Raw genomic sequence first — 71,766 nt, 5'->3', positions numbered from 1 at the left:
TCTATCTCTTATAAATTATAAACCAAAAACACACATACTTAAAGAGTAAGTAGCGGGGTCCCGAAAAATATAACATTACCTGTCATCATGTGCTGCTACAAATGTTTAAATAACATGGCTGTCATTTTTCTTTTCATTGTTAACATACTGACAACTTTTTACACGTATAACCTTGAAGTCTGTTTCAAAGCTCTTTTCGAAATGTCCGCTCTAGTGCTCTGCTAGTGGAAGGATTCTTGTCCACATTGATTTATGATGTGGTGCAGAACAGAGAAGCTAGAGTACTGTGTGTTATGTGGTTGTTGTTGTTTTTCTTCCTGCTGTGATTTAGAGCAGCGGTGCACAATGTGGGGGCACAAAGAGTCGTAAGGGGGGGGGGGGGGGGGGGGGGGGGCGACTATGACTAATAGAACATTTAAAATAAATACAGCTAATTACTCCAAGTTCTTATGTTGCAAATGATCCGTTGACAATCACTTTAGGTGACGATATGGCTCCGTGTTCAGAGGGACAGTTTGGGACAGTTCAGGCTTTTTTATTTTTAATTTAGTCGTTGCCAATTATTTATTTATTTTCTCCCAATTTGAAATGGCCAATTATTATTTATTTATGCTCGGCTCACCGCTACCACCCCTGTGTTGACTTGGGAGCGGCAAAGACGAACACACGCTGTCCTCCAAAGCGTGTGCCATCAGCCGACCCCTTCTTTACACATTGTGGATTCACCATGCAGCCGCCCAGGAGCTACAGCGTGGGAGGACGACGCAGCTCCCGGGCAGCTAACAAGCAAGCCCAGAGGCGCCCGGCCAGACTACTGGGGTCGCTGGTATGTGGTGAGCCATGAGCCGAGGACACCCTGGCCGACCTAGACCCCTCCCCCGGCGACACTCAGCCAATTGAGCGCCGCCTCCTGGAAACTCCCATCCACAGTTGGCTGTGGAATAGCCCAGACTCGAACCGGCGAAGTCCAGGCTGTAGGGAGCATCCTGCACTCACGCAGAGTGCTTTTACTGGATGCGTCACTTGGGAGCCCCCAGTTCAGGCTTTTCAACTCATACAACTGGTACATTTTACCTGACAACCCAATGCATTCTGGTATATTTTACCTGTCAACCCAATGCATTCTGGTACATTTTACCTGTCAACCCAATGCATTCTGGTACATTTTACTTGTCAACCCAATACATTCTGGTACGTTTTACCTGTCTCAAGTACCATTCTTTTCTATAAGAGAAGTGGGACTATGCTTACCAGCATGCATTGTGTTATGAGTTGAAAAGTCTGAACTATCCCAAACTGTCCTGCTGAACATGGAGCCATATGATCACCTTAACTCCAGGACTTGTAGAACAGGAGAAATGATGTTTGAAGTGGCGCGTGTGTCACTGAAACTGCAGTGAACAGAGCCTTAATGGCAGCTTCTATGCATGGGGCGAAAAGTGTTCAAAAAAAGCAAAAATGTTCTTTATGATGCAGTGGTTATAAAGATAATGAAAAGAAGGGCACCACATGATTTAGTCTTTTCAAATAACGAAGATAGAATAACTAAAACAGAGGTCAGAGAACCACTGGCAAACTCAGACCACAACATGGTCTCATTTGAAGTGTTTTTTAAATCCCCAAAAGTAAAGACTAAAGCTAAGGTTTACAATTTTAGAAAAGCAAACTTTGAAGGTATGAAACAGAGACTAACAGAAGTAGATTGGAGTAAAATAGAGAAAACACCCACAGAAGAAGGATGGTTGTTCTTCAAAAATGTAGTACTAGAGGCGCAAAACAATTATATCCCTAAAGTAGACAAATCTAAATGTAAAACTAAATTGCCAAAATGGTTTAATAGATCAATTAAAAAAAGTATTCAGCGAAAAAAGGCACTTTACAGAGCATTAAAAAAGGACCAAAAAGAAAGTACGCAGAAAGAGTACACAGAACTGCAAACGCAAGTCAAAAAGGAAGTTAGAAAGGCCAAGAGAGAAATAGAAAAAAACATTGCTAAGGGAGCTAAAACCAATTCCAAAATGTTTTTCCAATATTACAACAGCAAGAGAACATTCAAAGAGGAGATTAAATGTTTAAGAGATACAAATGGCAAAATCGTAGATGAAGAAAAAAAAATAGCAAATATGTTAAATGATTACTTTTCACAAGTTTTTACAAAGGAAGATACTGACAACATGCCCCACATGTCATCCAGTTCCTGTCCAGTTTTAAATAACTTTAGCATAACTGAGGCAGAAGTGTTAAAGGGACTAGGAGCTCTTAAAATAAACAAATCCCCTGGGCCGGATGAGATCCTCCCAGTAGTACTCAAAGAAATGAAAGAAGTAATTTACAAACCGCTAACCAAGATCATGCAGCAGTCTCTTGACACAGGGGTGGTACCGACAGACTGGAAAATTGCAAACGTAATACCGATCCACAAAAAGGGAAACAAAACTGAACCAGGTAACTACAGACCAGTAAGCCTGACTTCTATTATATGCAAACTTATGGAAACTATAATAAGATCCAAAATGGAAAATTACCTATATGGTAACAGGGTACTGGGAGACAGTCAACATGGTTTTAGGAAAGGGAGATCGTGCCTAACTAACTTGCTTGATTTTTTTGAGGATGCAACATCGATAATGGATAATTGCAAAGCATATGACATGGTTTATTTAGATTTCCAGAAAGCTTTTGACAAAGTCCCGCACAAAAGATTAATTCTCAAACTGAACGCAGTTGGGATTCAAGGAAACACATGTACATGGATTAGGGAGTGGTTAACATGTAGAAAACAGAAAGTACTGATTAGAGGAAAAACCTCAGAATGGAGTGTGGTAACCAGCGGTGTACCACAGGGATCAGTATTAGGTCCTCTGCTATTCCTAATCTACATTAATGATTTAGATTCTGGTATAGTAAGCAAACTTGTTAAATTTGCAGACGACACAAAAGTAGGAGGAGTGGCAAACACTGTTGCAGCAGCAAAGGTCATTCAAAATGATCTAGACAAGATTCAGAACTGGGCAGACACATGGCAAATGACATTTAATAGAGAAAAGTGTAAGGTACTGCACGCAGGAAATAAAAATGTACATTATAAATATCATATGGGAGATATTGAAATTGGAGAAGGAATCTATGAAAAAGACCTAGGAGTTTTTGTTGACTCAGAAATGTCTTCATCTAGACAATGTGGGGAAGCTATAAAAAAGGCTAACAAGATGCTCGGATACATTGTGAAAAGTGTTGAATTTAAATCAAGGGAAGTAATGTTAAAACTGTACAATGCACTAGTAAGACCTCATCTTGAATATTGTGTGCAGTTCTGGTCACCTCGCTATAAAAAAGATATTGCTGCTCTAGAAAGAGTGCAAAGAAGAGCGACCAGAATTATTCCAGGCTTAAAAGGCATGTCATATGCAGACAGGCTAAAAGAATTGAATCTGTTCAGTCTTGAACAAAGAAGACTACGTGGCGACCTAATTCAAGCATTCAAAATTCTAAAAGGTATTGACAGTGTCGACCCAAGGGACTTTTTCAGCCTGAAAAAAGAAACAAGGACCAGGGGTCACAAATGGAGTTTAGAAAAAGGGGCATTCAGAACAGAAAATAGGAGACACTTTTTTACACAGAGAATTGTGAGGGTCTGGAATCAACTCCCCAGTAATGTTGTTGAAGCTGACACCCTGGGATCCTTCAAGAAGCTGCTTGATGAGATTTTGGGATCAATAAGCTACTAAGAACCAAACGAGCAAGATGGGCCGAATGGCCTCCTCTCGTTTGTAAACTTTCTTATGTTCTTATGTTCTTATGATAAGAAATAGAAGAACAATTGGACATTGATGGAACAAGACCACTTAAAAAATGAATCCTTTCTTCTTATTTGGTAGCTAAAAAAGCCACATTACTTTTCTGGAAAGACTGCAAGCCACCTGCATTACCACTATGGAAGAATGTATTGTTAGATCGTATTAACCCAGAAAAAATCTTCTATTCTTTAAAAAACAAACTTGAGAGTTTTACAAACATACGGCATCAATGTATCTTACTAGCACTAACATTTATGAATAGCCCATTTTACTATCTCATATTTGTGGTATACCTTGGCTTGCAAAAGTATTCAGACCCCTGACCAATTTTCTCATATTACTGAATTACAAATGGTACATTGAAATTTCGTTCTGTTTGATATTTTATTTTTAAACACTGAAACTCAGAATCAATTACTGTAAGGTGACATTGGTGTTATGCTGTGAAATATTTTTAAGAAAAATAAAAAACTGAAATATCTTGCTTGCATAAGTATTTAACCCCTGTGCTGTGGAAGCTCCCAGTTTCTGGATGAAAACCCCACTGTTGAAGGATCATTGGTAAGGCTGTGAATCTGAAGGAAAATGAAGACCAAAGAGCATTCTACAGAAGTTAGAGATAAAGTAATACAAATGCATAGATTAGGGAAAGGGTACAAAATAATATCCAAGTGTTTGAATATCCCAGTGAGCACAGTTGGATCAATAATCAGGAAGTGTAAGCTGCATCACACCACCCAGGCACTGCCAAGAAAAGGCCATCCCTCAAAATTCAGCACTCAAACAAGAAGGAGACTTGTGAGAGAAGCCACAGAGAGGCCAACAATCACTTTGAAGGAGCTACAGAGTTCAGTGGTTGGGAGTGGAGTAATGGTGCACCAGTCAACCATATCAAGAGCTCTGCATAACACTGGCCTGTATGAGAGGGTGTGGTCAGATGCAGTGAATGAAGCAGGTCCACACAATCTTTATCTTATTTCGGCGATTGGGTTGTCTAATTTCATAATTCACATTACCAATTCCCCGTATCACGTCATATGGCCCCTGCCATTTTGCATACAACTTAGACTCCGATGAAGGAAGTAGCAGCAGTACTTTATCACCTAGCCGAAAAGTCCGAATTCTTGCTTGTTTGTTGTACTGCTGCTCTTGGCGATGCTGAGCTAGTTTTAGGTTTTCTTGTGCCAAACGACCAACAAATTCCAGGCGGTCTCTTAACAGGATTACATATTTGACTATGTTTTTGGAAGTTTTTGTTTGCTCCTCCCATCCTTCTTTCACAAGATCAAGAATGCCCTCTGGTGGCCTCCCATACAGCAGCTCAAAGGGAGAGAACCCGGCCGAGCTCTGAGGCACCTCTCTCACTGCAAACATCAGGCAGGGGAGGAGTTTAGCCCAATGTTTCTGCTCTTGAGTGACAAACCACTTCAGCATCTGTTTTAAAGTCTGATTAAAACGTTCCACCAAACCGTCCGTCTGTGGGTGATAAACATTGGTTCGAATGGACTTAATTTGCAACAATTTATAAAATTCTTTCAAACATTGTGACATGAAGTTCGTTCCGTGATCAGTGAGGATTTCTTTTGGAATCCCTACTCTCTTTATAATTTGTACTAGCTCTCGAGCAACTGCTGCGGCACTAGTGGATCTCAATGGTACTGCCTCTGGATATCTGGTCACATAGTCCACCACTACCAAAATATGCGTGTATCCAGAGTCAGACTGGTTCAATGGACCCACTATGTCCATAGCAATGCGTTCAAAGGGAACTGAGATCAGGGGCAGTGGGACCAGCGGGGCCGGGCGAACCCGCCCCGGCAGTACTTGCTGACATTCCGGACACTCCGCTACATATCGCGTCACCTCATTATAGACTCCCATCCAATAAAATCGAGGCAATATTAGTTCCCGAGTCTTATTGTTACCTAAATGGCCCGAACATGGGACATCGTGAGCCAACCGCATGATCTCACGTCGAAAAGACTGAGGAACGAGTAATTGTGTTACAGTCTGGCTTGTGCTCGTGGCTTGAGATACCCTATACAGCAAATGCCCGACAATAATGTGGTGAGGATATGTAAGAGGCTGGTTACCCTCTACATCCTTCCCCTCGATAGACCGAACCTGCCCCCAGATGTGTGCCAGCGAAGGATCATTTTTTTGTTCCAACACTAGGTCCACATCTCGGTCCCAGTAATGGGAGGCCGCACCACATTCCATCACCGCAGGACAATTCCGCGCGAGGTGGCCGACCTCATGGCACCGGTAGCACGTGGAGTGAAAGGGCGCCCATGGAGCTTGTATGTCCCGCTGCCAATTTGGCAGTGGGGAGGGGTTCTCTGCTCTCACATTGCCCTCCATTGGGGTGGAGGAAGGCCGCCCATGGGTGTCGATGAGAAGTAGCCCCGTGGGGGGAGGGGGTGAAGTGCTGTTGGGGTCCTGTCCTTGGACTCGCCATCCAGGGTCGGTTGGAGGGAGGAGCGGGGGTAACTGCCATGGGAGCCGATGCCGACGCATCCTCATACCCCTCAGCCAATCGGACTGCTGCCTCTAGCGTGGTGGGTCGATGCCTGGTGACCCCGTTCTGGGTGTCCAGCCCCAGCACCTTCAAAAACTGCTCTATAGCAATCAGCTCGGTGATCTTCTCTGCACTGTTGGTGCCGGGGCAGAGCCACCGGGTCACATGATCCACTAGCTGCTGGGGCACCACTCAGGGTCGCAGTCCTGGGGGTCGCTGGTACTCCCGGAACCAGCGGCGGTGTGTCTCCTCTGTGATGTCAAGCCGCTGGAGAATGGCCTGCTTCACCTGGTCGTACACCAGGGCTTGCTCATGTGTCAGGGCTTGGTAGGCTGCCTGGGCCTCTCCGATCAAATTTGGGCCCAACTGGGTAGCCCACCACTCCCGAGGCCACTGAACTGCTGTTGCCTGCCTTTCAAAGGCAACCAAGTAAGCCTTGGGGTCATCCTCCAGCAACATCTTCACTACCCTTACCCTTTAAGGGTACTGCTGGTTGAACTGCTGGTTCCCTCCTCTGATTGGCCTCCAGGAACAAGCCATGCATCCTATCTATTATGACCGTCAATGATTGTTGATGCCTCCGCTCCTGCGCCTCCAACAGCGCTGCCAATGCGGTTGGGTCCATTATAATCCCACTGCTGACACCAAGTGTGGTCAGGTGCAGTGAATAAAGCAGGTCCACACAATCTTTCTCCCAAAACAGTGCTTGTTTTAATGCTAACAATAACAGAAATAATAACAAAACACCACAAATAAGTCCACCCCTTTACCAGCAATGGTATTGGGGGGTATGCAGCAGCTCTTCTTAGTTAAAAATAAAAAGTGAACAAAAAACAGGACTTTGTCTGTCCCCACGTTCTCCATGCACGCAGTGCTCTTGGTGCTGAGAAGCGTGGTGCTGTGAGTGGTGCGGTGCGGTGCTGTGCAGTGCAGTGCAGGGACTTGCTCTGTGTTTTACCGGTCCGCGGCTCGCTCCTCCTCTGCAACACAAAACACATGTAATCCAAAAAAACAATGCAATACAGGCTCCGGCCGTCTATTTTCATTATCAGCGTAAGCGGAGGTTTTGACGTAGCTGCTCCCCTTTGTACCCAGCCAACTCCTCCCCGCAGTCACCGCGTTGCCATAGTTTCCCTAATAGAGGGCTGCCCGGCAGCTGACTGCAATGGAATCGTCCTGAGTACTTGCAGCTACGCGCCCCTCCTAATATGGTCACCTTCCGGTTTCCACCTACCACAGAGGTGGCAGCTCTAGGAGGCAGCTTACCTTCCCCCTTACACAGCGCCCTTTCTAATCGGGAGGGAGATTTACAGCATCGATCCTTTCTCTCTCTATCACAGAGGGTGGCAAGAAAGAAGCCGTTACTCAAAAAGTACCATCTGAAAGCACGTCTGGAGTTTGTCAGAAAGCATGAGAGTGACCCAGCTGCGATGTGGGAAAAGGTTTTGTGGTCAGATGAGACCAAGATAGAGCTTTTTGGCCAAAACTCAAAGCGCTATGTGTGGCACAAACCTAACACTGCCCATGCCAAACCATCCCTACAGTGAAGTATGGTGGTGGCAGCATCATGCTGTGGGGATGCTTCTCATCAGCAGGGACTGGACATTTTGTTACAATTGAAGGAAGAATGGATGGAGCAAAATACAGGAAAATACTGCAAGAGAATCTGCTTCAGTCCACTAAAAAACTGAAGCTTGGGAGGAAATTTACCTTTCAGCAGGACAATAATCCCAAGCACAAGGTCAAAGCAACATCGGAGTTGCTCAAGAACAAAAAGGTCAATGTCCTACAGTGGCCCAGTCAAAGTCCTGATCTCAATCCCATTGAGAATCTGTAGCGCTATTTGAAAATTGCGGTCCACAAGGGTCGTCCAACCAACCTGAACAACCTGGAGCAAATCTACCAAGAAGAATGGGCCAAAATCTCTTCGACACTGTGTGCAAAGCTGGTACATACTTACTCCAAAAGACTTAAAGCTGTTATTGCAGCGAAAGGTGGCTCTACCAAATATTAATGTGTGGGGGTTGAATACTTACGCAAGCAAGATATTTCAGTTTTTTATTTTTCTTAAAAATATTTCCCAACATAAAACCAATGTCACCTTACAATAATTGATTTTGAGTTTAAGTGTTTTAAAATAAAATATCGAACAGAATGAAATTTCAATGTACCATTTGTAATTCAGTAATATGAGAGAATTGGTCAGGGGTCTGAATACTTTTGCAAGGCACTGTATTTTATATTAACTCTAAAGGGTTGACCAATATAAATTGAACAGTATGTAATATTTAAATATTATTTTAATGCATTGTGTGTGTGTATATATATATATACACACACACACACACACACACACACACACACACACACACACACACACACACACACACACACACACACACACACACACACACTGAGTGTACCAAGCATTAGGAACACCTTCCTAATATTGAGATGCACCCCTTTTGCCCTCAGAACAGCCTCAATTCGTTGGGGCATGGACTCTACAAGCATTCAACAGGGATGCTGGCCCATGTTGACTCCTTTGCTTCCCACAGTTGTGTCAAGTTGGCTGGTAGTGGATCTCGACTCCGAAAAGCTCGTCCATTTCATCCCACAGATGCTCAGCTGGATTGAGATCTGGTGACTGGGCAGGCCACTGCAGTAAGCTAAATTCACTGTCATGTTCGTAAAACTATTCCTGGACAATCATAGTGTGATGAGTCAAAGGGGTTTCGGTCTGCAATTCAGCCTCCCAACAGTAGAAGGCATCAAACCAACTCAGGACTTCCCTTACCAAGGTCTTGTGACCATGACAAAAGTCATCTTTTTGAGGAGCGGCACCTTGGTGAGGGGCGGAAGTACGAGTATGTAAATTCCAGCCACTGGAGTCAAGTGAAATTAAGGATACCTGTCAGTTTGGGATTGGTGATCCACTGACTACCGGGGCGGGGTTTGCATACTAAAGGGAACGTGCTACTGTGTTCGGGGTTGGTCCTAAGGAATAGAGGCGGGGGAAAAAAGGCTGGAGGGAAGTACGTGGGAGTTTGGACTGTGTCACGAACGGAGGCCTTACTAACTTGGCTCTTTTCTGTTTTTATTCCTTTTTGTTTTATTTTTGGATTTAAGCAGAGCGCGAAGAGGACTAAGAGGCTTCCGTTCCTTTATTTTTGATTACTCCAGCACTCCCTCCCTCACATCCTTCTTTATTATTTTTCTTTTTTTTTCTGTGTAATATTAAATAAACTTTTAATTTTTACACGTAAATCACTGTCTGGAAAATCCATTTTTACTCACATGCCTCACACATAGTCTTGTGGCATGGGGCATTATCCTGCTGAAAAAATCCATTAGCAGATGGATACACTGCTGCCATGAAGGGATGCACCTGATTGGCAATGATGTTCAGATATCCTGTGGCATTCAAACGTTGCTCCACTTTTATCAAGGGGCCCAATGTGTGCCATGAAAACACACCTCACACTATCACACCACCACCACCAGCCTGGAATGTTGAGACGAGGCATGATGGATGCATGTACTCATGTGATTTTCTCCATACCCTAGTCCACTACACCAGGGCATAGCCAGGGCAAGGGCACCGCTACACCAGGGCATAGCCAGGGCCAGGGGATCACTACAACAGGGCATAGCCAGGGCCAGGGGACCACTACACAAGGGCATAGCCAGAGCCAGGGTACTGCTACAACAGGGCATAGCCAGGGCAAGGTCACACTACAACAGGGCATAGCCAGGACCAGGGTACCACTACAACAGGGCATAGCCAGAGCCAGGGTACTGCTACAACAGGGCATAGCCAGGGCAAGGGCACACTACAACAGGGCATAGCCAGGACCAGGGGACCACTGCAACAGGGCATAGCCAGAGCCAGGGTACTGCTACAACCAGGCATAGCCAGGGCAAGGGCACACTACAACAGGGCATAGCCAGGACCAGGGGACCACTACAACAGGGCATAGCCAGGGCAAGGGCACCGCTACAACAGGGCATAGCCAGGGCAAGGGCACCGCTACAACAGGGCATAGCCAGGACCAGGGCACCGCTATAACAGGGCATAGCCAGGGCAAGGGCACCGCTTCAACAGGGCATAGCCAGGGCCAGGGTACTGCTACAACAGGGCATAGCCAGGGCAAGGGCACCGCTATAACAGGGCATAGCCAGGGCAAGGGCACCGCTTCAACAAGGCATAGCCAGAGCCAGGGTACCGCTACAATAGGGCATAGCCAGGGCAAGGGCACCACTTCAACAGGGCATAGCCAGAGCCAGGGTACTGCTACAATAGGGCATAGCCAGGGCAAGGGCACCACTTCAACAGGGCATAGCCAGAGCCAGGGTACTGCTACAATAGGGCATAGCCAGGGCAAGGGCACCACTTCAACAGGGCATAGCCAGGGCAAGGGCACCGCTTCAACAGGGCATAGCCAGGGCCAGGGTACTGCTACAATAGGGCATAGCCAGGGCAAGGGCACCGCTTCAACAGGGCATAGCCAGGGCAAGGGCATTGCTACAACAGGGCATAGCCAGGGCAGTCAGGCGCTTTGCTTCACTGCTTAACATTTCAATCACTTTGCTGTACTTCACCTACAGTACCTTGTCATTGAAATAATAGTTTTAACATTAGAGTTAATGGAGTTAAAGTCTTGTAATTCTGTTTGCTATGTATGTCTAACATTATCATAGTTATTGTCAAGAAGATAGTAAACCTGTATTTTCATTGTTCAAAAATGGTATCTTGTATCATATACTAGGTGAAAGAAAGCTCCCAGTTTGCATGTTTCACTTTAGATAGTCTTTCACTTGCAACAGAGAGCTGCTGCAGAGCTTGTGTGACTGTGGCAGGCTGGCTGGGTGGTGCGACGTCACAGACCCGGGAGGCACAGACAGCTCTGGAGTATGAATGCGCTGCTTGCGCGTTTTAATTAAACAAAAGCTTTTTAACAAAACAGAAACACTTTATAAAACAAAATGGCACATTGGCCAAGACAAACAAATAATAACTCAAACAGGTATGGTGCTGGTGTTGAAGCAGCACTCGCAGCAGTTGTTTCTATAGTTTTCTTCTTTTACCTCGTCTCTCCACTCCTGAATATTCCATTCCCGCTCAGCCACAGCTGTGGGTTTTTATACATGTGACCGTCTCCAAATTAGTAAGAAATGAATCAATCTGGGGACGGCTACATCATACACGAGTTTAGCATAGACAGGGAATTTCAGCAAATTCAAAACCAGCTCAGAAAACTCAAAACCAGCTCAGCAAACTCAAAACCAGCTCAGCAAACTCAAAACCAGCTCAGCAAACTCAAAACCAGCTCAGCAAACTCAAAACTAGCTCAGCAAACTCAAAACCAGCTCAGCAAACTCAAAACCAGCTCAGCAAACTCAAAACCAGCTCAGCAAACTCAAAACTAGCTCAGCAAACTCAAAACCAGCTCAGCAAACTCAAAACCAGCTCAGCAAACTCAAAACCAGCTCAGCAAACTCAAAACTAGCTCAGCAAACTCAAGACCAGTTCAGTAAAATCAAAACCAGTTCAGCAAACCAGCTCAGCAAACTCAAAACCAGCTCAGCAAACTCAAAACTAGCTCAGCAAGCTCAAGACCAGTTCAGTAAAATCAAAACCAGTTCAGCAAACCAGCTCAGCAAACTCAAAACCAGCTTATCAAACTCAAAACCAGTTCAACAAACTCAAAACCAGCTCAGCAAACTCAAAGCCATTTCAGCAAACCAGCTCAGTAAACTCAGCTGAGCCTCCTTTTAATACACAGAGACCCCGAGCCTCCTATTAAAACACAAAGAGACCCCGAACCTCCTATTAATACACATACATGTTTAATATAAAATAATACACAATTATCAAATATGTACTTTATGAAATGTTTTGAATAGCACCCTACACTAAAGCAGTCATCCTGTTCACAATCAACACAGTTGCTCGTAAACAAAGTGTTTATACAGGAAACTGTCCTCATTCCCCTCAATGCAGAGTGCTGTGAAGTATTTCAATCTGCCCTTCTTTGACAGGCGCTCCATGCTACATGCTCACTTTGCATGCTTTCAATATTAGGACATTAGGCGTCTCTGGGTGTGAATTTAAATTAGGTTTTATCTCTCCTTCAAGAGGTGACCTGGAGGGGCAGTCAAGATTAACTGGATAACTTTGGTCTAAATGGCATTAATGCACTGGCATGGCAAAACCTGCACACTGTAATCACTCCATGGAAACCTAAAGAGGAGGCGAGCAGTCACTTCATTAGCAGACATTCTGCAACTGTCCTGCGCTACCTGTTTGTGTTTCAATAAATGATCATTATTTTAGGTGAGCGCGAGTGACTCATCAGCGCTGTGTTCTTCTATGAAAGGGGAGCGGACTCTGCCCGAGGGCAGGGAAGCGTGATAGAGTTTGAGCTGAGAACATTCAGACCCCAGACAGCATGCCCGCTGCTTCCATTGCCTGCTTCCTGTGCCTGCTCGCTGTCTCCTCAGCTTGCTACATCTCAAACTGTCCCACTGGGGGAAAGAGGGCCGTGATCGACTCAGCCAGCAGAAAAGTAAGAGCCAAATCTCTATGTCTGTTTGTCTGTCTCTCTGTCTCTCTGTCCCTTAGCCTGTCTGTCTGTCTGTCTGCCTCTCTGCCTGTCTGTCTGTTTCTCTGTCCCTTTGCCTGTCTGTCTGTCTGTCTCTCTGCCTGTCTGTCTGTCCATTAGTCTGCCTGTCTATGTGTCTCTCACTTTCTGTGTGCCTCTCAGTCAGTTTTTGTCGGTGTGTCTTTTTGTCTCTCAGTCTCTCTGTCTCTGACAGTCTTCCTGTGTCTCTCTGTCTCATGTGTCTCTTTGTCTGTCTGTCTGTCAACATGGAACATACGTATATTGTATTTCTATATTATATTGTATCCCTTGCATTATATATTCCTATATATATCAGCATCGTTTCAAAATGTATTGCAATATATTTTACCAGACATGAATATTTCAACATGTTTTTTTACAATGCTTCCATTTCTAAATATATTTATTAATACATTTTCCAAATATACTATGTTTTGATCTATATCTCTTCTATGACTGTGTCTCTGTGTCTTTTGCTGGAGGGTTTCAACAGCTTTTCCTATTTTCCTGAGAAGAAGAAGCAGCTTCTGTTTTTTTTTTACTTAAGACCATAAGAATATACAAATTAATACACAACTATATTAATGTGTCCTGTTTTACATAAAAATGAAAAATTTGTTTAAACCTTACCTCTGACACTGCACTGCGTACTGTACCCAATCCAATTTCACTGTTAGAGTGCATGGCTGTGTGTTCTTGTAAACTCTCCCACTCTTCTCTGTGTGTTATTGTAAACTCCACCCTCTCTCCTCTGTGTGTTGTTGTAAACTCCACCCTGTCTCCTCTGTGTGTTGTTGTAAACTCTCCCTTTCTCCTCTGTGTGTTCTTGTAAACTCTCTCCTCTCTCCTCAGTGTTATTTAAACTCTACCCTCTCTCCTCTGTGTGTTGTTGTAAACTCTCTCCTCTGTGTGTTCTTGTAAACTCTCCCCTCTCTCCTCTGTGTGTTCTTGTAAACTCTCCCCTCTCTCCTCTGTGTGTTATTGTAAACTCTCCCTTCTCTCCTCAGTGTTCTTGTAATCTCTCCCTCTCTCCTCAGTGCATGGCATGTGGTCCTGGGAACAGAGGCCACTGCTTTGGCCCCAGTATTTGCTGCGGGGAGGAGCTGGGTTGTTACGTTGGTACCCCAGAGACAAAGATCTGTCTGGAGGAGAATTCCCTGCCGTCTCCATGTGAGGCTGGAGGGAGAGTGTGAGGGGCTGAAGGGGAGGGGGGCGGGAGTGGGGCGCTGCGCTGCACCCGGCATCTGCTGTGATGAAGTTGTCTCACACCCATGCCCATGTAACAGGGTGGAGGCTGGGCTCTCCCCCCTTTAACCTCACCGATCGGCTGCAGCCAATCTATCATATCCAGGTCACGGCATCTACGTAACAGGGTGGATGCTGGGATCAAACTGGCAACACTGTGCATCGTAAACGAGCATCTAAACCACAATGCAAAAGAGCTGATCTTTTAACCTCATCTCACCAACAGGGGGCAGAATCCATAAAGGCAGTGTATCACACAACACTGCCCGTTACACACACACACATTAGCACACACACTCATCCATTGCCGGCTGCCTCCTCCGCTCCCCATGGCACAGTAACACAGCATCTGTCTCCCTGCTCCACTCTGCCCACTGCCTCCTCGCTGCCCCCTGCAGAGAGCTGTCGAGTGGACTGTGCTTGTTCTGAAGGAGACGTGTTCAGCATTAGCAGCAGCCGTTCAGAGGGAGCGGCGGGGCGCAGAGCCGCAGAGATTTCCTCCTCAGATTGCTGCACCTGGTGAGCCGACAGCCTCACTATAGCACTAAATACAGAGTCCTATAATACTACCAGCACAGGAAACGGCTCTTCAGTGGGGTGCCTGGCAGAGTGCTATAATATTGCCAGCACAGGAAATGGCTCTTCAGTGGGGTACCTGGCAGAGTGCTATAATATTGCCAGCACAGGAAACGGCTCTTCAGTGAGGTACCTGGCAGAGTGCTATAATACTACCAGCACAGGAAACGGCTCTTCAGTGGAGTACCTGGCAGAGTCCTATAATACTACCAGCACAGGAAACGGCTCTTCAGTGGGGTACCTGGTAGAGTGCTATAATAAGACCAGCACAGGAAACGGCTCTTCAGTGGGGTACCTGGCAGAGTGCTATAATACTACCAGCACAGGAAACGGCTCTTCAGTGTGGTACCTGGCAGAGTGCTATAATACTACCAGCACAGGAAACGGCTCTTCAGTGGGGTACCTGGCAGAGTGCTATAATACTACCAGCACAGGAAACGGCTCTTCAGTGGGGTACCTGGCAGAGTGCTATAATACTACCAGCACAGGAAACGGCTCTTCAGTGGGGTACCTGGCAGAGTGCTATAATACTACCAGCACAGGAAACGGCTCTTCAGTGGGGTACCTGGCAGAGTGCTATAATACTACCAGCACAGGAAACGGCTCTTCAGTGTGGTACCTGGCAGAGTGCTATAATACTACCAGCACAGGAAACGGCTCTTCAGTGTGGTACCTGGCAGAGTGCTATAATACTACCAGCACAGGAAACGGCTCTTCAGTGGGGTACCTGGCAGAGTGCTATAATACTACCAGCACAGGAAACGGCTCTTCAGTGTGGTACCTGGCAGAGTGCTATAATACTACCAGCACAGGAAACGGCTCTTCAGTGTGGTACCTGGCAGAGTGCTATAATACTACCAGCACAGGAAACGGCTCTTCAGTGGGGTACCTGGCAGAGTGCTATAATACTACCAGCACAGGAAACGGCTCTTCAGTGTGGTACCTGGCAGAGTGCTATAATACTACCAGCACAGGAAACGGCTCTTCAGTGGGGTACCTGGCAGAGTGCTATAATACTACCAGCACAGGAAACGGCTCTTCAGTGGGGTACCTGGCAGAGTGCTATAATACTACCAGCACAGGAAACGGCTCTTCAGTGGGGTACCTGGCAGAGTGCTATAATACTACCAGCACAGGAAACGGCTCTTCAGTGGGGTACCTGGCAGAGTGCTATAATACTACCAGCACAGGAAACGGCTCTTCAGTGGGGTACCTGGCAGAGTGCTATAATACTACCAGCACAGGAAACGGCTCTTCAGTGGGGTACCTGGCAGAGTGCTATAGTACTACCAGCACAGGAAACGGCTCTTCAGTGGGGTACCTGGCAGAGTGCTATAATACTACCAGCACAGGAAACGGCTCTTCAGTGGGGTACCTGGCAGAGTGCTATAATACTACCAGCACAGGAAACGGCTCTTCAGTGGGGTACCTGGCAGAGTGCTATAATACTACCAGCACAGGAAACGGCTCTTCAGTGGGGTACCTGGTAGAGTGCTATAATAAGACCAGCACAGGAAACGGCTCTTCAGTGGGGTACCTGGCAGAGTGCTATAATACTACCAGCACAGGAAATGGCTCTTCAGTGGGGTACCTGGCAGAGTCCTATAATACTACCAGCACAGAAAACAGCTCTTCAGTGTGGTACCTGTCAGAGTGCTATAATACTACCAGCACAGGAAATGGCTCTTCAGTGAGGTACCTGGCAGAGTCCTATAATACTACCAGCACAGGAAACGGCTCTTCAGTGGGGTACCTGGCAGAGTGCTATAATAAGACCAGCACAGGAAACGGCTCTTCAGTGGGGTACCTGGCAGAGTCCTATAATACTACCAGCACAGAAAACGGCTCTTCAGTGTGGTACCTGGCAGAGTGCTATAATACTACCAGCACAGGAAACGGCTCTTCAGTGGGGTACCTGGCAGAGTGCTATAATACTACCAGCACAGGAAACGGCTCTTCAGTGGGGTACCTGGCAGAGTGCTATAATACTACCAGCACAGGAAACGGCTCTTCAGTGGGGTACCTGGCAGAGTGCTATAATACTACCAGCACAGGAAACGGCTCTTCAGTGTGGTACCTGGCAGAGTGCTATAATACTACCAGTGCAAGAAACGGCTCTTCAGTGGGGTACCTGGCAGAGTACTATAATACTACCAGCACAGGAAACGGCTCTTCAGTGGGGTACCTGGCAGAGTGCTATAATACTACCAGCACAGGAAACGGCTCTTCAGTGGGGTACCTGGCAGAGTACTATAATACTACCAGCACAGGAAACGGCTCTTCAGTGGGGTACCTGGCAGAGTACTATAATACTACCAGCACAGGAAACGGCTCTTCAGTGGGGTACCTGACAGAGTGCTATAATACTACCAGCACAGGAAACGGCTCTTCAGTGGGGTACCTGGCAGAGTACTATAATACTACCAGCACAGGAAACGGCTCTTCAGTGGCGTACTTGGCAGAGTGCTATAACACTATGAGCACAGGATACGGCTCTTCAGTGGGGTACCTGGTTTGCTGTATCTTCTGTGTCTCGGTTATTCACTTGAAATTTTGGAGAGGTGCAGTAGGACGAGTAATGTGCTGGCTGGCTGCATATAGAAGCGTTGTTAAAAAGATGTCTTGAAGACCAAGGTGTCCTAGCAGAATGAGGGTCACCCCTTGCTTCGAGGTGGGATTGCTGTTCACCCCTTGCTTTGAGGTGGGGTTGCTGTTCACCCCTTGCTTCGAGGTGGGGTTGCTGTTCACCCCTTGCTTCGAGGTGGGGTTGCTGTTTTTCTTATTCCCCTCACACACAGGTACAGCACCATTATATTTTTCAAGGGACTGCTCTGGCTGCTCTTTGAGTGAGATTCTCGCTCATTAAAATCTCTCGCTGTCAATCCTTGGATTCCAGCAGGGGTGCTGTTCCACTCCACTGCAAGACGACTACTCAGATTTTTTCAAGCTTCAAAGTGACTGCCCCGCTCCCAGGGTCTGCCTCACACACCTCTGGGTTTACTCGGCGGGTAAGACAGCAAATCAGTTAGACGGCAGACTCGGGATCAGAAGCACTCAAAATTATTTCCTGGGGATCACCTTCGGGGTTCTGTCTGGCCAATCCACGATGTGTTGCTCTGGGCTCTCAGCTGCTTCCCAAAAAGTCTCTACCAAGAACATAAAAACATTATGGATGAGTTTTTGAAGAGGTCATGGCTTTCACAGATAGTTAAATGATTGATCTTTGAAGTTTGTCAGAGTTTTTGAAGAGGTCATGGTTTTCACAGATATTTAAATGATTGAACCCAAAGCACCAAGAGCTGCAGGGATTGTTTCATTTAGTTTCATTTTGAGTCACTGTAAGTACAAGAGATTCTCTCAACAATTATTGTAATTATTATAAATGATCTCCTGCTCAATGCTGATGCTGGAGCTCCCTCTGTGCTTGTCCTTCTTGACCTAACAGCTGGTTTTGACACCATAGATCATGGCATTCTTCTTGTCAGCCTTCAGAAGTATGTTGGAATCTCTGGAACCTCTCTCTCCTGGATGTCCTCTTACCTGTCCAGATGCATGCGATCTGTTTTTTCTGCTGGACGCAGTGGTGTTGCAAACCCAGTCACTTTGGTGTCCCCCAAGGATCTGTTCTTGGTCTCCTTTTCTTCAAAATCTACATGCTTCCCTTGGGTCACCTCATCTGCCCACACAGCCTCATGTTTCACTCCTGTGCTGAGGACACCCAGGTCTACTTAAAACTCAACCCTGGAAGCCCCTCTGCCATGGTCCGACTCTCAGCCTGCATTCAAGACATTGAGGCCTGGATGTCTGCAATTTTCTTCAGCTGAACACTAGCAAACCTGAACTCCTCGTAGCATCTAAAACTCAACTTAAGAATCTCAATATTCTGCTCTGAACTTCCGAAACTGTCTGCTGCTGCCTTCCCCCACAGTACAAAGCCTTGGTGTACTTCTTGACAGCAACCTCTCCTTTGATGCTCACATCTCCTCCGTGGTCAAATCTTCCTTCTACCATCTTCGAAACATCTCCAAAATCCATCCCTACCTTTCCCTCCCAGATGCAGAGATACTTTGTCATGCATTTATCTCCTCTCGACTCGACTACTGCAACTCTCTAAATGGTGGTCTCCCGGCACACACCATAAACTGACTGCAGCTAGTTCAGAATGCTGCTGCCAGGATCCTTACCAGATGCAAAAAACGTGATCACATCAGCCCCCCACCCCCAGTCTTGCCCAGCTGCACTGGCTACCTGTAAAGTTCAGGATGGTGTTCAAAGCTCTCCTGCTCTCCTACAATGCCCTTCATCACACAGGTTCGAATACCTCCTCAACCTGCTGACCCGCTCTATCCCTGACCTCAAGCTGAGGTCCTCCGACTCTGGCCTGCTTGTTTTATCCCCAAGCAAAAGTGCACCACACTTGGACAACACCCATTTAGCTTCATGGCTCTGACTCTTTGGAACGCTCTCCCAGCTTTTGTGCGTGATGCTCCCCCCGTCGCTTGCTTTAAAGCAACTCTCAAGACCCACATGTTCTCTCTTGCTTCCCATGCTCTTTAAGCCGGATATCTGCTATTAACTGCTGCTACTATTTCACGTATTATGTTACTATCATGTGTTATGCACATTCCACTGTATTTAATGTATTATACATTGCTTTTTACTGTATATCATGTATTAAGCATTTTCTGCATTTGAAGTATTTTGGATTTTCTTGTTTTTACTGCAAGCGATTTGTGATGGTGGTCCACCATGAAAGGTGCTATATAAAATAAAGATTGATTGATTGATTGATTGATTACAGCATTACTGTCTTCAAAATATAGTGAATTATTACACTCAGACGTAAACACAAACCATTTAACCTGTTGCTAAGGGTACAACATGTTTTTCTGAAAAGACCAAGAAACCTATAAGGAAAATGTCTGCATCCTTGTAATGATAAAACACCTTACTCAAAATCTGTCACTGTCATGTGTTCCCGTGATTAGCCAGCAGTGGGCAGTATAGTATTATTCCGTGTGTGCACCGCATGAATTGGCCGGCAGATGGCGAAGCAGCGCTGTGTTGGCGGATTGGGAGGAGAGACCGATCCCGTTCCATTCTCCAAGCCAGGAACAACATGGCGGAATAGGAATTGTGGCGGAGACTTCCCCGGATACAAGCAGAACTACTGGACTCTGGATATTACTGACTCAGTGCATTCAGATTATCTGTGACTGGATACCTAGGGCTCCCCATATACAGAGACCGAGGGGGAGAGGCTGTGTGTACAGCCATATTCTCTCTGTAGTTTTCAGGGGTGTGGAATTCGAGATTGGGAGAGAGAAGAGCTATCCGGGAAAACATCTTCTCCTTTCGGATCGGGAGCGGCGGTGAGTCCCTGGAGCTCCATGCACGCACATACCGCGATATACTTCAAATATACATGGCAGTACATTTTATAATAACAACACAGCTTCTGCAGAAATACATATCTAGCACGCAACGCATGAGGGAGAGAGGTGCGGGGAGGCGCTAAATAATGTGCGACTACCCAAATAACAATATGTAGGACAAACATAAAAATAACTATAGTTGATGCAAAATAAGACTCCTAGATACACCACATGTAAACGCGCATCGGGAACGGGTCGGATAGCTTGTATTGTTTATACAGGTCGGCTATTAGCGCATCAGGAAGACAGGCAGAGGGGGCGCTCAGATTTATCAGTATAAAAAATAAAAATAAATTAAAAAAAAAAAAACGCCTTAAAAAGAACTGCACAGACCACCAGCATGTCTGTTCATCAGCACCGTGTTTATATAGTCAGCTAAATTACTCACTGCACTAAACCCAGGCTGTAAAAGGGATGTTATATTGATAACCACGAACAAAACCTCTTAAATCGTTTCCAGACACTTTATTACAAGGGTCAGCCCACCTCCATCGAGCGCCGGGGAAAGGCCGCTGTGTGTGTGTGTGTGACGGCTTTGTTTTGGGATTGCATGAAATGTAACCATTTTGCATTTACGCAACATAATAAACACTCGTCAGCCAGCACCGGGGTTATTGCAGGTTAAAATGTTACCAGGTATTGAAATACTTTACTGTGGAAATAGGAATATTGTGCTGCCTGACGCGACAAGCCGAGTTCCGTCTGTGTACTGGTATTATTAAACAGGTCGTCTAGTTTGCACAGATTTCCTTCTTCATCTTTGAACATATAGAGCGTGATGACATCAATGCGACGTTATCAGTGCTTACTTTTAAGACATCGGTATTGCCTCACCTAACAACGTTAAGAACGGGTATGTAAAAAGCCTCTCATTTTTAATAAAATATAACAGAAATGATACAGGTGTTGAAAAGGGAGTGTCAGTGTGTTGTAACTCCGGAGACGCCAGCAGTAGCTCCCCATACCTATTAATTTAGAAATAGGTGGAAACCTCGTGTTGAAAGGACTCCAGTGTTGCTGGAATGTTTCCTGGAGGTGGTGAGCCAGTCCTATTGAGACCCAGCTGTGCCATGGACCAGGGCAATCCTGCACTTGTGATCTGCTCTGCTTAAACTACTTAAACCTTGGCCTCCTGAAGTGAAGGGCCAGTCAACCCCTGCCCTGGTATTTCTGACTGTGGCATTCCTTAGTTAAAGTCACATACTAATGTGACAGAGTGGGCTAGTGATTGAGGGACTGGGAGGGAGGCAGTGTGTCTAAACTAGGAAAGATAATGTTTCACAATCAGAGAGTCCAGGAGATAGAAGTTCAAAGGGACTGGGTCTGATTATATTTGGAGCAGAGGAGGCAGGCAGGCAGGCAGGCAGGAAGGAAGGAAGTGTTTAATCTAATTCATTCAGTGTCTTACCGGCCAAGTAAACCCATGGTGTGAGGCGGATCCTGGGAGCCAGGCAGTCACTCTGAAACTTTGAAAATCTGAGCAGTCTTGAAAGCAGCTGGACTGGCCAGAGTTTATTTTTGAGATATTTACAAAATTTTACAGTCCATATGTAACCAATTTCACATTAAAATCTGATTATATTTTATTAAACTACACTGTAATAGTTTTATGTTATTTTTACCAGCCTTGGACAATATCTTACTGTTTACTTTTATATCAAAAATACATTTTTAAATGGCTGCATCAATAAAACACTTGATACAGATATAACAGTGATTAGCAGAGATTGTTTTTCGTACCCTGTGCACTAGTGCTCAATAGGCTATCCACTGCGCAGAATCGGTTCTCTGCAAGTGTTGCATTTGTTATTTCAGATGTCAGATATTATTATTATTGTTATAATTGTTATTATACAATATACCATTATCAAATAAACTCTGTGTCCCAGAACTACCCAAAGAAAGTAAACATGCGCAAGGCTTTCATATTGCTGACTTGATAAAAACAGTAATGTCAGAGCACTATAAACCAGTACACACACACACACTGCCTGCTGCAGGAATCAAAAAAATGAATCCACTCTTGCAGCTTTTTTAGGTAAGCTTTTGATTTCCAATGGTATCTTTAAGGTAATGTTCATGTGCACATTACTGGGTAAGGGCGTCTGCCAATAAATAATACAATTCTGTGCAGTTCACAAGGAGGTCAGGCCTGTTTAGTTTCACTAAATCAGGGAAAGTGTGTTTATTTCATGAATGAAGTTGACAGCTATACATGCAAGTCATCCCAGCCCTGTAATATAAACAATGCTTTATTATTGAAATGGATGGGAAACAGTAAACACTGTTTGCAAGATATAAATAGTACAACAAACCAAATACAGAAATACACTTTTTTTTTTTTTAAATTGCCATAAATGAACTGCTAGCCAGTGGTAACTGTATACAAGAACAACATTCAGAATTGCTGACCTGCAGACAAGGGGGCGTGTCGCTCGCATTCCTCACACCAGTGTGGTTATTACCTCCTGCTCGAGCTTCAAAACAGTTTGGAGTCGGGCCTCAAACCATTTATTCTTCCTCCCCACAATTTCTTTCAACACAACACACTCCTGCTGTCCTTATTGTAATACAGAGTACTCAGTACGTCAGAGAAATTCATAATGATCACTTTCACAGTCTGAAGCCATGTATATCTCTCCTCTGTTCCTGGTATGTGTTCCCCTAGTGACATCATGCCAACTTAGTGCATCATCGATGCGTTGTTGGTATTTTCCAGAATTATTGATAGTTTCACATCTCTTGGGGCCATAAAATTGATCACGATCAGATTTAATTTCTTGCTCATTGTGAAAATAAACCAAGTACGACCCTGTGGAAGGGGTGTGGGTAATTCACTGACCAGGAGACAGACAGGTGTATTTGGGAAACACCACACAGGTGCCCAGTTTTATTTTAGACCGGTTCTTTTTTTCTCTCCGGCAGAGGGCACTGTTGACCGTGGGCTGCCTATCAACGATGACAGACAGCACCACGGAAATACCACAGCTGGTACACGAACCGCAAATGCACTCGCAGGTGCTCAAAGAAATAATAATGAAAACAGAAGGCGAAAAGAACAAGGGAAAATAAAACAGTAATAAAACTACAAATAAAAGGTGCTGCACTCGGCAGCGTTATCCCGGTCGCCGCTACCCGCACGACCCGGATCACCGTCCTACTCTCTCGGCTATCTAGTCTGCTCTTTCACAATACGCCGGGGTCTGCCCAAGGGTTCCCCGCTCTCTCTCTCTCTCTGTCTCGCTGATTCCCGGTCCCGAATCAAAGCGTCCGCACCCTTAGCGTGTCTAAGTGGGCAGACCTGAGGAAACAACAGAGCGTTATTTTATAGGACCAACAATCACCCAAGACCCGCCTCCCAGCCATTCAGAGAGGGGGAAAGTCCACACACACCCTTTCCCACCTCCCCGTGTCATTGCCATGACTCACAGGCGGCTGTTGGGCGACTGCCGCCCTCTTCCTGCAGCCCGTGAACACGCCAGCAGAGTCAGCACAGATCTCTCCCTGTTACAGACCCCAAAGCCAAAAAATGATTTTCTCTGTGAGATCTTTAACTTTGAAGTTGTTAATAACAGTCTTATGATTCTCTGTCTCGGAGTTTGGGGCTTAGATCTGCTTGCTGCGTTTACCTTGCAGTCCATTCCTGCTCTCTCTTCCTGTGCCAGTGTCCTCCTCGTCACTGGACCCACGGATATACAGACGCTATCCAATTTTGTCATGCTGGGACACATGCTAGAGATGGAAGTAAGACTCCTCTGCAGTTTCACCTGCTCCAGGGTTTACTTGAGCTTGATAAGGTAACAAGCTCAGGTGTGTCTTGTTAAACTCACAGCGTAAGGGAGTGGAGCAAACTGCATTGCAATTAGCGTCTTATTTCCATCCCATCTGTGAAATGTTTCAAAGCAGGGTTTTTTGAGCACACGTACATATATATTGATCTCAGTTCCTGTAGTAAGTCAGTTAGCCAGCATTTACCCACGACGCAGTGTTACTATATTGAAAAATTGAGACAATCATACATAAATATCTGTGATAGCATCTGTGATGATGTTCTTCACGTTTCGTGTTCTAGAGCAACAGCAGAAATTTAGCAGTTTTTGCTTGTGCATTCCCTCTTCACCCTCAGGAAGTGCAATGTGTGTATCTTTAAGGGTCTTGGTTTTGTAACACTCGCAGCAGGCTGTGAAGTCTGATGAGCCTCACGGTTTTGTTTCTTTTATCTGTTCACCGATTCGGAAAGTTTTATTTCTCCTTTTGTTTTTTCTTTCTTCATTTTATCAGGATGAGTCAGACTGCTCTTGGTGACTCATTCTTTCAGCTGTGTTGTGTAAGACAGCGAATGTCTTCCTTATTGTGTGCTGCAGGGTTTGTGAGACAGATCACCGCGTGCACTGCATGAAAATACTCTGCTTTAAATCAGTAAAAAAAAAAAAAAATTGCATGAAAGTCATGACTACAAGGATAAGACTCCCATTGCAGAGCAGTTTGATCCTTTCCTGGTTTTACAAGGAGTTTAATAAGAAACGTCTGAGCTTGTTACAGTGCCTAATGAAGCTTATAGTAAAACCTGGAATGGGTGAAAAGCAATAAGTATTATTTCCATCCCTATGAACACACTGGACTTCACGGTAGGCAGAATTGATTCCAGGTCATAATGTTTCACGTACTTTACTAAATTACTTGGAATACTTTGGGCAGTTTCGGGCAGAGTGGGTTTTTTATTGATGCAGATAGCTGTTGTATTAAGATCTGCCTCTGTACATTGAATAGATCGCAGTTCTGAACCAGTGTGTCTTTTTGTTACAATCTAAATCTATTTGCAAAAAAACATTTAAAAAAAAAATTGTTGCAACATCTTGTACAATCTCAAAAAGGCTCAAATCCTAGATGGCACATTTCTTGTGCATCTCTTCCTCTTACACAGCATCAAGCCTGTAGGCTAGTAATTTAAATAAAAGAAAAACCTGACGCAAGTTGAAATCCAAATGTTTTTTTACTGGACTGCAGTACAGTGCTTATTCACTGCAGTACAGTGTTTATTCCCATTCAAACATTGAAAAACTAAATATGCTGTAGCTTTCCAGGGAGCTGGGATGGAGTTATTTTTGTTTCCTACAGTAGCTTATGTCTGCAATGCATTTTCAGTTTCAGAAACAACTCTTTTAAATCCTGATGGCTTTGTATCTATAAGGTGCTTGTTGTCTACAGTGTCTCTGTCAGTAAGGTGCTTGTCTATGTTGTCTGTATAGTGGAAGCTGTTTGTCTATAATGTCTTTATCAGATAGGAGGTTGTCTATAATGTGTGCACTGCTGGGATGTGTTCCCAGTCTGCCTGCTCTCTGGTTTTGGCTCGCAGGCTGTGGGTTTGGAGAGCTGCAGGTTTGTAATTATGGCTGCCTCTTTGGTTTCTGGGCTTGGGTTGTGGAGAGGAAATGGTCACTGCTGGTTTCTCTGAACACAGCAAGAGAGTCAGTCTGGGTTCAGACACAGTGTGAGCTGTTCAGACTTGTCTCGCGATGTAAGAGCGAAGATAAGAACTAAAATACTCAGCCTGAGGGAGTGAGGCAGAGCGTGCAATCAGAGGGTGGGAGAGAGACGCAAACAGAGGCGGTGTGTGTGTGGGGGGTGGTGTTTGTGGAGATGTGGATGGGTGTGGGTGTGTGTGGGGGGGGGGTGCGTGCGTGTGCGCAAGTGAGTAAGGGTGGGAAGCGGGAAGACTGAAAATGGCTGGGAGAGGGATAGAGAGAGAGAATATTTACAATACAGTGGCTTGCAAAAGTATTGACCCCCCCTTGGCATTTTTCTTATTTTGTTGCCTTACAACCTGGAATTAAAATGGATTATTTGGGGGTTTGTATCATTTGATTTACACAACATGCCTACCACTTTGAAGATGCAAAATATTTTTTATTGTGAAACAAACAAGAAATAAGACAAAAAAACAGAAAACTTGAGCGTACATAAGTATTCACCCCCCCAAAGTCAATACTTTGTAGAGCCACCTTTTGCAGCAATTACAGCTGCAAGTCTCTTGGAGTATGTATCTATAAGCTTGGCACATCTAGCCACTGGGATTTTTACCCATTCTTCAAGGTAAAACTGCTCCAGCTTCTTCAAGTTGGATGGGTTCCGCTGGTGTACAGGCAATCTTTAAGTCATACCACAGATTCTCAATTGGATTGAGGTCTGGGCTTTGACTAGGCCATTCCAAGACATTTAAATGTTTCCCCTTAAACCACTCGAGTGTTGCTTTAGCAGTATGCTTAGGGTCATTGTCCTGCTGGAAGGTGAACCTCTGTCCCAGTCTCAAATCTCTGGAAGACTGAAACAGGTTTCCCTCAAGAATTTCCCTGTATTTAGCGCCATCCATCATTCCTTCAATTCTGGCCAATTTCCCAGTCCCTGCCGATGAAAAACATCCCCACAGCATGATGCTGCCACCACCATGCTTCACTGTGGGGATGGTGTTCTCGGGGTGATGAGAGGTGTTGGGTTTGCGCCAGACATAGCGTTTTTCTTGATGGCCAAAAATCTCAATTTTAGTCTCATCTGACCAGAGTACCTTCTTCCATATGTTTGGGGAGTCTCCCACATGCCTTTTGGCGAACACCAAACGTGTTTGCTTATTTTTTTCTTTAAGCAATGGCTTTTTTTCTGGCCACTCTTCCGTAAAGCCCAGCTCTGTGGAGTGTACGGCTTAAAGTGGTCCTATGGACAGATACTCCAATCTCCGCTGTGGAGCTTTGCAGCTCCTTCAGGGTTATCTTTGGTCTCTTTGTTGCCTCTCTGATTAATGCCCTCCTTGCCTGGTCCGTGAGTTTTGGTGGGCAGCCCTCTCTTGCCAGGTTTGTTGTGGTGCCATATTCTTTCCATTTTTTAATAATGGTTTTAATGGTGCTCCATGGGATGTTCAAAGTTTCTGATATTTTTTTATAACCCAACCCTGATCTGTACTTCTCCACAACTTTGTCCCTGACCTGTTTGGAGAGCTCCTTGGTCTTCATGGTGCCGCTTGCTTGGTGGTGCCCCTTGCTTAGTGGTGTTGCAGACTCTGGGGCCTTTCAGAACAGGTGTGTATACTAATATCATGTGACAGATCATGTGACACTTAGATTGCACACAGGTGGACTTTATTTAACTAATTATGTGACTTCTGAAGGTAACTGGTTGCACCAGATCTTATTTAGAGGCTTAATAGCAAAGGGGGTGAATACATATGCACGCACCACTTTTCCGTTATTTATTTTTTAGAATTTTTTTAAACAAGTTATTTTTTTCATTTCACTTCACCAATTTGGGCTATTTTGTGTATGTCCATTACATGAAATCCAAATAAAAATCAATTTTAATTCCAGGTTGTAAGGCAACCAAATAGGAAAAATGCCAAAGGGGGGTCAATACTTTCGCAAGCCACTGTATGTGAGGGAGAGAAACAAAGAGGCTGGGGCAGAGGCAGTGAATGAGAAGTGTACATGAAACACCATGCATGTTAATGTGGACCCCATTTTGGACACAAGCTAGGGTCAGTGTGTTCAATATGTACAGTAAGCTTAAAGCATTGGAATCCTGTGACAGGATGTGGGAGGTGACAGGGCTGTGTTGGGTGCTCTCTATATATTTTCTCTGAGTTGCTGAGTGTATTGTAAGCAATGTTACTGTGTATGTACATTGCATGTGTATTATCATTTGTTACAAGTGTATTGAGTATTTCACTGTTCTAATTGATTGGACCCACATGAAAGAAGTCTTTAAATCTGAGTACAGTATAAAAGACGAAGCCTGTAAGTGCTCAATATTGACTTGAAAATGACCTTGATGCGCGGTACCTGTGGTGTGTCTGCACTGTACGCAGTGTTTGTCTGATTTGCAGAGTGCTGGGGGTTTGCATGATTCAGTGTGAAGTTGTGAGTGTCTGTTGTGGTTTGTGGCTGAGGGTGGGTGTGTGTGAAATGAATGCAGTACAGCACCTTTTAGGACGGGCCTATTGTGGTCTTTTCAATACATCCTTAACTCCAGCAGTGGCCAAAAGTTTTACATCACGTAGAATTTTAGGATTGAGACATAAATTAAAAACACTATATGAACATAATTTAGATATTTTATGTAACATCACATAATCAGAGAAACTACAAAATAACATCGCAAAAGTCTACTGGAAGCCAGAATAGTCCCATTTTTTGATTTTGTCAGTTTTTCTTTGTGTATGGAATACTACAAAGCAGTATGCAATTCAGCACGTTAACGTTTACATTGATCAGCAGGTTTCATTCAACCATTAGGAAGTAAAATGAGTTCATTCTAGAGAGTGATGCAAACCCTTTGGCCAGAGCTGTACAGTGTGAAACACTACAGTGCAACATTTAGAAATACGCAACGAAAGAAATCGGTGACACAGTGTGACAGGGAGCGTGAGGATCTGAGCTGCAAATCTCCCTCCCGACCCAAGAGGGCACTAAGCAGAGGTACTTGCATGCCTGTTCAGAGATGGGCCGGCTTGGAGAGAGGGGTGGAAACGGAAGTCGGCCATCTTGGTGCAGGGCGGAATGACCATATTAGGGTGACAAAATCACTGTGATCAGCTGTGTTGCATTAGACAACTGGCAGGTGTGCTGAGTCGCGCTGATCATGGGGTGGAGTCCCCTGGTATACAAGGGCTGTCATTTTGTAAGTGCGAGGCTTGTTGAGGTAATACTGGAGCTAGGTTCCTGAGCTGTGTGTTTGTTTATTTGGTTATTTTTGTGCTACGTGTTTGTGTTTATTGTCAGAGTGATCCCTGACGCCAAGGAGCTGCTGTACCACTGCCAGCACTTTTCACCTTGGACACCACACACCCCGGACAACAGAACTGGACACTTAAGCACCTGAGCACCTGCACTTTTCACCACCCCAGAAGTGCACCCAAGGAGCTGAGAGGGACTCGCTCTGTTGGGACTTATGATTTATATTTTTGTTGCTTTGAACTGTGTTTTTTTTGTTAATAAAGTTCACCCTACCATTGTGGTAGGGTATTTGCAAATTCAGAAGTGACTTTGTGACGTCTGCTTCACACCCACACCCACTTACCGTCACATTTGGTGTTCAGAAGAGGGATCACTAGAGATGCATCCGACTACCTTGGCGACGTTATTGACAACGCTGGACCAACAGAGGGAGGATGCTGAGCGGAGGAGGGAAGCCCGGGAGGTGAAGAGGCAGGAGGAGCTCGCTGCCCACTACACTTCACTCATCCAGACAGTGGCCCAGCTGCACCAACTTGGCGCGGGGCCAGCGGCGGTAGGGGAAGACGGACTCCCCATAGGTTCGGTCCCCAAGCCGAAGCTGCAGAGGATGCTACTGGAGGAGGACCCGGAGTCTTACCTGGTCATGTTTGAGCGCGTGGCACTAATGGCTAGGTGGCCCCAGGAGTGGTGGGCCCTGCAACTGGCCCCGTGCTTAACAGGCGAAGCCCAGGCAGCCTACCGGGCTCTGGACAACACCGCCGCTCAGGATTACAAACTGATTAAGCAGGCCATCCTCCAGGGGTACAACATCACTGGGGAGACCTACCGCCACCGGTTTCGTGAGTACCGAAGGCCTCCGGCTACCCGCCCCCGCGTGGTAGCTCAACAGCTGAAAGATCAATCTGACCGGTGGCTCTGCCCCACCGAAAAATCGGGCCAGGAAATGGCCGAGCTGATTAACATCAAACAGTTCACAAGCGTGATGGGGGCAGAGACCCAGAATTGGATTGTACAGCACTGGCCCACCATGCTGGAGGCGGCCATCGATCTGGCTGAGGCATTTGAAGACGCGTTGTCGCCCTCCTCAGCATCAACCCCTCCCCCTCCCAAGAGTCGGTTCCAGCTCCACAACCCACCTCCACCTTCACCGAGACCATCCTTGACATCTGTTCCAGCACGTGCCCCGATGGGCCACCTCCCTCCCAAACAGTGGAAGCCGAGGATGGCCAAGAGCTGGGGTATAACAGGGGGTTCATCCCCCCTGCTTGTTCAAGGGCAATGGGACAGGTCGGCTCCCTTGGTGTCCTCAGCCCCGGTCTGCTGGAGATGCCACGAGCCAGGTCACATTCAGCGATTCTGCCCTGCAGCGATGGAGTGTGATGTGGCTTCCCACTACCCAGCTCTCGAAGCAGGTAAGTCCTGGGGAAAGGGTCGGGAGGGGCCTTGTGTCATTGCTGTGAAGATTGGTAATAAGAGTACCCACGCCTTAGTGGACTCAGGATGTGGGCAAACTATGATTCGGTCTGCTCTCGTGGAAGGTACATCTTGGCAGCCACATGCCCAGGTGGCTATTTCCTGTGTTCATGGAAAAACCAAGGTATATCCGACCACAAAATTATATGTGACTGTGGGAAGTCGGACAGACCGCATAGTCGTGGCTGTCGCGGATAGTCTGCCCTATCCTGTCATTTTGGGGAGGGACTGGCCCATGTTTCAAACAGCTGTTATTGGGTGAAACAGGGCCAGCCCCAAGTAAGGTAGTAGTTGCAAAGGAGGATCGTATTGGCCAGATTTTTCCGATGCAAGCTGAAGTGTTCTCGTCTCGCTTCCGGCCCCGAAAAACAAAACGAGAGCGACGGGCTGAGAAGTGGGAGGGGATAGCAATGAGACAAGGATGGGGCTTGATTGGAGAAACTTCTATGTCTGTTAAAAGCTGAGGAAAGGGTATAGGGGTGCAGTGTGACCTGCGGGGCAGAGTTACTGAGAACCCCATTGCACAGACTACCATAACCCCGCTCGACATACCAAAGTTCTGGGACCGGGATGTTGACCTGGCGTGGGAGCAAAGTATGGATCCCACCTTAGTTAACATCCAGGCGCAGGTTTGGTCTGTCGAGGGGAAGGCTATTGATGATACACATCCGCTCACATTTCCTCATTATGTCATATCCGGGCAGTTACTGTATAGAGTAACCCAAGCCCTGGGCACAGGTTCTCCTGTAAAACAATTATTGGTTCCGGGGCCTTTTCGAGCTGAGGTGATGTGGTTGGCACACGATATACCTTTTTCGGGGAACCTCGGTTCTGAAAAGACGCTGGAGCAAATATTGGCTCGGTTTTATTGGCTTGGGGTATGTGGCGAAGTGAGGAAATATGTAGCGGAATACCCTGAGTGTCAAAAGGTGGCGCCGGGTCGAGTTCGCCCTGCCCCGCTGGTCCCACTGCCCTTGGTGGGGGTTCCCTTTGAACGTATCTCAATGGACATAGTGGGCCCATTGATTCCCTCTGACTCAGGATATACGCATATTTTAGTAGTGGTGGACTATGCAATGCGATATCCTGAGGCAGTACCTTTGAGGTCCACTAGTGCAGCTGCGGTTGCAACTGAATTAGTAAAGATTATGTCTAGAGTAGGGATCCCCAAAGAGATTTTGACTGATCATATGACTAATTTCATGTCTAACTATCTTGTTCAAGTTTATCAGTTATTGCAAATCTGCTCCATCCGCATGTCAGTTTACTATCCGCAGACTGACGGCTTGGTGGAGCGGTTTAATCAGACCTTAAAACAGATGCTGAGGCGGTTTGTAAACCAAGAACAGAAAAATTGGGCAAGGCTTCTCCCATACCTTCTGTTTGCAGTGAGAGAGGTGCCACAGAGCTCAACTGGGTTCTCCCCATTTGAGCTGCTGTACGGAAGACAACCCCGAGGCATTCTTGACCTAATAAAAGAAGGCTGGGAGGAGCCTCAAAATGAAAGCAAAAATGTAGTCTGGCACGTAATGCTGTTGAGAGAGCGGCTAGAAATAATTGGCAAACTGGTGGATGATAACTTAAAACAGGCTCACCATCTCCAGGAGCGACATTATAACAAAAATGCACGGATTCTGACCTTTCGACCTGGGGATAAGGTGATGTTGCTCCTGCCCTCAAGCGAATCAAAGCTGTTTGCTAAATGACAGGGCCCATATGAGGTGGTGTGGGTAATGGGACAGGTAAATTATGAGATTCGGCAACTCGACCGCCGGAATAAAACTGAAATTTACCACATTAATTTGTTGAAACCCTGGAGGGAAAGGGAGGCCCTGTTCATTGCGGGAGATAGTGTCGAGATGGTAGTGGGGGATCAATTAGTTCCCAGTCAAAAGCGAGAGATACAAGAGTTAATTGGGAAGTTCATGATGTTTTTTCTGATGTGCCAGGTAGAACGAATGTAATCGAACATGCTGTTGTTACTTCCCCAGGTGTGAGGGTGCGAGAGAGACCGTACCGCATCCCTGAAAGTCGGAGGGGGACGGTGAGCAGAGAAGTAGCAGATATGTTAGAGCTTGGAGTCATAGAGCCTTCACGGAGCGAGTGGTGCAGCCCGATTGTCTTGGTTGGCAAGAAGGACGGCACCAATAGTTTTTGTGTGGATTTCCGCAAAGTGAATACCGTCTCCAAGTTCGACGCATACCCTATGCCTCGAGTGGATGAGCTCTTGGACCGGATAGGAGGGGCGCGGTTCATCTCCACCCTCGACCTGACGAAGGGATACTGGCAGATTCCCTTAACTCTAAGCTCTCGCGAGAAGACTGCATTTTCAACTCTGGAAGGCTTGTTCCATTTTGTGACCATGCCGTTCGGGCTGCATGGGGCTCCAGCAACCTTTCAGAGACTGATGGATCAAGTGCTAGTTTCACATCAGAAATATGCGGCCGCGTATATTGACGATGTGGTAGCGTTTAGCTCTTCCTGGAAAGAGCATCTTGTTAGACTTGCAGCCGTCCTTCAGTCTCTAAGGAAAGCGGGGCTAACAGCCAACCTGAGGAAATGTGCGTTTGCCAAACTAGAAATGCAATATTTGGGTTATATTGGGTAATGGTCAGGTGAAGCCAATGCCCTCTAAAGTCCAGGCTTTGGTGGACACTCCGATTCTGAAGACCAAAACCCAGGTGAGATCCCTCCTCGGCTTAGCGGGTATTTACCGTAGGTTCCTCCCCGAGTTCTCCACTATTGCTACCCCGTTAATGGATCTCACTAAGAAGCAGGCTCCAAATTTGGTAAAGTGGTCAGCTGAGTGTCAGGGGGCTTTTGAAGTGATAAAGAGGCGACTGTGTCAAGCTCCTGCACTAATATCTCCTGATTTCAGCAAAGAATTCATCCTCCAGACTGATGCATCTGACGTAGGTCTGGGGGTGGTCTTGTCCCAGGAGATTGACAGAGTAGAACACCCCATCTTATACATCAGTAAGAAGATGCTCCCTCGGGAGTGTAACTATTCCGTTATCGAGAAGGAGTGCTTGGCTATTAAATGGGCTGTGCACTCTCTCCGGTATTATCTCCTGGGGCGTCGTTTCCTCCTTGTCACAGATTACGCTCCGTTGAAGTGGTTAGACACGATGAAGGATAACAATGCTTGGATAACTCGGTGGTATCTGGCGTTGCAACCCTTCAACTTTCGGGTGAAACATCGTGCAGGTAAGGAGCACTCAAATGCAGACTTTTTCTCTAGGGAGGGGGGCCAATTGGGGAAGGTAGTATTGGCCGAGTGTGCCTTCGGCTGCACTCTGAGGAAAGGGATATGTGACAGGGAGCGTGAGGATCTGAGCTGCAAATCTCCCTCCCGACCCAAGAGGGCACTAAGCAGAGGTACTTGCATGCCTGTTCAGAGAAGGGCCGGCTTGGAGAGAGGGGCGGAAAAGGAAGTCGACCATCTTGGTGCAGGGCGGAATGACCATATTAGGGGACAAAATCACTGTGATCAGCTGTGTTGCATTAGACAACTGGCAGGTGTGCTGAGTCGCGCTGATCATGGGGTGGAGTCCCTTGGTATATAAGGGCTGTCATTTTGTAAGTGTGAGGCTTGTTGAGGTAATACTGGAGCTAGGTTCCTGAGCTGTGTGTTTGTTTATTTGGTTATTTTTGTGCTACGTGTTTGTGTTTATTGTCAGAGTGATCCCTGACGCCAAGGAGCTGCTGCACCACTGCTAGCACTTTTCACCTTGGACACCACACACCCCGGACAACAGAACTGGACACTTAAGCATCTGAGCACCTGCACTTTTCACCACCCCAGAAGTGCACCCAAGGAGCTGAGAGGAACTCGCTCTGTTGGGACTTATGATTTATATTTTTGTTGCTTTGAACTGTGTTTTTTTTGTTAATAAAGTTCACCCTACCATTGTGGTAGGGTATTTGCAAATTCAGAAGTGACTTTGTGACGTCTGCTTCACACCCACACCCACTTACCGTCACACACAGTCTGCACTAGAAGCCTCTTTCAAGGTCTTCAGTGTTAAAAATGGGTTTGGATTGACATTTATGTCATGGCATTTATTAACTGTCTTCTGGTGTTTCTGTATTTTCAGTACGAAATACAGAACAGAGAAATAATAATCCACATGTAGGCTCAAAGTTCCTTTTTCCTTTCAGAATGTTTTTCTGATGGAGTGAGCTTGTGATACTGGCTTCATACTGCACTCAGTACACAGCTGTATTCTATGATTTGGTGTAACGATTGATTCTTTTCTGATCTGAAGCCTGTGTTGTCCATTCATTCTAGTTCCCAGCGGTGGATTGAGCTGGGCCCTCGTGACCCTGTAGCCCAGCTCAGCTGTGTTTGAGTCTGTGCCCCTCTCGCAGTGTTCAGGATCAGGAGCCGGGAGTTTGATGTTGAATAAAGTGTACCTCCTTTATAAAGAGTGATCCGCTTTTTCGGTTTTTAGCTTTTAAAAAAAAAAAAAAAAAAATCCAGGAATTTTTACATTTTATTTTACATAAATTAAAATATGGATAAAAATGTTACATTGTTTTTAATTGAAACATCTGTAACAACCGGGGAGGGGGTAAATCTCGGTATGCACACTGTACATGTGGGATACGATGCATAGCGGTTCTGATTAATAATGTCCCTGGCGTGTATGAGGAGCAGAATCTGTGCAAGTCAAAGCCACACTGGACATTTCCATCAATGCGTTCCATATAAGTTTACCAACTAAAGCATCGCGATTAAGATTGTCGGTGTTAGGCAGTGTTTTAGCTGATGGACAGACAGTACTGTCGCAGGAAGTCACCAATACATACCTCTCTGCAATAAACAGTGGCTGTCCAACAAAGCACAGCGCTCTGGCAAACTCATTAACAGGGTCATTCTGCGCTTTCTTTTTCATGTGTAAAAGCTGCATAAATGGATTGCTTGTCTCTCAGTTCACTTTCTTGTTTTGGTTTAAGGTGTCGCTTATTTTTCATTATGTTCTTTTATTGTCAGTGTGAACATGTGCCTCAGTGCAGCAGTATTTGCAGCGCTGTGCATCCCTGTGCCTCATCTAACCCACTTCTGCTATTGTTGCTTTTTGTATTCTTCCAAACATTCATTTTCTTCTGAATATTCATAAACTGATTCATAAACTGTTTTCTCCCCATTCCTCATCCACTAAAAATATTATATTTTAGTGGAAGTATTTCAATTTAGTTTTTGATCAAGTTAATAGTTACTATGCCCAGCAATTGCCACAATAATCAGACTCTGATTGGCCAACATAATCAGGTGATATGTGTTTGTGAAGTGACAGAGAACCACGTTTGAACCTTTTCTCATCCTCTGACGTCTAAACCTCTGCTGTATCCTAGGATACAGTGTAGGGCTGCTTTATTACAATGTCAGATTCAAAATAAAATGGCATTTTAATCAAAATATTATGTAATTCCTAGAAAATAGTACCAGGAAAATATAGAATAATAGCCACAAACCGGTAAAATTCTGAATAAAACACAAACGCGGAACACTGCTTAAAGTAGCTGTGTGACAACTCCTGACCTGATAGTTAACCTGCTGACTCAGGTGAGACTTATTGATGCTGTGATGAGAATCCGTTCACTCAGTGCAGATTTACCAGGGGCCTGATTGGTCAATCTCTTGGCACCTGCTGTGACTGGTCATTAATGCATATAGGCTGTTCTCTTAGTTGGTGGGCACTGTATAGCTGTACAAGGGGAGTTCTGAAACCCAGGACTGGGTGCAGCAGGCTTAGTGTGAGTGAGTTTCAAACTCTGCACTGATCACAGCCACTTGAGCTCCTGGTGTTTACTAGCTGTTGAACAGAGCAGGAGGAGCAGGAAGTAATTCCTAAAATAGAGATTATCTTTCTGCATTCTCCATGCATTAGTGTGCCAGCCTCCCACAGAACACAGTGATTCAGACTGCTGCATTTCCTTTCAACACCAGCTGATTGCTTTGAACTCCTCTGTTCTGTATCGCGTGTGTGTGTGTCTCTAGCTCTATGTGTGTATTTCATGGTGCTGCTGCTGATGAGGATATACTGTATTTCATGGTGCTGCTGAGGATATAAGAACATAAGAAAGGTTACAAACGAGAGGAGGCCATTCGACCCATCTTGGTCGTTTGGTTGTTAGTAGCTTATTGATCCCAGAATCTCATCAAGCAGCTTCTTGAAGGATCCCAGGGTGTCAGCTTCAACAACATTACTGGGGAGTTGATTCCAGACCCTCACGATTCTCTGTGTAAAAAAGTGCCTCCTATTTTCTGTTCTGAATGCCCCTCTGTCTAATCTCCATTTGTGACCCCTGGTCCTTGTTTCTTTTTTCAGGTCGAAAAAGTCCCTTGGGTCGACACTGTCAATACCTTTTGGTATTTTGAATGCTTGAATTAGGTCGCCGCCTAGTCTTCTTTGTTCAAGACTGAACAGATTCAATTCTTTTAGCCTGTCTGCATATGACATGCCTTTTAAACCTGGAATAATTCTGGTTGCTATTCTTTGCGCTCTTTGTAGAGCAGCAATGTCTTTTTTATAGCGAGGTGACCAGAAGTGAACACAATATTCAAGATGAGGTCTTACTAATGCATTGTACAGTTTTAACATTACTTCCCTTGATTTAAATTCAACACTTTTCACAATGTATCCGAGCATCTTGTTGGCCTTTTTTATAGCTTCCCCACATTGTCTAGATGAAGACATTTCTGAGTCAACAAAAACTCCTAGGTCTTTTTCATAGATTCCTTCTCCAATTTCAGTATCTCCCATATGATATTTATAATGTATATTTTTATTTCCTGCATGCAGTACCTTACACTTTTCTCTATTAAATGTCATTTGCCATGTGTCTGCCCAGTTCTGAATCTTGTCTAGATCATTTTGAATGACCTTGCTGCTGCAACAGTGTTTGCCACTCCTCCTATTTTTGTGTCGTCTGCAAATTTAACAAGTTTGCTTACTATACCAGAATCTAAATCATTAATGTAGATTAGGAATAGCAGAGGACCTAATACTGATCCCTGTGGTACTCCACTGGTTACCACACTCCATTCTGAGGTTTCTCGTCTAATCAGTGCTTTCTGTTTTCTACATGTTACCCATTCCCTAATCCATGTACATGTGTTTTTTTGAATCCCAACTGCGTTCAGTTTGAGAATTAATCTTTTGTGAGGGACTTTGTCAAAAGCTTTCTGGAAATCTAATAAACCATGTCATATGCTTTGCAATTATCCATTATCAATGTTGCATCCTCAAAAAAATCAAGCAAGTTAGTTAGACACGATCTCCCTTTCCTAAAACCATGTTGACTGTCTCCCAGGACCCTGTTACCATATAGGTAATTTTCCATTTTGGATCTTATTATAGTTTCCATAAGTTTGCATATAATAGAAGTCAGGCTTACTGGTCTGTAGTTACCTGGTTCAGTTTTGTTTCCCTTTTTGTGGATCGGTATTACGTTTGCAATTTTCCAGTCTGTCTGTACCACCCCTGTGTCAAGAGACTGTTGCATGATCTTGGTTAGCGGTTTGTAGATAACTTCTTTCATTTCTTTGAGTACTATTGGGAGGATCTCATCCGGCCCAGGGGATTTGTTTATTTTAAGAGCTCCTAGTCCCTTTATCACTTCTGCCTCGGTTATGCTAAAGTTATTTAAAACTGGATAGGAACTGGATGACATGTGGGGCATGTTGTCTGTATCCTCCTTTGTAAAAACTTGTGAAAAGTAATCATTTAATATATTTGCTATTTTTTTTCTTCATCTACGATTTTGCCATTTGTATCTCTTAGACATTTAACCTCCTCTTTGAATGTTCTCTTGCTGTTGTAATATTGGAAAAACATTTTGGAATTGGTTTTAGCCCCCTTAGCAATGTTAATTTCTATTTCTCTCTTGGCCTTTCTAACTTCCTTTTTGACTTGTGTTTGCAATTCCGAGTACTCTTTCTGTGTACTTTCTTTTTCGTCCCTTTTTAACGCTCTGTAAAGTGCCTTTTTTCACTGAATATTTTTTTTTAATTGATCTATTAAGCCATTTTGGCAATTTAGTTTTACATTTAGATTTGTCTACTTTAGGGATATAATTGTTTTGCGCCTCTAGTACTACATTTTTAGAAGAACAGCCATCCTTTTTCTGTGGATGTTTTCTCTATTTTACTCCAATCTACTTCTGTTAGTCTCTGTTTCATACCTTCATAGTTTGCTTTTCTAAAATTGTAAACCTTAGCTTTAGTCATTACTTTGGGGGTTTTAAAAAATATTTCAAATGAGACCATGTTGTGGTCTGAGTTTGCTAGTGGTTCTCTGACCTCTGTTTTAGTTATTCTGTCTTCGTTATTTGAAAAGACTAAATCAAGGCATGCCTCCCCTCTAGTCGGTGCCTTGACAAATTGTGTTAGGAAGCAGTCATTTGTCATTTCCACCATTTCTATTTCATCCTTCGTGCTACCCACCGGGTTTTCCCATTTTATATGGGGGAAGTTGAAATCCCCCATTAGTATGGCTTCTCCTTTGCTACACGCATTTCTAATGTCATTGTATAACAGATTATTTTGCTCACCATCTGAATCTGGCGGTCTATAGCATGCTCCTATTATTATGCCCTTTGAATTTTTGTCCGTTATTCTGACCCATATTGATTCGGCTTTGTTTTCTTTGTCCAGGTTTAACACCTGGGCTTCAAGACTGTTTCTTATGTATAGCGCTACCCCTCCTCCTCTTCTGTCCTGCCTGTCTTTCCTATACAGTGTAGATCCACAAATATTATATTCGTCCCCATCACTCTCAGACAACCAAATTTCTGTAACACCTATCACATCATAGTTACTTGTTAGTACAGTAGCTTCAAGTTCTAGAATTTTGTTTCTGATACTTCTAGCATTTAGATAAATACATTTAATGGTTGTCTTACCTGAGTTGTTGTTCTTGTTTTGATGCGGTCTCCCTTCTGTTTTTTTGTTGATTTCTCCCCCCTTCCTTTCTAGTTTAAATGCTTCTGAACCTGCTCGAGGATCTTTTCTCCGAGTAAGTTGGTTCCCTTTTTATTTAAGTGCAGTCCGTCCCGTCTATACAGATAGTCCTCGTTGTAGAATGTGGTCCAATGATCAAGATAGGTGAAGCCTTCCCCTGTGCACCACGTCTTCAGCCATGCGTTCTGATTAATTATTTCCAGCTGTCCATATGGTCCTTTGCAAGGTGCCGGTAGTATACCAGAAAATACCACAGTTTTGGTTTTCTCTTTTAATTTCCTTCCTAGCTCTCTGAATTTGTTTTGCAGGGATTTTGGTCTGTCTCTTCCAATGTTGTTTGTACCGATGTGGACGACTACTACCGGGTTGTCTCCTGTTCATTCTAGGAGCCTGTCCACGTTCTCAGTGATGTGCTTGACCGAGGCTCCCAGAAGGCAGCACACTGTTGTAGTAAGGGGATCCAAACTGCGAATTGAACTTGCTGTGTTTCTCAATATGGAGTCCCCAACAATCATGACCTCCCTTCTTTTTGCTGTCTGGTCACCACTGTCAGTAGGGTCCTGGATGTTGTTCCTTTCGTTCTCTTGTCGTTGGTTCTGCTCATCAAAATTCTGAAGTCACTCAAGTTTGTTGGTTGTTTTGATTTCTGGTGATTGTGTTTGATGAAGTTTCTTTTTTTTCCCCTGCTTCTGCCTACCTGAACCCAGCTATTCTGACCTTCTATCTCCCTGGTGGCTTTCAGTTTGTTAGGGGTGATGCAGACTTCCATGAATTGTGAGTGTGCCAGTTCCTCAAGATCCTGTTGTTGAGAGGAGTTGAGTATCTGTATCGGTGAGAGGAGTTGAGTATCTGTATTGGTGAGAGGTGTTGAGTATCTGTATTGGTGAGAGGAGTTGAGTATCTGTCTATCGGTGAGAGGTGTTGAGTATCTGTATCGGTGAGAGGTGTTGAGTATCTGTCTATCGGTGAGAGGTGTTGAGTATCTGTATCGGTGAGAGGTGTTGAGTATCTGTATCGGTGAGAGGAGTTGAGTATCTGTATCGGTGAGAGGTGTTGAGTATCTGTATCGGTGAGAGGTGTTGAGTATCTGTCTATCGGTGAGAGGTGTTGAGTATCTGTATCGGTGAGAGGTGTTGAGTATCTGTCTATCGGTGAGAGGAGTTGAGTATCTGTATCGGTGAGAGGTGTTGCGTATCTGTCTATCGGTGAGAGGAGTTGAGTATCTGTATCGGTGAGAGGAGTTGAGTATCTGTATCTGAGAGGTGTTGAGTATCTGTATCGGTGAGAGGTGTTGAGTATCTGTATCGGTGAGAGGTGTTGAGTATCTATATCGGTGAGAGGTGTTGAGTATCTGTATCGGTGAGAGGTGTTGAGTATCTGTATCGGTGAGAGGTGTTGAGTATCTGTATCGGTGAGAGGTGTTGAGTATCTGTATCGGTGAGAGGAGTTGAGTATCTGTATCTGAGAGGTGTTGAGTATCTGTATCGGTGAGAGGTGTTGAGTATCTGTATCGGTGAGAGGTGTTGAGTATCTGTATCGGTGAGAGGTGTTGAGTATCTGTATCGGTGAGAGGTGTTGAGTATCTGTCTATCGGTGAGAGGAGTTGAGTATCTGTATCGGTGAGAGGTGTTGAGTATCTGTATCGGTGAGAGGTGTTGAGTATCTGTATCGGTGAGAGGTGTTGAGTATCTGTATCGGTGAGAGGTGTTGAGTATCTGTATCGGTGAGAGGTGTTGAGTATCTGTATCGGTGAGAGGTGTTGAGTATCTGTATCGGTGAGAGGAGTTGAGTATCTGTATCGGTGAGAGGTGTTGAGTATCTGTCTATCGGTGAGAGGAGTTGAGTATCTGTATCGGTGAGAGGTGTTGAGTATCTGTCTATCGGTGAGAGGTGTTGAGTATCTGTATCGGTGAGAGGTGTTGAGTATCTGTATCGGTGAGAGGTGTTGAGTATCTGTATCGGTGAGAGGTGTTGAGTATCTGTATCGGTGAGAGGTGTTGAGTATCTGTATCGGTGAGAGGAGTTGAGTATCTGTCTATCGGTGAGAGGTGTTGTGTATCGGTGAGAGGAGTTGAGTATCTGTATCGGTGAGAGGAGTTGAGTATCTGTATCGGTGAGAGGAGTTGCGTATCTGTCTATCGGTGAGAGGTGTTGAGTATCAATGAGAGGAGTTGAGTATCTGTATCGGTGAGAGGAGTTGAGTGTCTGTATCGGTGAGAGGAGTTGAGTATCTGTATCGGTGAGAGGAGTTGAGTATCTATATCGGTGAGAGGTGTTGCGTATCTGTCTATCGGTGAGAGGTGCTGAGTATCTTCCTGTCAGTGAGAGGTGTGAAATATCTGTATATCAGTGAGAGGTGTTGAGTAGCTGCCTATCCTGTGTGCTGGAGTGCTGTTATTGATGCAGTGACCCACATCTGCTAATCACTCCCTGTCAAGAACACCCCTTGAAACACAGGCTGCTCTGACATGACCTTGTTTGAATGGCTGGTCTTGAGTATCACACCCACACCACCCTGAATCCCTCACTGAGAGAAAACCACTACTGCACCAGCAAATCACTGAATGCAAATACTCTAGTGATCAGCAGGCATTACTAGCTATCTGACCATGGAACTTCCCCTGGAAACATGTGTGCAGTATTTGAACTGGCCCATTCTGTTGGAGTTTGCTCTACTGCAGAGTTGTATTTGCTAGTTTTCTGTTGTAATAGTTTTGTTTTCCCTGTACGCATATACTGTATAATGCACGCTAATCTAAAGAAATCTGGCAGCAAATTCTGAGACTGACTGAACAGAGTGAGACTGGGAGTGAACATGGCATGTGATTTGCTAAAGTGCTTGATCAGGCTGCAGAGCTTGCCATGTGACTGGCTGAGGTGCTCAGGGAAGTTTAGATTCTTGGGAGCCTTGTGTTGACTACAGGACTGTGCACAGAGAAGGCATTCACTCCACTGTACCTGGCAGGAGAACAGCAACCACAGACAAGTGTCGCTGCAGGCTCCTGTGTGTTTTGCCTTGCATGAGTCCTTGAGTTTTTACTGAAACTAGGTTTTGCAGGGATGGAAATAAGACTCCCTTTGCATAGCAGTTTGAGCCATTTCTGGTTTTACTGTGAGTTTAGAAAGACACCCCAGTCTTATTTCCAACCCTGATTTTGTTACTGTGTCTCTAGTTTGCACCCTTTTTAAACCACAGCCTTTTACACACTGTCCAGAACCAACCAACAGTGCAGTCAGTGTGCAAGCCTGCTGTACCTTCCAGAGACTAATGAGGATGTGCATGGTTTGCCATGGTTTGAGAGGGACCATGCTGCAGCATTGTGCAGACGTGCTGTACAGTGTAGTGTGGTGGACCTGTGTTTGTATTAAATCTCTCCCTCTCTCTGTTTCTCTCAGGGGTCGCTGTGCCCTGTATGGACCCCAGTGCCTTGGAGTGGAGGACCGATGCCCGCTACACTCTTTAAGGTAACTCCACACTCTGGGGATGAAGGGTGTCTTCTTTCATGCTGACTGGGTGCTACAGGAGCTCATGTACACAATGAAACAGGCTACTGCTTTCACAAATACACTCGCCAGGTCTGCTGAGCACATGTACACAATGAAACAGGCTACTGCTTTCACAGATACACTCGCCAGGTCTGCTGAGCACATGTACACAATGAAACAGGCTACTGCTTTCACAGATACACTTGCCAGGTCTGCTGAGCACATGTACACAATGAAACAGGCTACTGCTTTCACAAATACACTCGCCAGGTCTGCTGAGCACATGTACACAATGAAACAGGCTACTGCTTTCACAGATACACTCGCCAGGTCTGCTGAGCACATGTACACAATGAAACGGGCTACTGCTTTCACAAATACACTCGCCAGGTCTGCTGAGCACATGTACACAATGAAACAGGCTACTGCTTTCACAGATACACTCGCCAGGTCTGCTGAGCACATGTACACAATGAAACGGGCTACTGCTTTCACAAATACACTCACCAGGTCTGCTGCTTGTTAAAACCTCCACTAGTCTCAGTTTAGTGTATTCCAAAAGCATGTTATATTTTTTAAGGTAGAAAATACAGGGTAGTTTAGAAAGTTGAAAATGTTCATGGCAGGGTTATGACACCTGGAGGAAATGTTTTAGATACTTAATGATCCCAATAACAAAGACTGCATGTAATCTGGAGAGTGTTTATACCAGTGCTTATTATTATTATTATTATTATTATTATTATTAGTGCTTACTGCAGTGCATGTCATATCTATAATCCCACTGGTAATGACAAGTGCTGATAAGCTGACTGCATGTTTGAGAGAACCATGCTCATGTATTAATCGCTACAGTAGGTGGTCACAGACTCCTTCACCTAGTGTCTGGAACTGACCCCCCCCCCCCCCCACCTATTAATGCAGTACAGTGTGCCAAAGCCTGGTTTCAGTTTCACCCCCACTGTGTTTCTCTCTTTGCAGTGCAGTGTGCCAGGCTTGGTTTCAGTTTCACTATCACTGTGTTTCTCTCTTTGCAGTGCAGTGTGCCAGGCTTGGTTTCAGTTTCACTATCACTGTGTTTCTCTCTTTGCAGTGCAGTGTGCCAGGCTTGGTTTCAGTTTCACTATCACTGTGTTTCTCTCTTTGCAGTGCAGTGTGCCAGGCTTGGTTTCAGTTTCACTATCACTGTGTTTCTCTCTTTGCAGTGCAGTGTGCCAGGCTTGGTTTCAGTTTCACTATCACTGTGTTTCTCTCTTTGCAGTGCAGTGTGCCAGGCTTGGTTTCAGTTTCACTATCACTGCGTTTCTCTCTTTGCAGTGCAGTGTGCCAGGCTTGGTTTCAGTTTCACTATCACTGTGTTTCTCTCTTTGCAGTGCAGTGTGCCACTGGTTTCTTTCTTTGCAGTGCAGTGTGCCAGGCTTGGTTTCAGTTTCACTATCACTGTGTTTCTCTCTTTGCAGTGCAGTGTGCCAGGCTTGGTTTCAGTTTCACTATCACTGTGTTTCTCTCTTTGCAGTGCAGTGTGCCAGGCTTGGTTTCAGTTTCACTATCACTGTGTTTCTCTCTTTGCAGTGCAGTGTGCCAGGCTTGGTTTCAGTTTCACTATCACTGTGTTTCTCTCTTTGCAGTGCAGTGTGCCAGGCTTGGTTTCAGTTTCACTATCACTGTGTTTCTCTCTTTGCAGTGCAGTGTGCCAGGCTTGATTTCAGTTTCACTATCACTGTGTTTCTTTCTTTGCAGTGCAGTGTGTCAGGCTTGGTTTCAGTTTCACTATCACTGTGTTTCTCTCTTTGCAGTGCCGTGTGCCAGGCTTGGTTTCAGTTTCACTATCACTGTGTTTCTCTCTTTGCAGTGCCGTGTGCCAGGCTTGGTTTCAGTTTCACTATCACTGCGTTTCTCTCTTTGCAGTGCAGTGCGCCAGGCTTGGTTTCAGTTTCACTATCACTGCGTTTCTCTCTTTGCAGTGCAGTGTGCCAGGCTTGGTTTCAGTTTCACTATCACTGCGTTTCTTTCTTTGCAGTGCAGTGTGCCAGGCTTGGTTTCAGTTTCACTATCACTGTGTTTCTTTCTTTGCAGTGCAGTGTGCCAGGCTTGGTTTCAGTTTCACTATCACTGTGTTTCTTTCTTTGCAGTGCAGTGTGTCAGGCTTGGTTTCAGTTTCACTATCACTGTGTTTCTTTCTTTGCAGTGCAGTGTGCCAGGCTTGGTTTCAGTTTCACTATCACTGTGTTTCTTTCTTTGCAGTGCAGTGTGCCAGGCTTGGTTTCAGTTTCACTATCACTGTGTTTGTGACCAGGGAGAGCAGACAGGGTCCAGTGACTCCCAGTGAGCAGTACAATGACTCTTAGGACCAGAAACTAAATAATGCATCCCTGCACATGTTAAGGATAGCTTAGGGTCAGGAGTACACTAATGCAGAAGGAGTGTGATGTAAAGACCCTCCCTGGATTGACTGCAGAAACTGTGTTTAACAGACAAGCTGAGCAGGGAGGAGAGCTGACTGGAAAAAATCGGTAAAAATCATAACATGACCAACAATCTGAGTATACTATCCAGGAGTGGGGAGGCATCTCCAAACTGCATAAGTACTGTGTAACTGTGTGTGAGTAAGTGACTGTGTGTGTGTGCGTGCGTGACTGTGTGTGTGTGGAGTGACTCTTTCCCTGAGTGACAGATTGGCTGTCCTGTCCTCCTGTTCTTTCTTTCTGTGCATGTCTACTTTCTATTAATGTGCGCCCCTCACCCACACCCCCCCCTCCCCCTCCCCAGTACAATGAGAAAAAGGCTTAACGTATGGATATATTTTACACATGTAGCCAACACTGCGTAGCTGCTGTGAAACCAGGGCCATCAGGTCCAGTTCTGAAGGGTTCTGTGCTTTGGGTCGCTGTCACACTGTAGGGTTCTGTGCTTTGGGTCTCTGTCACACTCAAGGGTTCTGTGCTTTGGGTCGCTGTCACACTGTAGAGTTCTGTGCTTTGGGTCTCTGTCACACTCAAGGGTTCTGTGCTTTGGGTCGCTGTCACACTGTAGAGTTCTGTGCTTTGGGTCTCTGTCACACTTAAGGGTTCTGTGCTTTGGGTCGCTGTCACACTGTAGAGTTCTGTGCTTTGGGTCGCTGTCACACTGTAGGGTTCTGTGCTTTGGGTCTCTGTCACACTCAAGGGTTCTGTGCTTTGGGTCTCTGTCACACTGTAAGGTTCTGTGCTTTGGGTTTCTGTCACACTCAAGGGTTCTGTGCTCTCCCAGGAACACGAGGTTCATTACAAAGCAGTGTTTAGTGCACCTATAGGGGAGCTATTGGAGATGTTTTCTTTCTTTCTTTCTCCCTTGCTCTGGATGAGGCAAATTCTGGTTTCAAGCTGAATAGCAGCCTTCTGCTAGGTAGTCTCTAATCAATCATTTGTGAGTTAGTTGAATGTGCCTTCCAGTAGTCCTCTGATTTGATGCCTGTGGTAATCCATTCATAATTTAAAAAATAAAAATAAAGTATTTCTGCAACTCTTGGCATCATGTGCTTTGTAAGAAAGAGGAGTGGTGCTGGCACTATGCGTCCTCAGACAGGGAGTATGAGTTTATTTTGTGAGGAGGTGGGGGTGTTTAGGGGCTCTGCCAGCGTTCCTGGCTACCATTGCTTCCTGTGTGTGTCCAGGAGAGCCTCATCGTCATCTGCAGGCAGTATCTGGCATTGCATGCTTCCTGCAAATAACACCACACACAAAAATCAATAAACTGCATAGAGTGCACAGTTGAGTAGGGGTGTAACACTTGCATATCTATGAGTCCTGCTTATTTCTGTACATCATGGATCATCGAAGCATGAGTGGTCCGAGGACGGAGCCCTGTGGTACCCCACTGAGCTAAAAGTACTTCTTCTGTTTTATCAGTTTTGTATCCACTTGCACGGACATCCTCGTATTCCAATAGATTTTAACTTTAGAAGTCTTTCTTGCAGCAGAACTTGGTCAAGTTGGTTCTTAAAGGATCCAGGTGTTTCTGCCTCAACAGCATGACCAGGTAACCCATTCTGTACCTGATGTGAAAATAAATTAGGTTTTAAATTCCCAAGTCCTAACTTTCGCATTTAAAAGCAGCGTAAGGAACGAGAAAACGAGGGTGCAACATTTGAATAAGTGTTAGTCTTTATTAATGTTAATGCAATTAGGAATAATAATTGTTTGTCCAGCTTATTTTTTTATTTATAACGTTAAGATTTATTTAATAAAATGTTGCATCCTCAATTGTCCGTTTTCTACATTCTGCACGCATCAAACCCTGTAAATTAAACTAAAAGCTAACCCTCCCCATTTATAAACTGCAGGTGTGTCTACATCTAGTTTTTATTTATTTGATTTTATTTGTGAACAAAATGTATTTGATATGAAAACCCGGCGTGGCTGCACTTTCAAATGAAGGGGGGCTGGGCAATAGTCGCTGAGCTGCGATAGGTCTGAAACGACACAAGCTCTGTGGACAGGGATTGGTCAGATTTAACAGGGGGTTGGTTAGATTAAACATGATCCCTGCCTGGGTCGTTGATTGAGTCAATCATCCTGGAGATCCACCGAGTCTGCCATTTACCTTTTACAATCAGAAAATGTTTTCCGGTCAGGTATTGGCACCCCCCTAATAGCCTCGGCGTGCCCCACAAACCTCTGCTTTAACCCAGGGATTAGTCTGGTTACTTTTCCCTGGAATGTCCTGGGCCACAGGGTCCCTTTGGTGCTGTGGGGACCAGAATTAATGGAGCTGCTGTATTGTGAGGGTTTTTAGAATTGGGGCTCCTATTCCTATAACTGGATCCGGGTCACGCAGTGTATTGAGGTCCTCCCTAGGAGAGCGTGTCGGGGATGAGATGTCCATCTGTCATTGGAATCACGAGGCAGAGCCAAGGAATTCAGTTGCTCAGAAAGATGGTTTAACATAAGCATTCTCCAGGAACATTTGGAGTTTACAGCTGTGCAAACACATTGAGTGCCTTTTAATGGGAACAAGACATTTCTGTGCTTGATTGGAAATAGGCTGCCAAATCCAAACCAGTCTTCTAGATACTTCTGACACAGTGGCGACTTTTTGAAGCAAGTGCAAAAGGAAGTACTGTACTGAGGGTAATGAAATTCAAAGCTACAAGATTAGCAAGCTCAGAACAGTGTTTCAACTGCTGTCAGTCTGTGTCATGGTAGTAACTGACATCACAGTGAAGCTGCCTCACACACACCACGGTGAAGCTGCCTCACACCCCACAGTGAATACAAGCTTCTCTTTATTCTAGTAGAGAACCGCAAGTGTCTAATCCAGACCTGACGTCTTGTATTCTTAACACCCAAAACCAAAAAAGTCAAGTTTTATTGTTTTGAGAGCTCCCTTTTGTTTTTTTGTATGTCAAACAATATGAACTAAAGTATAGTTTTTTCTTTCTTATTAATGTTGATTAATAACGTGAAAGTGTAGTAATTAGCATCTTCGACCGTCTGTGTGGAAACATTGTTGATTTCAGTGATTTGTGAGGTAAAGCCGCGACCATATTACTTGAGAGCACATTCCACTGTGTGTGTGTGTGTGTGTGTGTGTGTGTGTGTGTGAGGCGTGGGGGGGGTCTTTCTAGATGATGTGCTGCTGACATCTGGTGGCCATTATGAGAACAACTCATTACATTATATCTTCCCCTTAACAATCTCTCTCTCTCTCTCTCTCAGGGCAGCATGGATTCAAGACTCCTGCTCCTGCTGCTCAGTGCGGTGCTGACGGCTCTCTGCTCTGCCCAGGACCCCAACGCAGCTGCCGGTGAGTAACATACATGCACACACATACACACACACGTGTGCCCACCTATGCATACACTCGCTTGCTCGCACACACACACACACACACTCTTACTTACTCATTCACACACACACACACACGTGTGCCCACATATGCATACACTCACTCACACACACACACACACACACACACACTCTCTCACTTACTCATTCACACACACACACACTCTCTCACTTACTCATTCACACACACACACACATGTGCCCACATATGCATACACTCACTCACTCACTCACGCACACACACTCTCACTTACTTATTCACACACACACACACACCTGTGCCCACATATGCATACAGTGGCTTGCGAAAGTATTGACCCCCCTTGGCATTTTTCCTATTTTGTTGCCTTACAACCTGGAATTAAAATGGATTTTTTGGGGGTTTATATCATTTGATTTACACAACATGCCTACCACTTTGAAGATGCAAAATATTTTTTATTGTGAAACAAACAAGAAATAAGACAAAAAAACAGAAAACTTGAGCGTGCATAAGTATTCACCCCCCCAAAGTCAATACTTTGTAGAGCCACCTTTTGCAGCAATTACAGCTGCAAGTCTCTTGGGGTATGTATCTATAAGCTTGGCACATCTAGCCACTGGGATTTGTGCCCATTCTTCAAGGCAAAACTGCTCCAGCTCCTTCAAGTTGGATGGGTTCCGCTGGTGTACAGCAATCTTTAAGTCATACCACAGATTCTCAATTGGATTGAGGTCTGGGCTTTGACTAGGCCATTCCAAGACATTTAAATGTTTCCCCTTAAACCACTCGAGTGTTGCTTTAGCAATATGCTTAGGATCATTGTCCTGCTGGAAGGTGAACCTCCGTCCCAGTCTCAAATCTCTGGAAGACTGAAACAGGTTTCCCTCAAGAATTTCCCTGTATTTAGCGCCATCAATCATTCCTTCAATTCTGGCCAATTTCCCAGTCCCTGCCGATGAAAAACATCCCCACAGCATGATGCTGCCACCACCATGCTTCACTGTGGGGATGGTGTTCTCGGGGTGATGAGAGGTGTTGGGTTTGCGCCAGACATAGCGTTTTCCTTGATGGCCAAAAAGCTCAATTTTAGTCTCATCTGACCAGAGTACCTTCTTCCATATGTTTGGGGAGTCTCCCACATGCCTTTTGGCGAACACCAAACGTGTTTGCTTATTTTTTTCTTTAAGCAATGGCTTTTTTCTGGCCACTCTTCCGTAAAGCCCAGCTCTGTGGAGTGTACGGCTTAAAGTGGTCCTATGGACAGATACTCCAATCTCTGCTGTGGAGCTTTGCAGCTCCTTCAGGGTTATCTTTGGTCTCTTTGTTGCCTCTCTGATTAATGCCCTCCTTGCCTGGTCCGTGAGTTTTGGTGGGCAGCCCTCTCTTGCCAGGTTTGTTGTGGTGCCATATTCTTTCCATTTTTTAATAATGGCTTTAATGGTGCTCCGTGGGATGTTCAAAGTTTCGGATATTTTTTTATAACCCAACCCTGATCTGTACCTCTCCACAACTTTGTCCCTGACCTGTTTGGAGAGCTCCTTGGTCTTCATGGTGCCACTTGCTTGGTAGTGCCCCTTGCTTAGTGGTGTTGCAGACTCTGGGGCCTTTCAGAACAGGTGTATATATACTGAGATCATGTGACACTTAGATTGCACACAGGTGGACTTTATTTAACTAATTATGTGACTTCTGAAGGTAATTGGTTGCACCAGATCTTATTTAGAGGCTTAATAGCAAAGGGGGTGAATACATATGCACGCACCACTTTTCCGTTATTTATTTTTTAGAATTTTTTGAAACAAGTTATTTTTTTCATTTCACTTCACCAATTTGGACTATTTTGTGTATGTCCATTACATGAAATCCAAATAAAAATCAATTTTAATTCCAGGTTGTAAGGCAACCAAATAGGAAAAATGCCAAGGGGGGGTCAATACTTTCGCAAGCCACTGTACACTCACTCATTCACTCACTCACACACACACTCTCTCACTTACTCATTCACACACACACACATACACACATGCATCTACACAATTAGTGTGATGAAGTCACTTTAAATTTGTCTGTTTTTAAGTTTTAAATCTTAACTTTATATTTAACAAGTGCAAGTTCTGTAAATATTAGGTTTTGCCCCTATCTATTTGAATGTTCCTAACGCTCCTCCCTCCCTTTCTGTCTGTCTGTCTGTCTCTCCAGCTCTCACAGAGTCCCCTGTTCTGGCCGGAGCCTCAAACACTTTGTCAGAAAACCGCTCCTTTCTGCTTAACAACCTCACCCTGGCAACCACTGTCTCTACAGTAACCACCATTGCCCCGATGAATGTGACTATCTCTCCGGAGGCCAGCAACGCCACCACGATCAGTACTGGCACCAACAAGACCACCTCCAGTAGGCCTCCCCCTCCCACAACCTCCCCCAGTGGGGGCAATTATACTGCCACCGACTCCCAACTCCCCCCCACCGTCAACATCACAACGGCAGGGGGGGCACAGACTGCAGAGCCCACCACACCCCCTCCCTCTCCCCCCACTGTGGAGACCACAGCCAGCCTCACCACCTCAGGTAGGACTCTCGCTGTCATCCACACAGCATCACTACCTCAGGTAGGACTCTCTCTGTCATCCACACAGCATCACTACCTCAGGTAGGACTCACTGTCATCCACACAGCATCACTACCTCAAGTAGGACTCTTACTGTCATCCACACAGCATCACTACCTCAGGTAGGACTCTCATTGTCATCCACACAGCATCACTACCTCAGGTAGGACTCTCACTGTCATCCACACAGCATCACTACCTCAGGTAGGACTCTCACTGTCATCCACACAGCATCACTACCTCAAGTAGGACTCTCACTGTCATCCACACAGCATCACCACCCCAAGCAGGACTCTTACTGTCATCCACACAGGATCACTACGCAAGGCAGGACTCTATCACTCTCACTCCCTCACCTAAAGCTACTCTGCAGTTTTGAATTTAAGGTTGCTGTATGTAATTATTTTTAAGTTTATATTGTGAATTGCTTGTGGAATGATCTCTCCCTCTCCTCCTCCCTTTCTCTCTTTGTCTTTCCCTCTCCCTCTCTCTCTCTCTCAGGAGGAGCAGCAAATGGACCAGGTGAGATACGATACAGGACTCCTGGGTATGTCTGTGGACATTTCCTGCTGCAACTTGAACCGGTGCAGATTTCCATTATATGGGAGTAGATGTTGAGCTTCATGCTGATTTGAACTCTGCTTTCGCAAAGATAAGCACCAACTAAGACTTAGATTTGCAGTAAACTAATGTGATCTATCTGCATTTCCATCTGATGATGTAGATATCCTTCTGTCTGGTGTTGATTGCTGAAGTGTAATGCTGGCTCCAGGGATCAGCTCATTTTGCCTCCCTAGCGCATCAGCACACACAACGGCTGCGATGCTGGCTCCGGGGATCAACCCAGTGCGGTCTCCCCAGCGCATCAGCATGACAACCGTCTGGATTGAGCCAAGTAGGGTACATCTCTGGGGTCTTCAAGTGGGCACCTTCCGTTTCGTTGACTAGCCCACAACACCTCAAGAGGGCTCAACAGTGATTCTGGCATCCCGCCGTCACGCCCCTCCATCCCCCACTCGGCTCAGCCCAGCTTACTTCCTGTATATCAGCGTTGCTTTCTTTCTGTTGTGCTTGAGATCCCAATCCAGAATCTTTCCATCTCAACCACAGCCAGTTGCTGCTCCTTTCTGCTGCTTCAGATAAGTTCTCCACTGTGCGCCGCAACTCTTGGTCACTGAACCCGACGTCTGGGTTGTAGAGTGTGCCACAAATCCTCAACAACCCACCTCCACTGGGTAAACTCGGACTTTCCATCCTCACTGTTCCACTTCAGCAGCTAGTTGAGCATACCAAATTTTCTTCCTCTCATACGCCTCATCCACAGCATCTTCCCATGACACTGTTAACTCTACCAGATGAGCAAGGCATGCTGATCCACACCACAAGACAATGTCTGGTCGAAGGTTAGTGGTGGCAATCTCATTTGGAAAAATAAGCCGCTGACCAACATCTGCCAGCATCTTCCAGTCTCTAGCAGCTTACAGTCGTCCTGGGCGAGGCTTGGCTTTAACACCTTTTCTTGGTGGTTGTTCTCCTGGACAGAGGAGTATTTTCTTTTGTGTGTAATGCTTTGATGGAACTGGCGGCAACTTATTGGTCAGGTTACGCTTGTCTTCCAATGCCAAGGCCAAACATTGCAGCACCTGGTCATGGCGCCATGTAAACCATCCTTGGCTAAGACCCACCTTACATCCTGTCAAAATGTGCCTTAATGTTGCAGGTGATGAACACAAAGAACATGAGGGATCCTCACCCACCCAAAGGTTTAGATTCTGTGGTGATGGGAGAACATCATATGCTGATCTGATGAGGAAACTGATTCTGCTCTGTTCCATTGTCCGTAGGTCTTGCCAGCTAATCTTGCATTGTTCCACACTCTCCCATCTCATCCATTCTCCCTGCTTGGCCTGGGAAATGGCCTTTACACACCTGATCCTTTCCTCCTGCTTTTGCACCTCATTGACTGCCAGCTTCCTCTGTTGAGCTGTGGTTGCCTTGTGCCATGTAGGAGGAGCTGAACTGAGACCAAAACCTCCTTTTCCCTGCTGAACTTGCCCCATAATATCACAGATTTGAAGGGCAGCCTTAGCATCTTCCACAGCTTTCTTTGTCTTCTATTTTCTTCCAGTTTTAAACAGAGGTGCTTCCTCCCTTACGCATTTCTTGCGTAAATCTACTAATGTCATTAGAAATTGGTAGCTGCAGTATTCCTTTACCATAAAGTCCCACTCTGCTGAGGCAGCATGGAACTCCCAACCATTTCCTGACATATGAACTGATTAAAGCTTTCAACTGTTGTCAGGGAAACCTTGTATACAGTCAGTGGCCACACCAGTCTTGGCAGTAGACCAAACTGAAAGCACCAGAGTTTCAGAAGAGCACTAAAACTCTCAGGACAATTTGGAGCAATAACTGAACCTGCTCACTGTCTGGACTGCAACTGTGATGTAGGGTACAGTACAGGGATGGTAATGAGACTGCTGTTGTGTAGCACTTTGAGCTGTTTTGTCACTTTTCTTTTATGGTTCAAGCTGCTGTTCAATGGAAGACTGATTCCCATCCTTGAGGTTGGATGTCCAGTTGGTGTTCCTGTATGTTTAAAGGTTGTTAAACCAATGCAATGATGCTCCTCAAAAGTGAGTGTGAGTGAGCGCTTCTGTCCAATGTGTGAGTGAGTGCTCCTCTCCAGTGACAGTGTCCCTTGTGTCCCTGTGCAGATGAGACTCCGATCATTGCAGTGATGGTGGCCCTGTCCTCTCTGTTGGTCATTGTCTTCATCATCATTGTGCTGTACATGCTGAGGTAGGAGATCTGCTCAGACTACCTGGATTGTATGTTTATTAATGTTTGATAGCTACCTCTGATCAAGTTTAGAGTGTATTTCTTACACACTCTTTGCTGTGTCAGGGAGACTATCATACAAAGCATGCAAGTTGAAGCACACTCTCAACTTGATTAGAGGTATCCACAAAATACTTCTGCACATTACAAGTCATTACATGTGACTAAAATAACATGCTATGGTTGAAGCATTTAGAATGTTTCTTCATTGACGTTCTTAGTGAAGTTATAAGTGTAGCTGCTACTTATCCATTCTCTAGAAGACATAACTTCTACTGCTGCTGAAATATGTTCCATTGTGAAGAGGCAAATAGCAAGGCTCTGCTCCTTCCCACCACAATGCCAGGGTATACAGTCAGGTTCTATAGTCACGTTCTACACAGTACAAAGAAAGGGAGGTAATGAAGAGGTGTAATGCACAGGTAAGACCACACTTGGATCACACATTACACACATTACAAAAGGGATATCCAGCAAACACAACCTGATTAATCCCAGGGCTCAAAGTGTAACAATTGAAGATTGATGTGGGAATCCTTTAAGAACCAGCTATATTGTTCTGGGACCAATGAGCTACTGGAATTGGCATATGAGAGAAAGCAATGAAGTGAGAACTAAGCTATTGCAGTAATATCTGAAGCTCTTCCAAGCTGCGTTCAGTGTGCAACCCTGCGGCCCTTTGTCTCCCATTCAGGTTTAAGAAGTACAAGCAGGCAGGGAGTCACTCCAACTCCTTCAGACTGGTCAATGGGCGTGCGGACGACACAGGTGAGGCATTTTCCTTTCAAAGTGACTGGCGATATAGGGAACAGCACAGCAGGAGGCTGTGATTCATTTCTCAGCAGCAGCCAATAGCATCGAGACCGCTACCTGCGAGTGCAAGGAAGTGTAACAGGGTCTGTTTACAAAGGGACTGTTCAGAATCCCCGGATTAGTCCAGGGATGGAAATATGACTCCCATTGCATAGCAGTTTGATCCATTCCTGGTTTTACGAGGAGTTTACAAGCTTGTTACCTTTCGACTGTGTGTAATCTTATTAAAACTGCTATGCAATAGGAGTCTCATGTTAATCCCTGTAGTTGATTACAACTTTGTGCATGCTACTTCAGAAAGTTGGAAGAACCTACCTGAAGTACTGTAGATGAATTTAAATAGAAGGGTGCCCTGATGTAGAAGATTTTAGGACGTGCCCCAAGAATAGAGCCTGAGCTACAACCACAGTTATGGCTTAATACAGAACAAATTAAATAAAACATAACATAATACACCATGATTGCACAGGGACAGTAACAGCAAGGATAGACTCTTCAATCTCAGACACAGGGACAGTAACAGCAAGGATAGACACTTCAATCTCAGACACAGGGGCAGTAACAGCAAGGATAGACACTTCAATCTCAGACACAGGGGCAGTAACAGCAAGGATAGACACTTCAATCTCAGACACAGGGGCAGTAACAGCAAGGATAGACACTTCAATCTCAGACACAGGGACAGTAACAGCAAGGATAGACACTTCAGTCTCAGACACAGGGACAGTAACAGCAAGGATAGACACTTCAATCTCAGACACAGGGACAGTAACAGCAAGGATAGACACTTCAATCTCAGACACAGGGACAGTAACAGAAAGGATAGACACTTCAATCTCAGACACAGGGGCAGTAACAGAAAGGATAGACACTTCAATCTCAGACACAGGGACAGTAACAGCAAGGATAGACACTCCAATCTCAGACACAGGGACAGTAACAGCAAGGATAGACACTCCAATCTCAGACACAGGGACAGTAACAGCAAGGATAGACACTCCAATCTCAGACACAGAGACAGTAACAGCAAGGATAGACACTTCAATCTCAGACACAGGGGCAGTAACAGCAAGGATAGACACTTCAATCTCAGACACAGGGACAGTAACAGCAAGGATAGACACTTCAGTCTCAGACAGAGGGACAGTAACAGCAAGGATAGACACTCCAGTCTCAAGCAGCCTGTGATGACCTCTCTTCTCCCTCTCTCTCTGTCTCAACTCTCTCCTTAGAGCTCCAGAGCATACCCCTCCTGGCCAGGTCTCCCAGCACTAACAGGAAGTACCCGCCCCTTTCTGTGGACAAGCTGGAGGAAGAGATCAACCGGCGCATGGCAGACGACAACAAGCTGTTCAGGGAGGAGTTCAACGTGAGTCTCTTTATAGTGTGTCTGTGTGTAATACAGATGAATATATAGGTTGTGAACACGCTTGAACACAAATGTATGGGAAGGGTTTCTAATGTGCATTTTTAAAGTTATTTTTGACAGGAATATCTTTAATTAGAAGTAGTTTAGCAGCACAATTTGTTTTGTTTTTTTTTGCACATTATTATTAAAAAGCTTTACTTTAGATGCTCCTCCAGGCACACAGTCCTGCCTGTTTCCAAAGGTAGCTTTATTGGAGGGCAGACTGCACCTACTACTCCTGACCCCCTCCTGTGATCTCCCTCTCCCTCCCCCACTCTCCCTGCATCTTCCTCCTCCCCGTTTCTCCCTTCGTCTGTCCCCCTCCCCCTGTCTGTCTCCCCCTCTCCAGGCCCTACCCGTGTGTCCCATCCAGGCAGCGTGTGACGCAGCTTCTAAAGAGGAGAACAAGGAGAAGAACCGCTATGTCAACATCCTGCCCTGTGAGTACCACTTCCTCCCTGCCTGGGCTCTGCTTACGCCACGGCAGTCCTAGGACACCAAGTACCTGCCATGACCTGTGTGTCATGACGTGTGCTGTGCATCACTGCTTCCTGCTAACCCACGATTGACCCCTACGTGGTGGCTATGACCCTGCAGACACTTGGTGCCAATTTCAAAACATACTCGATGCATTCTCCTCTGTTCTGCATGCTGCCTTCCTTTATGAAATGTAAAGCTGTTGAGATGAATAAATGTCTCTCTTACACAGCTGTGCTGGGGGCACTGTATATACAGGGTGACTCGGAAGTCACTGGAGAAATGTGGTAAATGTAATGAGAGTTACAGGTGCTGCTCAAACTGCTCCAGTGGCTTTCTAATTCCTTGTCTATCTTACACATCTACATTATATACAGTACAGGCTTGGTATTTCACAATTGGATACATAGCATGGATAATATTTAGTCAATTTATGAAAGGGTGATAAAGAAAATGTTCTAATTTGTACAGTTCCTGCTAATGTATTTGTTCAGTTGGCCGCTGTGTACATTAGTATTTAAAGTTATTGTTGTGCAGATTGTATTGAAGTGCTGCAGCTCTATCAGTAGATATCATTCTATACACTCAGTGATGGAAATACAACCTTGATTAGCCACAGTGTATAGGTAACAAGGTGTCTTATTCAGCTCATAACCAGGAATTCAGCAAACTTCTATGCAATGGGAGTCCTGTTTCCATCCCTGACACTGCATTTTCTATGCTGTGTCCTGCTCTATATGTACTGTAATATATACTCTGCTATGCTCTAAACTGTACTGTATGTACTAAGCTCTATACTGCAGGCTCTGAGCGGCTCTCATATGCTGTGCTGTTCTTTTCTGGTTCCTAGATGATCACTCAAGAGTCCACCTGTCTTCGCTAGAGGGGGTGCCAGACTCGGACTTCATCAACGCCTCCTTCATCAACGTGAGTGCCTTCTGAGGGGGTGGGTGCATTACCCCTAACTCTCACCCTAACCCTAACCTCTCCCTCCTTGAGGGAGTCTCGGACTCGGACTTTGACGTGAGTGCCTTCTGAGGGAGTGGGTGCATTAACCCTAATCCTAACCCTCACCCTAACCTCTCCCTGCTAGAGGGAGTCTCAGACTTGGATTTCATCAACATGAGTGCCTTCCAGCGGGGTGGGGGGGTGGGGTGGGGTGGGAGCATTACATGTGTTTATTCAGTCATGTATTGATTGATTGATTTCATTTTGCTTTACATTGAAAGTGTTTTAATCCTTTGTAATTGGTATTGATGACCGTAAAACCCAGTTCTAACTGATTCCGTCCCTTGGGAGTGTGAATGCAATACTTCTCCCAGGAGAGGCTTGAAATCCTGGGTTTAAACTTCTCAGAGTAGATCCCTTTTGCATGTACCCACATGTTACTATGTCCTCCTTTACTCTCATTTCCTTTTTAACTGAAGATGCACCACATACCAGGTGGCCTGCATGTAATTCCGTGCTTCATATCTGTTGGTGTCTAGAAACTGCAGTAAACTTGGACTGTTCAAATACACCAAGCAGCGCCATCTAGGGGCATTCAGATGTTGTGTAATTAAACTACATTGCTAAAGCAGTTCTCCCCCATTCAGTTTGCGCTGCCGAATGAACTCAATGAACTGTTCCAGTGACAGCAAAGCAGTTGAATGGCAAGCTAGCTGATGGATCAGGGTTTAGTTTAAACGTTTGGGAATGTCTCAAGCTTGACACCCTGACTTGCATGTAATGTGCTTCTTGCTCATTTTCAAAGGCATGCTTTTTTATTTCTAACTCCGTTGTTTTTACACATTCATTCTGTGGGATTGGGGGAAGCCTGTGCACACCGGCGTGGGATAAGACATAGTTTTGTGTGTTTGGAAGCTGGTGGAAAAGGAGCTGCTCATGTGTCTCTGTGTCTCCCACTCAGGGATACCAGGAGAAGAACAAGTTCATCGCAGCTCAAGGTAACAGGGCGTGTTTGTACTGGTCAGGTCTGTGTGTGCGGGTCTCTGTCTGGGGGTGTGTGTCTCTGTATCTCCCACTCAGGGATACCAGGAGAAGAACAAGTTAATCGCAGCTCAAGGTAACAGGGCGTGTTTGTACTGGTCAGGTCTGTGTGTGTGGGTCTCTGTCTGGGGGTGTGTGTTTGTTTCTGTAGGTCTGTCTTTGTGGCTATCTGTGTGTGTGTGTGTGGGGGGGGGGTCTCGGTTTCTGTGGGTCTGTCTTTGTGTCTATCTGTCTGTGTATGTATGTGTGTGTATGTGTGTGTGGGGGGGGGGGGGGGGGGGTTTATATTGTTACAGGGTCACAAAAATTCATAGAAAATCTGACAAAACTTACCTTATGAGGACATAGGCTATGTCTCCATTGTGTTTGAACATACATGTATATTTCAAACATAGTTTTAAAAGAAAACTTTAAATGCAGGAGTTTTCACTTTAGGCCAGCTGTCCTTGTTGTGGTGATCCATGCCCCTCTCGTGTGTGAAATAATGAATAATTGTAAAGCATGTGACCTGCTTTATTTAGACTTCCAGAACGCTTCTGACAAAGTCCTGCATTAAAGATTAATTCTCAAACTGAATGCAGAAAGGATTCAAAGAATTGCATGCACATGGATTAGGGAGTGGTTAACATGTAGAAAACAGAAAGTACTGATTAGAGGAGAAACCTCAAAATGTGACGAAGTAACCAGTGGAGTACTACAGGGATCAGTATTAGGTCCTGTGCTATTCCTAATCTACAATAATGACTTAGATTCTGGTATAGTAAGCAAACTTGTTAAATTTGCAGATGACACAAAAATAGGAGGAGTGGCAAACACTGTTGCAGCAGCAGGTCATTCAAAATGATCTAGACAACCTTCAGAAATGGGCAGACGCATGAGAAATGACATTTAATAGAGAAAAGTGTAAGGTACTGAACGCAGGCAATAAAAAATGTGCATTAAAAATATCATATGGGAGATACTGAAATTGAAGAAGGAATCTATGAAAAAGACCAAGGAGTTTATGTTGACTCAGAAATGTCTTCATCTAGATGTGGGGAAGCTATAAAAGGCCAACAAATTGCTGGGATATATAGTCAAAAGTGTTGAATTTAAATAAAGGGAAGTAATGTTAAAAATTTACAATGCATTAGTAAGACCTCATCTACAATATTGTGTTCAATTCTGGTCACCTCGCTACAAAAAGGATATTGCTGCTCTAGAAAGAGTGCAGAGAAGAGTGACCAGAATTATTCCTGGTTTAAAAGGAATGTCACATGAAGACAGGCTAAAATAATTTAATCTATTCAGTCTTGAACAAAGAAGATTAAAAGGTATTGACAATGTCGATCCAAGGGACTTTTTCTGAAAAAAGAAACTAGGACCAGGGGTCACAAATGGAGATTAGATAAAGGGGCATTCAGAACAGAAAATATGTACTTTTTTACACAGAGAAACATGGGAATCTGGAACCAACTCCCAGTAATGTTGTTGAAGCTGACACCCTGGGATCCTTCAAGAAGCTACTTGATGAGATTCTGGGATCAATAAGCTACTGACAACCAAATGAGCAAGTTGGGCTGAATGGCCTTCTCTCGTTTGTAACCTTTCTTATGTTCTGATTGTCTAGCTCTTTAACTCTCTCCCTCTCTGCTCTCAGGACCGAAGGAGGAGACTGTCAATGACTTCTGGAGGATGATCTGGGAGCAGAATACGGCCACCATCGTCATGGTAACCAACCTGAAGGAGCGAAAGGAGGTGGGTGTGACAGTGCGGGCCGGGTCACGTGGGTACGATGAGTTTTTGCATGATGTGGTTCCTGTCTGGCTGACTGGCTTGCTGCTCTTCTCCTCGCAGTGTAAGTGTGCTCAGTACTGGCCGGACCAGGGCTGCTGGACCTATGGGAACATCCGGGTGTCAGTGGAAGATATGATGGTGCTGGTCGACTACACCATCCGCAAGTTCTGCATCCAGCAGGTAGAGCCGCCATGAGCAGGGAGGGGCTGCTTTCATCTTGAAACAGAATGAATTGGAATAGAATGTCTGTCACTATGCACTGTGAGCAGGGAGGGGCTGCTTTCATCTTGAAACAGTCTATTCCAATTCATTCTGTCTGTCACTGTACACTGTGAGCAGGGAGGGGCTGCTTTCATCTTGAAACAGTCTATTCCAATTCATTCTGTCTGTCACTGTACACTGTGAGCAGGGAGGGGCTGCTTTCATCTTGAAACAGTCTATTCCAATTCATTCTGTCTGTCACTGTACACTGTGAGCAGGGAGGGGCTGCTTTCATCTTGAAACAGTCTATCCCAATTCATTCTGTCTGTCACGATACACTGTGAGTGGGACCAGATTCCTTTCAGAGAGACTGCCCCTTTAAACAATCCATTCCAGGTCTGTCTGTCTGTTTGTTTCTATACACTGTGAGAGGCTGCTCATTGAAACATTCCATTGTAATATTATTGTTGTGTTTCTCTGTGGAGTTGTTGTCCAGTGGTTAAAGTGGTTGAAGTCCAGGGCTTGTAACCAGAAGGTCACCAGTTCAAATCCCAGTTCTGCCACTGACTGACTCACTGTGTGACCCTGAGCAAGTCAATTAACCTCCCTGTGCTCCATCCTGCAGATGCAATGTTAAATCACTGTTCTCTCTCTCTCTCTCTCTCAGGTTGGCGACGCATCCAATAAGAAGCCTCAGCGCCTCCTCACTCAGTTCCACTTCACCAGCTGGCCTGATTTCGGGGTCCCCTTCACCCCTATTGGGATGCTCAAGTTCCTCAAGAAGGTCAAGACCTGCAACCCCCAGTATGCCGGGGCCATAGTGGTGCACTGCAGGTAGGGGCTGTGGGGGGGTGCTGGAGTAAAGCAGTGTTACCTATTGATTGACTGATAACTGAAACAAAGAAACTCCCAAACGAGAGGAGGCCATTGAGCCCATCAGTGCACTTCCACTTCCAAGTAGCTGACTCAGAACTTTGAAGTTGGGTCCTAAATGATCCCAGTGATTCTGCATCAGTGACATGACTTGGTACCCCATTCTTTACCCTCACCAGTCTTTGTAAAGAAATGTCTCCTAGCCTCTGTTCTCTTTACTGGTTACTATACTGCTCTGAAAGTATTGGCTATAGGCTTAACTTTGTCCCCTCTTAAGATTTTAAAGACCTCAACAAGTCTGTTTGAATTCCTTTGTTCTTGAGTAAATAGATTCAGTTCCTTCACCTCTCCTCTTAACCCTTCGTATCCTGTGATTAGTCTGGTTGCTCTTCGTTGGTTACTCGGTGCCCTACTGATACTGTGCTTTGCAGGACTGAGCTCAGTATTCCAGTGCTCTGTACATTATCATCACACCACCTTTGACTTACGGACACCCCTGTGTTTCAGCGCTGGCGTCGGACGGACAGGCACCTTCATCGTGATCGACGCCATGCTGGATATGATGACATCAGAGCGCAAGGTGGACGTATTCGGCTTCGTGACGAGGATCCGGGCGCAGCGCTGTCAGATGGTTCAGACTGATGTGAGAGGATTGTGAGCTCAGACAGAGAGCTCTGTCCTGGCTTTCAGAACTACCTTCAATTGAGTAGCATTTAAATGGTCAAGAGTTTGTTAAATAAGTTGTCCTACCTTATAGCTGCATGAACAACTCCATTAGTAACGCCACAGGCTCATGTGATTTGTTCATGATGTGATGAGAATCGGTTCATTCTGAGCAGACTTACCAGGGGTCTGATTCAAACTCCTGTTCTTTCAAGATTTGACCTAAACGGGGCTTCTGAGATCTACAACTCTGGCCAAAGGTTTTGCATCACCACTAATCCACACTGTATTGAATACGGTCTCTCGCCCTCCCTCTCAATCTCACATACACACACAGTATTGAAAGTGCTGTCTCTCAGATCCCCAGTTATCCACACTGTGTAATGATCACTCTGCACAACTGAGAAGCAGTTGTACTGTCCTCCCTAAGGAGATACTACCAGCCCAATATCTATGACTAATTAAGTCAGCAAGAGTGACAGAGAGCAAAAGCAGGGACGTCAGAGGTGTCAATTTCACAAACAAACGGTTTATTGTTGTGAACTATAATGTAATAAATGAAATATAATGACAACAACTTATTGCAGAGAACAGTTAGTTAAGTGGAAGGTACAGGTGAGTAAGAAAGTAAAGTGAATTAAACAAACATCCAAACAAACTAACACTAAAAGCTAAATGAATGCGGTGTCCGGTGGGCCTCCAACAAACCCCCCCCCCCCCACCCCCCCCACCACCCCACCCCACCCCCCCCACCCCCCCCACCCACCCCCCCACACACACACACACACACACACACACACACACACACACACACACAACTAACACATGGACAGGCAAAAGAGATGAAGGTGAATGAATAATTATACAAGGAAAACAATTACAAAGACAGTCTTGATGGCAATGGATGATAAATGAAATTTAGGCCTAACAAGTCCAGTGAAGCAATGCACATGAAATCCAAGTAACAAAACTACAGGAACAAAAGTATCAAAGTAGAAAAAACCAGCAAACAGAAAAGAAATAATCTCACCAACAAATAATGAAGTCCCAAATAGAGTCCTGTACTGATGATGGTGGATGAAGGCTGATGAAAAAATAACGATCGTTGAAAATGGTGAGTCTGTTGAGTAGTTCCGGGTTGAGTGGTGAACAGCCGTTTGGAAAATATCTGGAGGATCAGGAACAAAATAGAGACTGAACACACTACCAAAAAACAAACCCTAAACAGACCTTGAACAGCAACTAAACTTAAACAAGTAACAGTGTAAACAAAACAGAAAGGTTTAGACAAAGTACAAGATTATAAAAAGAGAAAATGGATGCACCAGTATTTATCTAAAATAGTTAAAGTTACTCTGTTAAGTAATATGCTATTTGTTTGTAAATGGATTCCCTCCTGGCCTAGCCAGCCAGCTTTAATACTGGTACTGGCTTCCAAGGAGCTCTGAGATTGGAGGAGTGGATATCTGAATGAGCCAGTGGGGGGAGAGGATGAACAGAGGGTGAAAGCAAGGAACTATGGGAAATTGAGTTTAACCTGGCCAAGCTACTGTCCCTAATTAAAGGGACAGGTGGGTGAAACTTACACCCACTTCATGGAGCAAGTGAATTTCTACAACTGTATTGAATACGGTCTCTCCCTCTCACTCTCACACACACACAGTATTGAAAGTACTGTCTCTCGGATCCCCAGTTATCCACACTGTATTGAATACGGTCTCTCCCTCTCCCTCTCACACACACACACACACACACACACACACAGTATTGAAAGTACTGTCTCTCAGATCCCCAGTTATCCACACTGTATTGAATACAGTCTCTCTCCCTCCCTCATACAGATGCAGTACGTGTTTATCTACCAGGCTATGCTGGAGCACTATCTGTACGGAGACACCGAGCTGGAAGTGACTTCGCTGGAGACACACCTGCAGAAACTCTACAACAAGACCCCCGTGACCACCTGCAGCGGCCTGGAGGCAGAGTTCAAGGTGAGACGCTGGGAGGGTTGGGCTGGGGCTGGGGCACACTGGGAGGGGGCTGCCCATCCTTTTCATAGGCGAGGGGAATGTAAGCCCAGGTTGAGATACAGCCTGGAAAGAATTCTGAACTGCCTGGGAATTTAGTCCCTAGTGTGTGGGTATATTGACACCACTAGTGTTTACATTGCAGCCTTTTTCTTTTTTTGTTTCTCTCCACTATCACCTTTCAATCTTGATCAGTGCACATGAATGATACATGTAGTGCATACTCTGTCTGTCTGTCTGTCTTTCAACTATGTGCCCTTTGCAATAAATACCAGAACCCAGCCCCACTCACAACCCCTATCCAGTCCTGTGTTTGACATACCGTTGCACACCCCTATACCATGACTTTCTTGTGCTTGGAACTTTGTCAGGGTGTACATAGTGGGTACATAGGGGATAGCACAGGGGGGAATATAAACCGCATGCACTGGAGATCTCAGATGAGGCAAAGCAGTACCTGTGCTGTGCACAGTTACAGAATACACACACGCACACAGACACACCCTGGATGGAGATCTCAGACCAGGCAAACCAGGAGCTGTGCTGTGCACAGTTACAGAGCTCACACACACACACACCCTGGACTATCTAGGAAGTGGTGAGCTGAAGACATGGTGTTGTATTGAGTTGTTCTCACCGCAGCTTCTCCTGCTTCCCTTTCAGAAGCTGACGTCAATAAAGATCCAGAACGACAAGATGAGGACGGGCAACCTACCGGCCAACATGAAGAAGAACCGTGTGCTGCAGATCATCCCCTGTGAGAGCTCTGCATGTAGCAAACCCAGAAACAAGGATGGCAATGCCAGCTCGTTAGGGCATTTTCTAACCAGTCACTGCACTGTTTAGTCAATACATTAAGATAGCTGTACTCAGTAGGGGTGTTGAGACCTAGTCATGTGACACTGGCGCCATGTTTTTTAAATACTGTTATTTAAAAGATGTAATACTTTGTGTCTAAATATTTTATTGAAACACAGACTTGCAGTATGATGTTATTGAATGTTAGAATGTATTCATGTATTGCTACTGAGCCTGCAGTGATTTCTAATGTTTAAGGCTGTTTATCCGGTTAAACATTAAAAAGATTGCTGTACAGAAAATATATTCATCCTGCAAAACCCCCATGTTTTTGAAAGTCTATAGTGACGCACTCTGCAAAGATCTATTCTAGTGTTGTGGTCTATTTTAATTAGAGATAATTCCCTTTAAGACCTGATGTCTTGTTTCTTGTGTGGCAATTTGGAATTCTACCTACTTCTCCTGGGAAAGTGAGACTGCAGACCTGTTTGTGTTGGGATGTAACTCTGTTAGTAACCCTGCTGCTGCTGCTGTTCTGTTTGCAGACGAGTTTAACCGTGTGATCATCCCAGTGAAGAGAGGAGAGGAGTACACAGACTATGTCAACGCCTCCTTCATTGATGTGAGTGCGCAAGTGTGAGTGTGCTGCTTTACGAGGCTGGGTATGCCCTGGAGTGCACAGCACTCGCTTCACTGAGTTTAGGGTGGAACTGAAAAAGAAAAGCAGTATTGCATGCACCCAAGTTACAAAAAAATCTGTTGTATAAAGTGCTCAAATTCAGTTAGTTTCTAGGGAAGTTCTGAGGCAGAACGCTCTCTTACAGCTGAGAGTCAGCATGCTGTCTGTCTGCTTCTCAGTCTCATTGTCTAACCCCTGTCTGTGTCTCGTTGTCTAACCCTTGTCTGTGTCTTGTTGTCTCAGGGCTACAGGCAGAAGGACTCTTACATTGCCAGTCAGGGTCCTCTCCAGCACACCATTGAGGATTTCTGGAGAATGATCTGGGAGTGGAAGTCGTGCTCCATCGTCATGCTGACGGAGCTGGAGGAGCGAGGACAGGTGAGGGGGCAGACACCAGGGGCAGGCTGCTGATCACACTGTTGGAGACATCGAGTGTTGTGTATGGTTAGACTTGATCGTCCAGAACATTTAAACCCTCAACAGTGCTGAATTTACTACTAAAAGAAACGCAAATTCAAGGACAAACATTTTATTCAATGTCTTCTAGTCGAAACATTTGATATTGTATTTGAGCTTGTTTTTTTTTTTGTAATTGTATTGTAAGACTCGACCAGCAGCACAGAGAAGGCAGGACAGTCATACAAACTGTAAAGATTCAATACTTGAGTGCTGCTGTTTGTTTTTTGTTCTGTTTTGAATGGTTTATTGTATGTGTTGCTGACGGTTTTGTCTTGTTTTGCATGCTGATGCTTGGCTGTGTTCAGGAGAAGTGTGTGCAGTACTGGCCGTCAGAGAGCACTCTGAGCTGTGGTGATATCACCATAGAGCTGAAGAAGGAGGAGGAGAGCGAGAGCTACACCGTGAGGGACCTGCTCGTATCCAACAACCGAGTGAGTAACCTTGACATCCCTGAACCCCCCAACACCACTCTGGGACCCCAGCCCCCGGAGAGCTGGGTGCTGAGCCTACAGCCACAATAGTCTACAGTGTATTCTAGCCTGGTGCAGTCTGTGCGTAACCTGAGTCTGTCTCTCTGCAGGAGAATAAGAGCCGGCTGGTGCGTCAGTTCCATTTCCACGGCTGGCCGGAGGTGGGGATCCCTGCAGACGGCAAGGGGATGATCAACCTGATTGCAGCCGTTCAGAAACAGCAGCAGCAGTCTGGCAACCACCCCTTCACTGTACACTGCAGGTCTGTACAGAGCAATACTGACCACCACATCACTGTGCACTGCAGGTCTGTACAGAGCAATACTGACCACCCCATCACTGTACACTGCAGGTCTGTGCAGAGCAATACTGACCACCCCATCACTGTGCACTGCAGGTCTGTACAGAGCAATACTGACCACCCCATCACTGTGCACTGCAGGTCTGTACAGAGCAATACTGACCACCCCATCACTGTGCACTGCTGGGCTGTACAGAGCAATACTGACCACCCCATCACTGTGCACTGCTGGGCTGTACAGAGCAATACTGACCACCCCATCACTGTGCACTGCAGGGCTGTACAGAGCAATACTGACCTTGTGCTGATGCAAGCTCTGTGTGTTATTGATTCTTACCCTCTTGTCTCCTCTCAGTGCTGGCGCCGGCCGCACTGGTACCTTCTGTGCCCTGAGCACTGTGCTGGAGAGGGTGAAAGCAGAGGGTATCCTGGACGTCTTTCAAACTGTGAAGAGCCTTCGACTGCAGAGACCACACATGGTCCAAACACTGGTAACCAAGCCTTTACTGTTTCTCAGGGGTTCACTTCATTCAGATCAGTCCTAAACCACATATATGCCTTGCTTTGAAAGGAGAGAAGCAAATCATTTGAACATGTTTATTTCCCGCATTAATGAGATGCAGCTCTGCAATCAGAGGCTCATGGGTGCCGTGTAGTTTTGTAGATTTCATGTGGCTTGCCGGCCCAAGTTTTATCATCATTTCCATTTTATTGTGATTGTGGTTGTGGTTCTCATAACCTGGACTGCAGCCTCCTCTGGACACAAAGCAAAGGTAGCATCAGTAATCTAAACGGTGGCAGCATTCAAATCTTGTGTTGCTTAAACATGTTTATAATTGATTGGCTCCTCGTAGACCTGTAGAGTTGTATGTGAAAGATCCTTCCACTCAACACTGCAGAGCTGCATAGAGGTCTATAGGAAAGACAATTCAAAACTACAGAGCTGTATAGTTTAATTAGCACTGCAGTATTTAATAAAGTGCATTGCCTGTTTCCCTTTCAGGAGCAGTATGAATTCTGTTACAAGGTGGTGCAGGAGTATATCGATGCCTTTTCTGATTACGCTAACTTCAAGTAGACAGACGGATGGATGGACACGCCCGCTCGCTCGCATACTAGAGAGATGCCTTCTTGAATATTTTGTAATACTGTATTGTTAATATACCCGAACCTGTGTATATACTTCTGTTGTTTTAAGAAGCTAGAACAGTAAGCTTCAATAGTAGCTGGAGATTTTATATGTAGCATAGACTTGGCATATTATATATATAATATATATATATATATATATATATATATATATATATATATATATATATATATATATATATATATATACTTCTTTCTGAACTTTAGAAGAAGAGGAGAAAGGGGACAAAGAACAGTTTTATTATGGGGGGGGTTGGCGTTATCTTGATTTTCATTTTAATATGAGATCTCTTCACTGCTGGGGGAGTCGCACTGTTTTTAGTTTACACTACAATCGCTTTGCCTTGCTGAAGTCGACCTGCCCTGCAGAACGATGCCTGAACTGCATTAACATTAAAACTACAATACGATGGAACATTGCTGCCTGATCGCAGGCTCCCCCCTTTCCACAACCTGGGAGCGGGTTTTCTCATACCATGCATTCATTTAAAATAGAGCAGTGTTGCATTGGAGGAAGGAATGCGCTTCTGTGTCAGACACATTAAACAAGTGTTCCAGGATACAGGGCTGCCCCAATCTCTGCTGAACTTTTCCCCTTCCAGCCTCTCAGAAATCCAGGAAGGGCTTCAATTAAAATCAGTCTTTATCCAGGGAGCGATGCTCTGGTGAGACTTACCCAGAGTTTATCCAGGGAGCGATACTCTGGTGAGACTTACCCAGAATTTTGGCAGAGAGAACATTAGCAAGACAATAATTGTCAATGCAGCCCTTTATTCTCGGAGTGTAGGGTCAATTCTCATAATCTAAGAATCATTCCTCCCAATCCAGGGCCCAGTGATCCCAGTCCGAGGCAGGTGTCTGCAATACGTTCCACATTTCATTACAGTCCAACAGCAGTTTAGCACAAGTTGGGGGAACTTTATTTTGACAGATCAATCAGGGCCTAGTTTGTTCTATTCATGGTCCGTATCACAACAAGCGGAGCACAGCCCAATCTTCAGAGATCAGAACAGCACGATGACTGCGACGTATACAGCTCCTTACCACGCATCTCGACAAGGAAATCTAACATTCCACGCCCCCTTTTATCTGGGGCCAGCTGTTTTGTTTTTCAAAAGTATTTTATAGTGTGTTGGGGTTTTTTCCATTTGTAATTATTATTATTTTATTTTTTTCCAGAGATATTGTTCACATATACTGCTGAATGTGAGTACAGAACTCACTCCACTACTACAAAACAGGACCAGTGTTTTTGAAGTGCGCTTTTACATTTTATTTTGTTTTTAACAATTGCAAATGATTTAAATTGATTTCTCTACCAATTTTGTCCTTTGTGAATGTATTTCTTTTGACTGTCTGCAGGTTCAGTGTGCACCATGAACTATCCAATGAATGAATTCATGAATGTCTGGCAGTTATTGACCGCACAGTGACAGGGCTCCTCTAGAGGGCACCAGTGTTGCTGTTTTAAAAATGGTGGTGTGTGAAAAGAACACTGCTCAATGCTAATTAAAGCTATTTTGATTACCGGAGCTAACTTTCAACATACACTACCTACTGAGCCAGAACCTACAAGCAGCCGTTACTATTATTGTCAAGGGATGCTGGTTTGCATGCTTAAATATGTTGGAAATGTTTTCTGTGTTTTGTTGGGGTTTTTTTTGTTTTGTTTTTTGTTTTTTGTTTTTACAATAAAATGCAAGTCAGTCAGTGGCCATCTTCTAATTTTTTTTTTTTTTTTTTTTTTTTTCTAAAGCAGCAATTCCAAAGAGGGGTAGAACTGTCACAGTTACGCATTGTGAGTGGTCAATTCGTTGTATTTTTCAAAAGAGGCAATACAAAAATCCGGTAACAAATACTTTGTTGTTTTTTTTTTTTAAATCAGTGAGTGTTTTGTATTGTAGTTGTAATGATAAACAGAGTGTTAAAATGCTGGGTTCAGCTTTGCCTCTCTCTCTCTCACACACACACACACACATACACACACCCACCCCCTCCATCTTTCTTGAGAAATAAAAGCTACATATCTATAGGTCCATTTTGTATTTGTTTAAAAATTAGATTTGACATTCCTCCTCCGTGCCTGTGTACCAGATCGCTGAGTGACCTCACACTGCAGCAGTGTCAGTCACAAGATCGCACGTCTCTTAACAGCTCTGTATCACAGGCCTCTTCTCCTCGAAGAGATCACACACCTCTTAACAGCTCTGCATCACAGGCCTCTTCTCCTCGAAGAGATCGCACGCCTCTTAACAGCTCTGTATCACAGGCCTCTTTTCCTCGAAGAGATTGCACGCCTCTTAACAGCTCTGTATCACAGGCCTCTTCTCCTCGAAGAGATTGCACGCCTCTTAACAGCTCTGTATCACAGGCCTCTTCACCTCGAAGAGATCGCATGCCTCTTAACAGCTCTGTATCACAGGCCTCTTCACGTTACCGCACACGGGACCTGCACTCTGCTAGGATGTATACGTATAATATAAATATACGTCCTGGACATTGTAACTGTGCATTGTTTTGCAGAATAACCAAATATGGAAACCTGCTTCTACTGCATTTCTGTATCAGACTTTGAACTCTACAACACCCTGTGTCTGGACGAATGCTCTAGAACATGGATATGGGGTGGGTGCTCTAGAACATTTTTAGCACATCGCTGGATCAGTTTGCCAAAAAAGCATCCATAGTGTTAATAGAACTGTCAGCCTTGTATACTAAATGCCCATTTATAAAAGCTCCTGGGATTTCCCCACATGGATAACTTGAAGCCAGAACGACACAAATTACACAGTGGGTTCAGAAGGACAGTGAGTGCACTGGGCAGTAACACAGCAGCTCCAGGGAGGTGTTCCTGGTTTCGTTTGGTTTTCTTTTTTTTTTTTTTTTTTTTTTTGGGGGGGGGGGGGGGGGGGGGGGGGGTCGCAGTCCTCGGTCCGAGCTCACTGATTATGAGCTGCAGCAGTGTCTCCCCGGCATGTTCATTGAGTATTTACCGATTCCTGGGCTTTTAAATCTTTATAAAGTTTTATTTATATTTTTATTCATAGGTTTGTCTTTTGTTTTTGAAAGAAATATATAATAATCAGCCGGGACCATTTTGATTTTTATCAGATGTGTTTTCTTCATTTTATGTAGTTTTTTCATTTGTTGTTTTGTGTTTTTGTTAATCAAAATAAAAAAAAGTAAATAAATAAAATGCCAAATGGCCTTTCTAAGTGAAATACTGTTACAACCTCTAATAAAAATGCTTGAGATTGTATCACCTTCCTTGTTTCTTGATTCCGTCGCTGACTCTCTGGTCGTTTCTTGATTCCGTGTAACTGTTCCTTCCTCGCTGACTCTCTGGTCGTTCCTTGATTCCGTGTAACTGTTCCTTCCTCTCTGACTCTCTGGTCGTTCCTTGATTCCGTGTAACTGTTCCTTCCTCTCTGACTCTCTGGTCGTTTCTTGATTCCGTGTAACTGTTCCTTCCTCTCTGACTCTCTGGTTGTTTCTTGATTCCGTGTAACTGTTCCTTCCTCGCTGAGTCTGGTTGTTTCTTGATTCCGTGTAACTGTTCCTTCCTCTCTGACTCTCTGGTCGTTT

The 71,766-nt window shown here is 45.0% G+C and overlaps 2 protein-coding genes across 5 annotated transcripts; both read left to right on the top strand.

Annotated features, from left to right (window-relative positions):
• Positions 1-12,767: 12,767 nt before the first annotated feature.
• LOC121307914 (mesotocin-neurophysin MT-like) lies at positions 12,768-14,709 on the top strand. Its single transcript, XM_041240236.1, is given in 4 exon segments — positions 12,768-12,884; positions 13,979-14,127; positions 14,129-14,220; positions 14,525-14,709. Coding segments are annotated over 4 exon segments (543 nt in total).
• Positions 14,710-19,855: 5,146 nt separating this feature from the next.
• On the top strand, positions 19,856-68,297 carry LOC121307913 (receptor-type tyrosine-protein phosphatase alpha-like). 4 transcript variants are annotated; one of them, XM_041240235.1, is made up of 23 exons: positions 19,857-20,134; positions 42,755-42,823; positions 48,541-48,628; positions 50,852-51,217; positions 51,759-51,779; positions 53,975-54,059; positions 54,793-54,866; positions 56,144-56,280; positions 56,669-56,759; positions 57,647-57,723; positions 58,706-58,742; positions 60,425-60,522; positions 60,622-60,741; positions 61,430-61,596; positions 62,143-62,278; positions 64,140-64,289; positions 64,989-65,082; positions 65,669-65,745; positions 66,046-66,180; positions 66,567-66,692; positions 66,842-66,993; positions 67,388-67,523; positions 68,036-68,296. In XM_041240235.1, the coding sequence occupies exons 2-23, from the start codon at positions 42,803-42,805 to the stop codon at positions 68,108-68,110; spliced, it is 2,463 nt and encodes an 820-aa protein (XP_041096169.1). In that variant the 5' UTR covers positions 19,857-20,134; positions 42,755-42,802; the 3' UTR covers positions 68,111-68,296. The 4 variants fall into 4 exon arrangements, with proteins under 4 accessions (XP_041096165.1, XP_041096169.1, XP_041096167.1 ...); XM_041240231.1 differs by having other exon boundaries at positions 19,856-20,134; positions 60,425-60,741; positions 68,036-68,297; XM_041240233.1 differs by lacking the exon at positions 19,857-20,134 and adding an exon at positions 20,808-21,050 and having other exon boundaries at positions 60,425-60,741; positions 68,036-68,297.
• Positions 68,298-71,766: the final 3,469 nt, after the last annotated feature.

This window comes from Polyodon spathula, unplaced genomic scaffold (assembly GCF_017654505.1).
Source record: "Polyodon spathula isolate WHYD16114869_AA unplaced genomic scaffold, ASM1765450v1 scaffolds_61, whole genome shotgun sequence".
Taxonomy (NCBI): Eukaryota; Metazoa; Chordata; class Actinopteri; order Acipenseriformes; family Polyodontidae; genus Polyodon; species Polyodon spathula.
This window is presented reverse-complemented; position numbering and strand designations above follow the sequence as displayed.

Coding starts and splice junctions, on each gene's coding strand:
- LOC121307913 (XM_041240231.1), top strand. CDS start 42,803: ATGCCCGCTACACTCTTTAAG. Junction 57,724..58,705: donor TCAACGCCTCCTTCATCAAC/GTGAGTGCCTTC, acceptor TCTCCCACTCAG/GGATACCAGGAGAAGAACAA. Junction 62,279..64,139: donor GTCAGATGGTTCAGACTGAT/GTGAGAGGATTG, acceptor TCCCTCATACAG/ATGCAGTACGTGTTTATCTA.